The sequence below is a fragment of the Cyrtonyx montezumae genome, unplaced genomic scaffold, assembly GCF_038088225.1.
Source record: "Cyrtonyx montezumae isolate F1298 unplaced genomic scaffold, pur_monq_1.0 scaffold_8, whole genome shotgun sequence".
NCBI lineage: Eukaryota > Metazoa > Chordata > Aves > Galliformes > Odontophoridae > Cyrtonyx > Cyrtonyx montezumae.
The window spans coordinates 30,543,983-30,604,930 of record NW_027072089.1 but is presented as its reverse complement, the minus strand read 5'-3'; the positions used below and the strand labels follow the sequence as shown (position 1 = coordinate 30,604,930).

At 38.7% G+C, this 60,948-nt stretch overlaps 3 protein-coding genes across 4 annotated transcripts; 1 reads left to right on the top strand and 2 right to left on the bottom strand.

Moving 5' to 3' along the window:
• Positions 1-578: 578 nt before the first annotated feature.
• Positions 579-11,808, bottom strand: TRAM1 (translocation associated membrane protein 1). The gene is made up of 11 exons (XM_065752972.1): positions 11,603-11,808; positions 9,855-9,918; positions 9,137-9,258; positions 8,818-8,934; positions 8,334-8,392; positions 7,891-7,975; positions 6,048-6,118; positions 5,854-5,958; positions 5,249-5,392; positions 4,192-4,352; positions 579-1,794 (listed from the first exon to the last, which is right to left on the bottom strand). Exons 1-11 carry the CDS (start codon positions 11,723-11,725, stop codon positions 1,721-1,723), a joined length of 1,125 nt encoding a protein of 374 aa, XP_065609044.1. The 5' UTR covers positions 11,726-11,808; the 3' UTR covers positions 579-1,720.
• Positions 11,809-15,446: 3,638 nt separating this feature from the next.
• LACTB2 (lactamase beta 2) lies at positions 15,447-26,816 on the bottom strand. Its single transcript, XM_065752134.1, has 7 exons — positions 26,674-26,816; positions 26,163-26,326; positions 25,048-25,174; positions 22,857-23,035; positions 18,989-19,137; positions 17,384-17,465; positions 15,447-15,621 (listed from the first exon to the last, which is right to left on the bottom strand). The coding sequence occupies exons 1-7, from the start codon at positions 26,793-26,795 to the stop codon at positions 15,578-15,580; spliced, it is 867 nt and encodes a 288-aa protein (XP_065608206.1). The 5' UTR covers positions 26,796-26,816; the 3' UTR covers positions 15,447-15,577.
• Positions 26,817-32,586: 5,770 nt separating this feature from the next.
• On the top strand, positions 32,587-41,538 carry XKR9 (XK related 9). 2 transcript variants are annotated; one of them, XM_065752552.1, is made up of 3 exons: positions 32,587-32,902; positions 39,813-40,036; positions 40,663-41,538. In XM_065752552.1, exons 2-3 carry the CDS (start codon positions 39,940-39,942, stop codon positions 41,298-41,300), a joined length of 735 nt encoding a protein of 244 aa, XP_065608624.1. In that variant the 5' UTR covers positions 32,587-32,902; positions 39,813-39,939; the 3' UTR covers positions 41,301-41,538. The 2 variants fall into 2 exon arrangements, with proteins under 2 accessions (XP_065608624.1, XP_065608625.1); XM_065752553.1 differs by lacking the exon at positions 32,587-32,902 and adding an exon at positions 33,448-33,737.
• Positions 41,539-60,948: the final 19,410 nt, after the last annotated feature.

Here is a 60,948-nt window from a genome sequence, read left to right as displayed (position 1 = left end):
CACGGTCAGATTGGGCAGACACACAGTTAAATCACTTCTCTTTTTTTCAGATCAGTACATAAAAATAACCAGTCCTACTGAAGTAGACCGGGTGGATTAAAGGGCACGCTGCCCCAGAGTTCTCAACTTAATGAAGTCCAAGTCTGTCAAGTACACTTCAGGAGCTGGGAATCAAGTACTCCAAACTGTGACTTGAACTACCTGGCACATATAACAAATCACACGGTAATAACTCTGAACAGCACTATGTGATTGGAGAATGGATAGTTAGATGTAGTCAAGATTTTGTACTAGAAATGTTTATTCTGTACAGTAAGCAACCGAACTGTGCAAGATACAGAATGCAGATTTGTTGTTGGGTATAAACTCAACTGTAGTAACAAGTTTAATTAATCTGTTTATTTATCAGTTTGATTGCTTATAATTATTCCTAGCCAACCCATAAGCAGTCTAACACTTGGGTTAACCTGAAAGCCTGATTTAATAACTTCTCAAGACTGAATGAAAATCTTTAACTCATTCCCAGGTTGAATGATTCCCATTACAAAAGGATACACGAGAAAAACATTAACTGTATATTAAATGGAAAAATTAACTGGACAAGGCTTCACATTTAATACGATTATGAAAGACAGATAATGGAAAAAAATCTTAAATCCAGATTCTTCCAGCTGTAGCAAAGGGCACACACAATATACCAATTTCAAGAAGTTGTAGCTTTTAAATATTTCTTCATAAAAATATATATATAGGAGAAATCAAACTATTTCCTAACAGAGGCAAAACAAAGCAAAGCGGTCAGAATAAAGGAATGTCTGTCAAAACTTGATCCATTTATCTAACAAATTCCCTCCTTATGGAGCATTAGAGGCCTCCCCTCCTAAAACAAATGACACACTGTAAGAATCTCCACCCTGTAAAGTCAGAAAGACAGGTTTTGAAAGAAGGTCCAACGCACAGTAACTGCCCAAGATACGTACGCTTTAGAAGCACAGACAGGAGTTAACAGTGCTACTCAAATCACCTCTATGACATACACCTTTCCCTTCTAATTTTCAAGTGCTAAAGCTACACCTCAGAAAGGTTTCTTTGTTCCTTGTAAGACATTCCTAGCCAAGAAGCAATAAGACTCTGCAACATTTCCAATCAGTTCAGTTTTGTTTTAATGATATGGGGCAATTCTTAGAGCAGACATTGTGTAGCTAACGACTACAGAATAAAAGTTTACTGGTACGGTCTTAGAGTTCCAATTTGAGCCATGAATTTGAATCAAGGTAATTAACTTAAAAGTCAGAGTATCTGAAAATGCATACTACGTTTTTACTTCAATTCCGTAATATATTTGAAGTTTTGAAGAGCTAGGAAAAAAGTGAAGTTGGAAAACAGTATATACCACCAAGGTTACAAAAACTGGAAAGAAATAATACATTGCATCAGCTATCCTCATTAAGTGATTTCATCACAGTAAGTGTTTAAAAAAGTGTCAATGTTATTTAAAAAGTATTTTGTCCCCCACCCCCCAAGTGTTTGTTTGAAGACAGATAAACCTTTTCTCTTAGTCAAAATGGCTTTTAAAAAAAGTTTCACAAAACAATAGCAATAATCAAAAAACATGATTTGTATTTTCTTTAATCCATAACATCTCTAGTGCTGAAGGGCCATCCATGTAAAAAGCAGATTCTTTGGGGACATTTGTCAATTAACTTAATAAAACCCAGTTTTACGAGGATTTATCCTTCCTGCTCCGAGGCGAGTCTGCTCCATTTGAGGTCACTGTCCCATTTATTCCATTTTCTACAAAAAACAGCAGAAAAAAAAATCAAGTAGAATGAGACACTTCATTATGTTACTCCCTTTTACTAGGTCCTAAACAGTCATTAACTTCTTTTCTGATGCATCTTTTCTGTTAAATCTCATCATTACCGTTTAGAACACAACAGCGTAACAAAGCTTTTACCAACTGCAACTAAGATAACTGAAGCAGTTTCCTGACGTGGCCAAATACTGAAATGTTTGTGTTATACATACAGCAAGTTGAAAATCAACATTAGCCAGATGTCCTCTGATAAAAGATAAGTATTCAACTTGTAGGTAAGGCATTCCTGGGAAATGTTAAGAGTCAGACGGTACACCCCAGTAGAAGTTTTCATTCTTTCTCTTATTTCGTTTCTTAATGCCTAATAAACTTGCACTCCTTTACTTACTTTTAAAAGCTTTTTATAATGAAGAATAACTAATGGTAATTAATCGTATACTTAATAAATAAATAGAGCAGTTCTTTATGTTCTGAAGAAAATATTAACATAAGTAAGATGGACAAAGGTAAAGCACTAGATAAAATCTAAGTACAGGAGTTCAAGCAGAAGACATTTATAGAACAAGGCAAGCACCTGATACCATCTGCAGCTCTCTACTTGTACCCCACTTCTGGGTCAGCTCAAGAGTTTTAATATGAAATAGTCAATGAGTGGTACCTACGCACAGCAAACTTTTGCTCTCAACAACGATCCAACATCTATGGATCTACCATGCCCTCAACAGAGTGAAACAGAGAAACGTGATACCACTGTGAATGGAAGTGTCCCCTTTATTTAACATCACCACAGCCCATGGAAGCACAGCTGTTGTCTGATGGTAACCAATTTACAGAACAGATCTGAAGTGCATAGCCAGCTTTACTGCTTGCATCTCTGCTCAACTAACTTGCCATATCACTCTGAACGGCAACATGCACGACAGAGAGACAGGCCCAATCAGTCATGTAGGATCTGTCAAAGTCTCTTTAACTTAATATTTGGCTGTAAATGACACCACCATCTCAAGCTTGTGTCAGATGATCTTGGGGCTCCTCTCAAAAAAATTCTTGATTTACAAAGCTTACAAGCAGTAAGCTAGATCCAAACCAGGTGAGATCATACTCTCTTAACAGATAAGTCACAACAAGTAAAAAGAAAGAACACAAATCAGCAAGAGTTTGGGCATCTCACATCCACCACCAGATTTTTTCCAGTTACTACTGCTTGCTTTTGGCACAGCCTAAAAGAAAGACATTTTGTGCCCCAGCTCCCAAATGCAGCCTGCCACACTCACATACGATCCCCCCAAAAAACAAACACCAAAAAAGACCTAAAAAAAAGAAAAATAAATCTCAAAGTCTCAAGTCCATCAGTTGAAATAAGCAGCATGTGCATGATAGCTATGGGCAACAAAGCCAAATAAACAGCAATGGGCAACCACCAAATAGTGCTAAGCAAAACCAAGCAAAAAGATGTACAGGAACACTCTAACACTCTAAAGCATGATTTTAGTATGAAGAAAAACTCTGAGATTATAGATATACCTCTGACACATCTCAGTTCGCAGTACAACTGTTTCCATACAGAAAATACCATGCATTAAAAAAGTGGAAGAGGATGGCAAGAAGCAATTGGTAGCAAAGGATCGTGTGGAAATAAGGTCCTGAGGTGACTGAGTTTCAAGTGCAGAAATTATTCAAGCTAAGATTTAACTGCATAGAAGCTCAACTGTACAATAGATTTATTCATGTAAACGGAGGACATCATTTCATTGGAGGAAAAGGCAGAAGGTGAGCACCTTCCATGCTCTTTCCATAAGAAGAGTTTGACACAAACCAACAATGATCAATTCATTCCCAAAAACTTTTATGTAAGGTAGAAGTAGTAAGCAGTTGCTACCTATGCCTTTAATAGAGGCACTGAAACACTATTTTTAGTAAAGACAGCCCAACGTGAGCTTATTTACTGGATCTTCACTATTCACTAAGTGGCACTGAAAAGTATGCTTGAAATTCATTGCAAGAAAAAAAAACTTAAGAGATTGCAAAAACATCTAAAATTGTCTGCTCCCTTTTTATATCTGAACACAAGATAAGCACAACAGATTTTGTGCAAGTAATAAAATCAGACACAATGAAAAGCAACGCTGTATTAACTAAAACAGTGATTCTTCCATTTCATCAATTACAAGAGAAAGTCAAAGCCATCATTTATAGATCAATCAAGTCCATTTTTTTCCCAAATAAATAAACTCATCAGTACTGTTTCTGTAACTGAACCAACTCATTTGAGAGTGAAAAACAGAAGATCCTTTAGCGATTTTTATCCTGAGGCTCTCTACTATCTGAAGTTGCTTTTGAGACATCAGTGTAACAGGAAACTTGAAAATACAAACCTCTTTCTTTTCTGGAGGTCTTTCCTTTAGCTGTGACGAACTTCTTTTTCACTGATTGAGGCTGAGAAGAAGAATGCTCTCTCCATCTCCGAAGCTGGAAATTAATGAATTTCCACATCATAAATGCTTGAGCCAAGCAGATGGAGGCCAGCACGCTGATTCTGAAAAAGGAACACAGTTGAGCAGTAAGTCAGTCTTGTTGGTCAAAGGAAAAAGGAAAGCAGAATAGCACACCATACAGGTTTTTTGTGTATCAGAAATTGCCTTTTTACTTTGGTTCCTCCAGTGCAACAGAGTTGCTCTTTCTGGATGACATCTCTAAGATGTTGCTTTGTTGACTGATTTTCCCCTCCTCCTCCTAGTGCCCATTTTCTCACAGATGCAAGAGTTAGCAGGCTTAACACAGCTGAACAAAACTAGATGTGCAAATTTGTGTTTTCGTACTTCCAGCAAAACTGAAGAGCATTACATTTCTTTCCTGCTTTCTCCTTTCTCTTACACCCAAGTTATCACCCAAACACAGGACTTCCAGCTCTGTGTATTAAGGCTGCAGGGCAATGCTGATACTGGCAATGTTTTAATAAATTCCTTTTCTGCATTTAATCCATAGAAAGGCTGAGTGGTTGGCTGAACATTCTGCATCAGACAGCAGCAACAGGAGTCATAATAAAGGCAGAGAAAGAGGCGAGAATCCTGCAATCAGATTCAAAGATGATCTGGATATGAGGTCCTGGCCTTTCTAGGTAAACTCACTGCAATTATTTAGAGCTCAATTTAATAATTCTAAGACATTTGAAAGGCATCTCTACAGCTGGATATTCCTTTCAATCTTATTTAACTTCTTTAATGTGTAATCAGTTATGGACTTCTCTGTACTAGGTTATAATTTCTTCCCTTCACTTCAATGTACTTGACCAGGTTTTTTTTTCCAAAGCCACACCCACTGATCTCATCAGGTCCACAAAAACACTTCACCATTCAGTGCCACCCGCATCACTGTTACAGATTAACACAGGCCTACAGCTCACGCTTAGGAGTTGTTCCAAGTTTACTGTACCTAACAGCCAGGATATTAAAGTTTCCAGTGCTGAAATTCAGCTGCTGATTTTCTGCTCTTGCCAGACCAAAGCCAAAAGTGAGGACTGAAAGAATCAAGGTGAGAAGCCTTCCCAAAACAAAAAGGACTGCCCACAGTGAAAATCTGTAAAGAAAGACCACAAGTGCTATATGAATTCTCAGTTGTTACAGAAGAAAAAAGTTAAGAAAAGCCTCATCTAGAATTTTTTTTTTCCCCACAAACCAAAACTTTGTTCTGAAAACTTTTTTCAGCTCAACAGAAAGTGCCTGCCACGAGCGTGCTGTTAGTTTGTTTAGAACTGACTGCATTAGCAACCAAGGCTGTTGCCTTCTCTACAAGAACTGTACCTGCAATTGTTTTTTTAAATAAAAGTAGTATGAGATTTAACTTCATTTTATACAGCTAGTAACATCTACCGTATAGGTGAGTAGTACTGTATAGGTGTTTTTATTTTAGTCTGGAGGACAACGGTCTCTAAGGAAATACGAGACAACCTTCCTAGTAATTCTGGCTTCTGCTCAGTTAAAATGCATAAGGCTTTCAAGACTGAGATGAAGTGAATCTAGAAGATGATGGCTACTTACCCTTTCTGGTATCTTTCATCACTGAAGTAGAAAAGACGAGATATGTGGAAAAGAAATTCAACGAAGTAATGCAATACCAGGAGAACAAGTCCGAGATGGGTCAGACTATTAAAACAAATGGAACACACATTTGAGTGTTTTGTTAGAGGCTTAGGGCAGTGAATATAGACAGTAAAACTTTATAAATTACTTACTTCAAAAGATAGGCTCCAGCAATATGGAAGAGATAAAGTCCAATGTAGACAATTTGGCGAAAGATATCCTCCTATAAATAAGAAACAAATAATTACACATTACACAGTGTTCTATGAGAAGTCTCACTGAAATACACTATATCACAGTAATAGCATTCATTCCCGAATGATATGAACAACATACTCAACAACTACTTCCTTAAAGATTCCCTAGTCTTCAGGTAAGGGGCTTTCAGTTATTACATATGTAAATTCAACCAAACGAACACAAGAAAACCCCCTAGAAATGGGATCTTTTAAGATCTACACTACACCTCTAATACCTCAACTCAAAGCTGACAAAAGCACAAGATCAAACAGCCGTGGCACCAAACAACACAGAGAGGGAGGTAAAATAGTTAATCTACTCTAAGAGATCCCAAAGAAAACAAAAAACTAGTTATATCAGAGAAAGTAGAGTGTGCTCACTACAAACACTCAGATTTGAAGTACTACCAGAGCAAGTCTTTTGCACTTTACCTTCAGAACAAAGGTAACATTTAAATAGCCTGTGCTGCCTGCTTATATAAACTGTCAGACTCGAGGCCTATGGAAATAAAGCAGATGGAGTTATCCACCACTACACAAAAAGCTCAGTTAAGAACTCCCTTTTTTTCCCCTCTTTTTAAATGACAGAAGAGACAACTGGACCTGAATAAAAGAAGCCAATTTCTTCATGAAAAGTAAGTGAAGCCAAGATAGGAGATGTGAATCTGTGACACAGGGGGTGTAAACTCAAAACCTGACAAAATAAATGAAACACTTCCTTAAAACTTAACCTAAAAGCTAAAGGCCCAAACGACCAAACAAATTACTGCTATTAAGCATATAGCATTTCTGCCACTTATGACAGCTTTGAGTCACATTAAAACAAACAAAAACCAGAACCAACCAATCTTTGGATATTAATTCAAATTCTAGAGGCATCACTGCCCCAATGTGGCAATATTGGAGCATCAGCTTAAGTATCTGCAAAACATCACTGCTGATATTGCCCACGCTCAGCATGAAAACAAACCTCATTACTATTTTCCCAAGCCTGCTCTAGGCTCCAGAATAAAGACCTGTGCATACCTAACACACGTCTCTTTTCCTGAATAAAGCAGAACCCTGACAGCAGGGTCTGTCTAAAACTGTAAGCAAAATCAGCCCGAGCAAAGAGCACGTAAGGAGACTATTTAAGTTGGTCAAGAAAAGCAAAAACTGCTACAAAAATCTACAGCAAACTCAACGTTTTAACACTTAAATTCTGAAAAACACAACAGACAAAACTCTCATTTGGCAAAGATGCCATTAAAACACTCACTACAATAGTAACAAGAAACTCTGTTGAAGACAGTGGTATTTACAACAAATCCCAGTACTTAATGTTGCTTGGATTTAGCAAATTGTTCACTATTACTTCTAGTCAACACCTGTACTGTGATTCCTGAAGCAATTGTGTATTTCAATGAGATTATTCAGACAAGGAATTACAGGAAACAAGAGAAGATTCTGAAACAAACAAAAAAATCCCCCATTCATTCGCCCAAAGGAAACTTCAAGTTCTTTCAGTAGACAAGATATGCTAGCGAGCTGTATTTACACAACAGATATACAGTGATTTTACTTCAGAAATACAAGGTTTAACTGAAAACAAAACATTTGCCTCCTCCCGCGTACATCTGAGCAACCAAAATTCCAATAAGGACAAGCTTTAGTATACAGATAATAAAGGGGTAACACACTGTCCCTACGGAGATGAATCATTCCACTACTTGAGCTGCTTTGCTTGGCATTCTTTCCATTTACATTTTGAACTTACTTTTTTAGTTTTCTGGAAGTATAATTCTGGGAAAGCATGAAACCAGTATGACAACTGTAAGATGTAGAAAAACTTCATTTGAAACCTGTACAATACAGCAAGAATTGAAGAATATTATTTTTTCTTAATAAACTTAAAATGTTTCAGAAACTTTATAGTGACTACATTTAATCACCATGTCTACAGAAAAACAGAGATCCTTGCTTCCAGTCAGCTTTGTACTCGGAAAGATCAAGTAATAAAACTTGCTACAGCTTTGTTCTATAAACAATAGCCTATAGGAAGATTACTACAGATTGTCAGAGAATAAAGCTTCATCTACACAAACAAAATCCTCAACATTTAATTTTAGCCTAATTATTCTAAACGAATCATATGTGACTTCAAAAGGCCAACACCCCTCTCCCCCCACAAAGAACCATCCTTTAAGGAAGAGGCCTTACGGAATCAGAGTGTGTGGGTAGTCCCTCCACAGAGAGGTTGGATCTGATATATAATTCTCCTAGAAAAACAAAAGCACAAGTTCTGAAATCACACAGTGCTGCTGTTTCCTAGTTAGAAATAAGAAACAGACATAAAAACATGTGTTTTTATACATCTAATGTGTGCAAATATCAATACCGACACAGCCACAAGCAAGTAACAGCTGCAGATTGATACATCACTATTTACAAAACCAAAACAACAAAACACAACTGAATGAGTCTAAAAGGAAAAAAAAAAAAAGCAGGCACAAAAACAATTCAAGGGCTCATTGAAGAAAAGATTCCCTCCGAGATGGAGGTTATTTCAACATCACCACAGATCCAAGTCTTCCCTTGTAAACTGCTTTAATATTAAAATCAGCTATAACCAGAATAAGCTGAAAACTTATGGATCTTATTAAGTTGGAGTCTTGTAAGACAACACAAGAGGAAACATACTTACAGAGACGAGAATACTTGTGCCCCAAACACAGGAGAAAAGGTAGAACGCACTAAGTTGTCCAGACTCATTGAACTTGCTATGCTTTGTTTTGGAAAAGTGCATTTTCCTGTTAATTTTCTGAAACGAAAGTTCACTGTTATTTATAAGTTCTTGTACTTAATATTAGCAGTTTCCCACATTAAAACGTCTGAAAGTTCCGATTAATGTATCTTAGCATTTTAAAGGCTTTAATGCAAAAGTTTACCTTTCACTTCGTAGTCAAAGTCTAATTAAAATCTGACAATTACCACGATGAAAGGAATTAGTATTTTGTACTTACATCCAACACGTACTCCTGAATAATAGCGTGTATGATTATTGCTACGAGCATATAAAAGAAAATTGTAGCCAAGTCCTTGATGCCATAGTGGTAGAGAGAGATTGTTTCTGCAGATTGTTCTTCTGGAAGACAGAAACAGAATTAACTGTTAGGCACTGATACATTTTTATTGCCGATAAGTTTGTTTCTTAAAGCGAAACCTTTCAGGCAAAAGTCATTTGTTGTCAGCTGAACAAATATAAGTCAAATTAAACCACCATCCTGAGCCAGGTCACTAGACTCCATTTACAGTAATCTTCTCCATCGCATCAGAAACTCAATTTGGTTTTGGAAGGATGTAATATAAAAATGGAAACTTAAGTGCACTTAGGAAGCTTAGCCAAATGCACTGAAAGGGAACTATAAAATTATGTTAAACTATCACCCCCCCCCCACTGAGTAGAACAGATCATCACTTGCACAACCAGAGCAAGAATGTGAACTTATTTACCAGTGAGAGTGGGCTCCAGCATTGAGAATGAACCCACCAGAGCAGAAATGTTTTCCCTAATGCAATTCTTTGAAAGAGTTTTACTGAAAACAATTTATGTGAAGTTTTTGAAAACTCTTTACTGTCTATTCAAGCTTAGTAACCAACCCTCAGTTTAGGGCATATGACACACTTACGGTGTCTGAGAATACCACCCTACGACTAACCCACCACCTGCAAGGCACATACCTGTGGCAGGAATGGTAACATTATACTGAAGCGTAACGAAAATGACAGCTGCTTTTGCTGTAATCTGAAAAAGAAAACACAGAAGTGCTGTACAGTCACACTGATATGAACTATTTTAAACTGAAAATGCTTGCTCCCTGTTTTAGTATTCTTCCCCAAGCACATTTGCCTCTTGCAAGAAAATAACCAACTCCAGTCATCATGCAGCTTCTCCTGACTTTCCGAAGGCAGAAGACAGCATGATCTCTGTAGATTTGTTTACAGAAATACCCTCAAAAATTCCTCTTTATGAAGGACAGCGAGAAAAAAAAATCACAATGAATGAGAGAGGCAGAAAATGTGTGTTCTGAAGTCTTTGTCTGGGCAGAGGGATGATGCTTACAAAAAAGAACACAAAACAAAAGCAGCAATTCTTGTTTGTCAATAACAATTTTCAAGTTAAAGACATTCTGCTACCTGAAGATACCCACTGGATTATTACTGCCATCCAAGGCTTGCTATCTGGGGAAGGAACCTCCAGAGGACTCATGTCACCAGTCAGTCCTGATGTGCCATGCCAAGGCTCAGTCAGCTAACACTGTTCAGCAGAGCAAGGGCAAGGCAGCACCAATACTGCAGCCTTCCAGCACTGCCAAATCACAGCAGGTGATTTCCAAGACCCATACCAAAGTGTTTCAGAGACCTTGACAGTCTTTTCAGCCTCACCACATGTAACAACAGAGGGACACAGTTCCTCTACGCCTGGGTAGAAAGCAACTGTGCTAAAGTGAAAATCTGGAGACAAAGACTTTGGCACACCTAAGCCACCCAACGTTACCAGCAGTGTTGCAAATAAGCAATAAGCATACACACAAGGGATGGGTTTAAGTCTGTATCTTTAACCTCAGTCCCCACAGAACCATACTGTGAGGTCTGGTGTAACTTCTGGTGGTAAAAAAAAAAAACAGAGCAGCGCTCTCGGTGCGTCCCACCTTCTCTTTTTAATGTGTTGGGAGTTTTTCAAACCCCAGCGCGCCTCCACAACCGAGCAGCACAAAGGCTGGCTAAAACTCATCCGCAAGCCATCTGCGTGGGGAAAACACACCCCCCAGCCAGGCCTCTACGGCAGAACCGTGCCGCCCGGCAGCACAAGCGGACGTGTCACGCCGCGATAGGGCAGCACCGCACCTCGGCAATCCCTCCTTAGGGAACACGGCTCGGCTCGGGGCCGGGCTGGGGAGGGCTCGTTGGGGAAACTGTGCGCTGCGTGCCGGCCCCAGACAGGCGGCGGCCACGGGGCCACGCGCGCTCCTCGCCCCGCGCTGCGGCCGTTATGTCCACGTCACCGCGGGCCGCCTTACCCCTGCGGGCTGTGCGGCGCCGCGCGGCCTCACGGGAGCCGTAGTGCCGGCAGGGCAGCGCACACAAAGAGCGCGGGGAGGCAGAGGAGGGGAGGGCAGGGCCGGGCCGCGCCTCCCCGCCGCCCCCCTCCGCCTCCCCCGGTCCGAGCGCGGCCGCACGCCGCACACCCCTCCCCCGGCCGAGTGCCACGTATCCCCGCTCCTCGGCCCCTCGCGGCGGCCGGGCGCTCGCTCGCGTGGACGGCTGCGGCGGGCAGCGCGTCTCCGCGCCGAAGAGGGCGTTCCCGGAGGGGCCGGGCCCGGGAGAGCGGGGACGCGGCGCCCGCCCGGGCTCCTCCGTGCGGCCGCGATCGCGGCACCGCGGAGGGAAGGGGGGAGGGGGTGGGGGGGTTGAAGCCGGCGCCTCACCTCGAACATGAGCCCCAGCAGGAAGATCATGGCCATGCAGGAGACGATGTCGGCGTGGTTCTGCACGATGAACTCGTGGCTCAGCACCGGCGGGTTCTTGTTGCTCTTCTTGCGGATCGCCATGGCGGGCCGGGAGCTGGGCGCCGCCGCCTCCCCGCTGCCAGCACAGCTCTTGCCGCGGCCAGGAAGAGGCGGGGGGGGGTGTGGGGGGGGTGGAAAGGAGGCGGCCGCGCAGCAGAGGAATGGCAGCCGCCGCCGCCGCTTCACCCCGCCCCGCCCGCCGCGGCCCCGCGCGGCCCTTCCTCCGCTGCCCGGCCGCTGGGAGCAGCCCCCGCCGCCGCCCGCCAGCGCCCCTGCCGGCCGGAGGGGTCCTCGGCCCGCCCGGCCGCCTCATGGCGCTGTTTGTTAGGGTTACTGCTCAGGCACGGCCTCAGGATATGAGCTAACAGCACGCTCCTGCCAGCCCGGAGCCTGCAACGACACGCACCCAGACAAGCAGGAGTCCCAGCACAGGAACAGTTATCCCCTTCCCCCTTCCGCCCCCCAGGAAAAAAAAAAAAAGTCGAACCTAATTCAGAAATATGGAATAGAGAAGAGGTATCAAAAGGCTGTGGATAAAAAAAATAAACACCACCCCGAAGCTAAAGCCTTTTCTTGACTTAAAGCAGATATATACGAAGATCTCCGTAGATGTTGAAAATAGAAAAATGAAGGCAAAGAAAGTTGTCCTCAAACCTTTCCTTCCGGCAGCAACTCTACTAAAAGATGCCCATTGGAACAATTTAAGATATGCATACAGACCATAGCTTAGAAAGTCATTAAACGTAGTTAATATAAGAGCTGCAATAAAATCACTACAAATGAACAAAGTCATCAGGTGAAATGACAACCCTGATCACTATCAGGGCTGGTAAGATGGCAGTAGGTCACAAGGAACTTTACATACATCTTGTCACTTACCATTTTCTTAACTCAGAAGGACAATACTCCCAACAACTGGACAAAATAATAAAGAAGGATGAGGGAATTAAGCAATCATGATACGGGCAGGAAAAGGACTGAGGATTCACTGGGCTAAAGAAGTTCCCTGAAAACAACGGCAAGACACGACAGCTTACCTTACGTTGATCATTTACTGGTGAGCCTGAAACTCAGGTTGGAAATGGTAACATTCGTTCATCTATTTTCTGAGAGCTGTTCAAGATGGATAGTATAGAGCTCCACTACACTTAATGTAGGGAAAAGGAAAATGAAAAAAGTTCAGAAAGCATACAGTAGCAAAAATAAGGATTCTGAACTTGGCTTTCCAGATATTGAAAGAGTACGCTTCAAAATGATCTTAAGAAGGAAGTCTGAAATCTAATTCAGGTTGGAAGATTGTGTGGGATTTGGCAGTAACCATTTTGCTGCATCTGACGTAACAGATACAGAGGGAGCAATGCCCTTCCTTTTTGGGAACCTTTCCAGTATCAAATATGCTTAAAAACATACTCAACAATGGCATTTTAAAAGAAATATAAACTTAGCAAGAATCAGAATGGAAAACTAGAAAGTATTATACCTATTGTCAAAAATCTTTCCTAGTTCTTAAACCTAAAAACGTACATTTCTGTGTGCTACATCTTGTGACAGCATATTTAAACTACTCAATTTGGTGCACCTTCAAGATTCTGTCCCCAGCTGTTTACAAAGTTAATGCACTGAATGACGTTTGCCCTTTGATCTTGATGAGATAGAAATTGCCCTTTCTCCTATTTTTATTCTCAATCTTAAGTATTTTCTTCACAGAGTAATGGATTCGGTGCAGGGGTTGTAAACAGGCTGATCCTCATTTTTATACACATTTAACTTAAAGCTTACTGTCCCATTTTTAAACAAAGTCTTGTAGTCAGCAAGGAGTCTTGTGACCTGTGCAACAACACAGATACAAGTACACATCTTTGTATGTGCTTTGGTGCGCAGTGTGCTCTGGTGGCCAAGAAGGCCAATGGGATCCTGGGGTGCATTGAAAAGAGCGTGGCCAGCAGGTCAAGGGAGGTAATCCTCCCCCTCTACTCTGCCCTGGTGAGGCGTCACCTGGAGTACTGTGTCCAGTTCTGGGCTCCCTGGTAGAAAAAAGACAGGGATCTCCTTAGAAGAGTCCAGCAGAGGGCCACAAAGATGATAAAGAACGTGGAACACCTCCCTTACGAGGAAAGGCTGGGAGACCTGGGTCTGTTCAGCCTTGAGAAAAGAAGACTCGGAGGGGATCTGATCCACGTCTATAAATATCTAAGGAGCAGGTAAAGGGAAGAGATTGGACTCTTCTCAGCAGTGTGTGGTAGATACAAACTGATGCATAGGAAGTTCTGCACAGATGCGTGTGGGAACTCCTTCCCAGTGCAGTGACGGAGCAGTGGCACAGCTGCACAGAGAGGTGGTGGAGTCTCCTTCTCTGGAGACGTTCCAGACCCGCCTGGACGCCTACCTGTGCAACCTGGGCTAGGGAGCTGCTTTGCAGGGGGTTGGAATAGATGATCCCTAGAGGTCCCTTCCAACCTCTACAGTTCTGTGATTCCGTGATTAGTAATAGTGCAATCTCTGCTTTTAGTATTTCAGAGGCAACATCCATATCACAAATGACAACTCAAGTCTGGTCAAACCGCCATTTCCCTCATCTTTCAAGAATTTAGGTGTTTTCTGCATCACAGCACAGAATATGTAGTTCTCTGTATCACATCTCTTTCTTCAGTGTCTGCAGTTTAACAGCTCTGAACACATTTCCATAAACACAGTAAAACAGAAGAAAATGTTCAGTGACATTTTGTTTTGGATGCTAGCAGACTTCTTTAGCTTGGAAAGGTAAAGAGACATCATCACTTCACACCAAAGTCCTGCTATTACCCTACCATTTTAGGTTCTCAGGCTTCCCACTGTGACACAAAATTGTACCATTTCACTTACATTTCTCTTCTCCTGAAGCAAAATGCCAGAATTATGAACAAATGTTCTCAACTTCATCAGATACTGATAGCTATTAAGCTATGCCTACTAAAAACACTCAAACATAACGCACGTTCCACAAATGAAGATACAGGATTGAACTTGAAAGGTTCTCAAGAATTTTTAAGGGTGTATATTTGCCTTTAGCATGCACCTCAGATGTGTATTCTTGAAGGTTGCACCAGTATTAAAAAAGTGAGTCAATCAAAAACATTATATATTTTAAACACACAATGTAATACAAATATTTATATATTATTGTGGAAGCTATACAGAAAATTGAAGTTTAAATTTCACCTTCAAATGTTCTATTTCACTACACTACAAAGCATCTTACAATCAAATACTACCAATAGGTAACATATTTGTTCTTTAAATATTGTTAGTAACAAAATCATAAGCTTGTAATAAAGTGATAGAAAAATATAACCTCTTACGGTTTACGACATCTCAATTTAAGTAGCTTTTTAACCACATACCTGAAGAAACTTAGAAGATAAAGAATTAAAGTCTGCCCTAGTGCTGTGCATGTTTTGACATTAATTAGGTGAAATTAATGATCCTTTATGTTTCACAGAAATGGGGTTTCCATGAGAAAACAGATATATGTGGATGTACTTTCAGCATTTGCTAAAACATACTGCAGTGAGTTGCCAGCAGTAACGTGCACAGACAGTTACATTATGGAAAAGGATATGAAAAGCAGTATTTCCACTTGCTAGCAAAGATTGGTTGTCTTTAGAATTTGCAGATGCGTTATCAGAAAGCCACTTCATGAAAAGCACAACAAAAGCAGCTTCAATATTAAATCCTTTCTGTTCTTTTTACTACAGATTTTTAACTACCTCCAATGTATTAATAAACACCACTTTAGAATTTTTAGAACCTAAAAAACAAATGAAAATATTTTTACTTCACATATCGCCTGAGCTCATCATTCTCTTTACTCATGCAGCAACTGTGCACACTGAAAATGTTCTTGAGCACTGTCGTTTATAGATTGTTTCTCCATCTGAAGCTGGGAGATGCATCATGTACTGTTAAGACAAAGAGACCAAATTAGTCACAAGCAAACACTTGGATGTTACATATAAACAACAAGCTACCTCAATCTGCATGTATGTGTATGTCTGTATGTGTCATTTTTGATGAAAGATCACCAGGTTGTCGATTAAAATGCTTTCCTGCAGGCCAGTGCTAAATGTTAGTGGGAGCTGATAAACACTGACTGTATCACAACGTAAGTTCTAGTGATATTAATTTAAAAAATGGGTCTAATAATCCTGCAGTTATTTAATGTTGAGGATATTAAAATCGCTAGACAGTAATAAATTTGAGGCAGAGGAAACTCTTGTTGCATTTTCTGAAATTTATGAACTTGAGAAATGAGGTGTATTTTAAGAATTTGAAAAAATTTCAACAGTTCAAATGGGAGAGTTTACATGTACGTACTGTGCCATGCTCCTGTATGCAAGGCATTATTTTTCTGTTTAAAGCGAGAAAAGCAAACAAGTAGAACCATTATCACTCCTAATTGAAGCTATAAAGAATTATGTACCCATATAAACTGCAATCCCTAGAATGAAGTGGTGAATTAATGACTGTGGGTATGCAGCATATGGCCATAATCTGCATGGAGCAGCTCTCCAGTAACAGTGGGATATGCCTGTCACATTCATTACCAACGCCAACAACACGTTTCTCTGAGAAAATATTTTGTGAAAATTAAGCAAACAGCACTAAGGCTACAAACAAGATGACAAAATCTGAACTACTGCAGCTCAGACTCTGTGGTAAGGACACAGTAGCAAACAAACACAAAGTGAGTATGCAAGCATTTGTACGCTGCATGTTGAGAACCAACAGAATCAATTCTCCTTAACAGATGTCCTTAATTTGACCTAAAAAACCAACAACAGTCACGTGATGTTACGTGTGCATCACAGATCTGAGTCTGAGCTGGTACTGAAAAAGCTAGCACCTATTTTCTACACTGTAGAGGTCAGTACATGTTTCAGGTTTTCTGATGAGACAGTGCATCAGAAAAGGCATCAATTTCATGTTGCTTACATTGGTAAAAGATGACAATTTTGAACAGATAAAAACATTCATGTAATTGCTTAGTCATGGACAGTTCTGAGTGTACTTCTGTAATTGTACAGAAATATTTTCCTTAGCCCATAGATGAAAGTGTTTCCAACTGCTTAGCCCATAGATGAAAGTGTTTCCAACTGCTTCTGCCATTACAGAAATAAAATCCTTCATTTTGTTCCACAAAGTAAAGGTAAAAATGTAAAAACAATAAACAAAATATAGGTGCTCTGCTTAAGTACTGTGTAATCAGAAAGTGAAAAAAATAACACTGTCTGACTTTAACCACCTCTGCAAAACACGTACAACAATATACATTTAAAGAAGGCATGAAATGCTATCCCATATAGTGCTATGTACATGCATATTTAGGTACAAATTTCAGAAGATACACAGAGGTATAAACCCTAGCACTATGAATACATTCCATGGTAAGTTTAAATCAAAATTTAAAGCTACATGTAGTTCAGTGATCCGTACTTTGAACATGTCACACATTATAAAATATCTTCTACAAGTACAGATACATCAAACAACCACAGGCTTTTTGTATCCAATTCTACTTCAAATTATCTGATTGACAACTGCTGTGTGATGAGTTACACGCAGTCTGTCTCCTCCTCCTCCCCTCACCCTGGAAACAATAAACATTACGCACAAAGTCAAAATGGAAATGACTAACTTCACATCCTACCATCCCCAACTTACACACTTTTCCTTCTTTTTCCAACTTCTTCAAGTGGACTATGAGGTTGTTTTCTGCTGCTAGAAGTAGATTTTCAGGAATGTCCTAATGGGAACACAAATATATGATTAAATATCTCCCAAATAGAAATATGTATATATATTTAATACATTGAAATAATATTTTATTAACAGAGATTTTCTTCTTCCAATCACCATGTTCAACACTTAGTTAGCAATACAGTGACTAAAACTTTACATTTAAACCATTTAAACTGGAGCCTAACAACATATTTCTGTTTACTGTGCCCATTTTTTTTCATCACACACTTGCATTATATGAGCTTCAGCCAACTCAAGGACCGTGTTCTTCTAAGCTTGGTCTACACTGGGTTGTCATCACAGCTAAGCATTTTTCCACAGGTTTCAATGACAAAGTCAAAGATGCATTTCTCCACAGATACCTATTACTTCTATTTCGTGGTACTATTAGCATGGGCTTAAATATTCTTTAACAATTAGTATCTATAAATATGTAAACAATTTAAAAATACAACAGCTTCAGGAGGACAAAGCATATCTTAAAATTTTACAATGCTTCATAAATAATAATATTTCTCAGAACTCCCTTCTGCTGCACTGTGTTCATACAGGCAAAGCCTTCTAATAGAAAATTAAAATATTATTCTCCAAGATGTGGATTAAGGAAGGAACTCAATACAAAAGTGGCTCAATGAATTATGAATCTCTAAAAAGCTTTGAAAAAATGCACCTCTTATTTTAAAGTTTTAGTAGTACTGAAAAAAACTATCACCTAGTGACAGGAAAATGGTTTGTGATTGACAGAAGCAGGAGGATGGCTCTGCACTTAGAAAGTGAAAGAACTAAATAGGCACAGATAATGGTACATCAGGAATGCAAAACATTCAGTGTGGCTTGCATTCTCTCTTTTGGAAACTGGGGATTAGTAGAACCATGAAAAAACAGAGTTATGATGCTGTTACAGACCTCATCACATACTACAGCCATTGACTACTATAACTTCTTCTGAAGCTAAAGCTGCATCTCTTTAAATTTGCTAAATGGGATAATCTCTGTATCACATGTACAAACTACTGAGGTTACACGAGGAAAGAAGTAGGGAACAAGAGCTCCTATGCTTGTCTAATGACACGCACAAGCAACCTGATTTCTGAGGGCAATACCTATCTCTGCAAAACTGAAGACCGATCAATGAGGAATTTGATGTTCCAACCACACTTCCAGGAGACTCCAAACACATTTTAACAAGTCATCAACTAACAGTAATCTCATACTTTTCACCTATAACCAAGCACTACAGCTGTATTTTAGCTTGGTCCTACAAAACCAAGCTTAGGACTATCTAAGTATTGGAATAAGAAATTATAAGGATCATCTGGGCTCTACTCCAATCCAATGCAGTGCTTAAATAATGCCATTTAAAATGTACATTTTGAACACGCAGAAATCTTTCAATCTTTTCTTGCCTTTTTGTTGTTGTTTTAAAGCCATCATGGTCTTCAATCAAACATTTAGGCTGCTGTATACTATTTTAGGAACGTACTCTCAATTTTTAATTAAATCTAAAAAACCTCTATCGATAATTACCTTGTACACTATCTTCACAAGCTCTGTGGATGTATATGACTTTCCAGCATTCTTCTGGAAAACATTCAGAATTTGTTCTTCACGTGCATTTCGGTGAGAAATGTATCCTTGAATTCGAGCATTTGCATCACGTACAACTGGGCCGTGACCTACATTGAAACACAGGGATTTAAGTATGTTGTAGAATAATTGACTCGTTCTTACATAAACTTCCATAGGCTTTAAAAATCGTATGAGAGGAACAACACCTGTATGTATCACTCTGAGTATCCCTGGTGTAAAATTACAAGGTGCTCTTCCCACTTTGCATTTTGTTTTTTTTCACATAAAGAGACTGAAATTAAGTTTGAGCATCTGCATCGCAGTCTGCACTTCAGTAGCATTCAGATGGAAAGGGAGAATTAAATCTTAAAATGTGAATGTGAAAAGAGAATGCTTCAAGACTACTTTAGACTGCTTACTACAAATATAGAAGAGTTTGCTACTGAATAGATTTGAAAGATGAGATATTATATTACATCTACTTGTCTCACCCTCTGCAAAGGATATTGGTAGTGATGATTTAAACTGAAACTTGCCTCAGTCAATACTGTATAGAGAGCAAGACTCATGCACTGTACTCCTGTTCCTGTTACAGGGGGAAACTAACTCCAGCAAACACAGTGGTGAAGGAAGTAACAATGCAACGGATACATCTTCCATGACATATCTTCAGAACTCACTCACAGTGTTGTGTGAGAATATCTGTAACATGCTTTTTATAGCAAGATTTCTTATCTCTTTACTTGCACTCATCACCTAAAGTAGCAGCAGCAACTTCTGGTTCTGCCCGTCCAAATGACTCTAAGTCGCTTTGTTAATAAAATATAACTTCTAAAGAGAAGTAAAATTAACTTCCCTTTAGAAGTCATTGGTTATTATCCCAATCACCTAAGTTTCCTTGGATGCTCTTGGACTGTTTCTAAAAAATCGTGCTCTTGTCCAAACTTGCAGCTTTGGACTGACTGACCAAATAGGTTTTTAGCTTTCAGACAGTTTAAATTACAGCTTATTTCATCTGGGGACAGACACCTTACAGGAAGGGAGGAAATAATTTTTTCATAATCTGAATATCTGTGAAAAAAAAGAAATATAAAACTATACGTGCGCACATATGTCATGACTTCAATTATATTTAATCTTAAGCTGTTTTTCCTTACAAAGTAAGCTATAAATATAACAGTATCTTTTGTAAATATGCTGCCATTCATAAAAAAGTTTCGATTTTGGAAACAGTTAAAATATACAGAGCAAGGACTGTAACGCTGACTGCCCATTCTCTTTCATTCTCTAAAGACAGAAGTCACAATAAGTACTCAAAATTACGTCCTGCCTGTGGAATCACAAGGCAGTCTCAAAACCAGTTTCTGCACTTCCCAGTGATATACTTGACTTAGACTACAAGACCAGTGTCCAGATCAGGAATCAAACTCGTGCTGCAAAACTGGAATTTCATATCCATTATGCCATACGACCTCTAATCATCGCATAGGCACATGGATGTTAAGATGTCATAAAGCTTGGAACTGAATTTAGTTGTTGGATCTCCCACAGACACAATTTTTCACAGATAGCAACATAATTAACTTCACTAAAAAATTAATACCCACATAAATTTAAAGTATTTCTGAGTATTTGAATAAGATAACTCAAAACATAGCTATCTTTTCAAAAATAACTTGACATTACATCAGGCAGGTTCGTATTTAAGACCTCTGTATATCCCAGATGATCACACACTTATTCTTATAGCACCCTGTGAAATAATATAGGTTCTTGTTTCACTCAGGGGAAACCGAAGCACAAAGGATGAAAGAAAAGAACTGGCTCCTGAAGTCATGCGCAGATTACTAACTACAGTACCATTTCCACTACGCCATCAGGTAGCGGTGTTTATTATTAGAGGATTGGGCGCCCTCTGCTGTGGCCAAAAGGCCCTTTTCTGTTCCAAGGGTTCTCACCAACTATGAGCTGTAAAGTAAACTCTAATGTACTTTGCCCAAAGTCACTTCCACATTCAGTTTTAAAAACAAACCAACCAACCAAGCAACCAAAAAAACACCCAAACACCCAACAAAACGTATCCGATATAAAAAGAGAAGGTTTGGCAAGATTCAGCTCCTAATATAAAAATTGTTGTAAAAATTCATGCTCACCTGTATCTATTTCTGATGCTGTAACACGAGTGCCATGCACAGAGAAAAGACACTATGCCAAGAATTATGAAGATGTAAAACTGCAATATATTGAGGCTATTTCAGAATATATCAGTAAAACAAACCATATTCTGCTATGGTTTTTACTGTAGTACATACCAATAACATAAACAATTGTTTTGACTTGGCAATAACTATCTTCTACACAATTGCACATCCATGTTATCATGCATGGATAAAGAAACAAAGTTAGTTATAATTCATCTCAGTGCCTAATCAGTGAAAATGAGTAATATCCTACTGTCTTCCTAATTTCAAGAACAGCATGAACATATTTACAACGGCATTGCAAATGGTTACAGATAAATGGGACAAACATTCAACCTTGGTGAATGTGTAATCTGGGTAAAGAATGATGAAGGAGAGAGTGAGACACAGCTGATAGAAGTGATAAACCAAACACAGTTAGGCATATATGGGATTTTTGGAAGACAGAAATTCAACTAAAGGAATGGATTGTGCTTTGCAGGTATTTCAAGCAAAAACACAGAACGTTTTATTGGTCAACAGATTGAAAGCCAGGGGGTCAAAATACGCTTAGTTTTACTATTTCTTTAGTCAATTACTGCAAGTACTATTTATGTTTGTGTCAGCCTCTACATCCAATGAATGTTCAGAATGATATTTTTCTTAAATTGCATTTTTTAAAAAGAAGATCTAAGCATTTTTATGATCTCAGATCTTATAGAATACCTACTATAGCTACATTAAAAATGAACATGAGCAATTTGGTTATGCAGGCTAAACATAGTTAATGGATGAAGACAGAAATAGGAATGCAGAAAGTCACTTTGAGTAGTTGAAAACGATGAAACAGAAAAGGTCAGAGAAATTCCTGAGACGTAACTGATAAAGAAAGTGAGGAGGTTAAACCCTAGTTACATCACACATTCTGAAAATCCATTCTTCTCAAATAAATATAGACACATGGTTTATATAAAAAAATAAACACACTTCCCCCAAACCTTGGGAATATCAGGAAAAACAAATCAGTTTTAGACTGAATGAATAAGCAATTTCTTTTTAGAGCATGATGTTTGACTTGTTGGCTTTTGTTCCAGTTAAACTAAGTCATTAACTAACATAACCATTTGACAGTTCTGCAGCCCTCCAAGATGAATTTGTGATTAATCTGTTGCAAAGGACGCACTTCTTTCTCAAAAAACATTACATAGTGGCAGAGTACACGGGCTGCAGGGGACTGAAAGAACAACTATTATTTTTTCCTCTAGGATTACACTGGTCATAAATTGGTTAACGAAAGAAAAGCCAACTTCTTGTACGATTCCAACAGATCCTGGCTTCTGTGTGCTTTTAATGAAGAAAGAACAAGAATTACCCTCAAAGGGAGAAATCACAGGAAAGAAAACTATCTGTCATGAAGAGATTTCTAAGTCCCACAGATGTCCAAGCCATTCACTCAGTTTAGCACCAGGAATAGGTTCAGTAGCTTGTGGTAGCAATGGTAATGGGAGGATGGTTCGACTAAATGATCCAACCTTGTGATTCTATGATGCCACACGCTCAATAATGAACATGAATTGTTACATTAACAATGGTGTTTGACTGTAAGAGTTGATAAACTAATAGTAGTTAAATACAAAACCACTAACCTGGATATATTAAATCTGGTTTCATTTGTAATAACATTTTCAAACTTTTCATATAATCATACAAGTCTTCAATTACTGTTGTTCCTTCCCCTAAAATACAGTCACCAGAAAAGATGGCATTTTCCTCTTCTAGATGTAAAGACATATGATCATCAGTGTGCCCAGGTGTATACAGAACTCTGTTTAAAGAAAAAGAACAGAAAAGTTCAAGATGCTCATTCAGCAGTCATACAGAACTTCTACCTTCATTATCAGCTGCTAAAAAGAACAGTGATAAAATCACACCTTTACAAAGTAGCCTACAGGAAGAATCACAAAAAGTATCATACTGAGAACTGTAATGTGAGTGTAAACACAATGTTATTTCATTTAATCTCAGTCCATTTTCTTGTACCACATAGAGAACACAGATGAACATCTGTAACACACTTTGTCTTACTTAATACCTCATAATAAAAGCATTTTGGTGTAGCTGGCTAGTCATGTAAAATTTCTGTTATAGAGGGCTTTACTCTCATAGTTTAAGAAAGAAAAAAATTGACAAGTTATTCTCAGATTAAAAAGTTCCTGCCATACACATTGTGGCTGGCAAAAAAAAGTAACAGTGAAGTTACAAACTCTCTGAGAAATTCCTTGGATATTAACAGACACAACACAAATGACGTTCTGTCTCCCCATATTTATTTTACCATGATGGCCTCATGACACAGTGGAGTGGAATTGTAAACACAATTGTAAATACAGGCCATAAAACATGTGAAAGGTACAGATTTAAGACACCACAACTCAGTGAAGTATTGTTTTAGAGGACAGTTGATATGCATATAGTAACCAGAGCTGCTTTGGACTTTTGCACTACCATTTTTGAAAGGCAGAAATCCTCTGACTCAAGCTCAGACCAGCATCACTGGTTTAATTCATCAGAATTTACTTGTCAGTGGGATGCACAGAGCTGGTACCAAGCATGGTATATAACCCAGTGCTAAACAGCCTCAGACACATCAGCACAGGGCTGGGAGGCCAGAAGCACAACACTGATGTAATGGCTCTCAATTCTGGAATACTGTGCTGCAGAAAGCAGGTGAGCCATCACCCTGCTGAGGCAACGGAAAATCAAGTGGATGGCTTTCCTAATGTAACTTTACCAGGAAGCTTCAATACTAACATGAAAAAAAAACCCAAAACAAACAAATCTAAATGAAATACACAGACTGGCATACCTCCTTGAAAAATTGAAAGTTGCTAACTAGAAATGTAATATGCTGATATGGTTGCTTTAGAACCAGCAAGGCATCTAAGATACATCCTTTGCCAGCTGAAGTTACCTGCTCTCAATCAAGGGTAAAGGTTGGTTGCATAACTGCATATTCCTAAACGTCCCACCTCCTGATATGTTTGGACACCAAGTAGATTTGTTTAAACACAGGCCACTTAGGACAGTGAAATGTCTTCTGGATTCCTAATATTCCTCTCAGTGTATCTTTTTAAAACATAACATTTTCATCAAATATATTCTTTATTTTCACTGCTTTTTGACCCATCAGCCAGCTGGCATATTCTTCAAGTGGGATATAATTCACATCTGAACTGAAGAAATCAAGCAAAATTTGTCCCAAGATGTTTAACACCTTCTTTATGAAAGAATTCTCAAGATAGAATTCTCCCAGGTTTTTGATTCTTGTTTCAGACTGATCCAAGCAAACAAGAGAGGCAACGTACTCTCAGCGAAGAAGTCTCCCAACTGGTACCCTGCAAAAACCTGACAGGAAAAATGCTTAGAATTTAACATTCCAGTGCTACACAGTAAGTGTTGTAATGTTTCCTTGAGAAGCTTTTTGTGCTGTTCACGCAGACCACCATCACCGAAGTATCAATTTTAGATCATAACTAAGTATCTAAGAGTAAAGAGAAGTTACATAAACTCCTGTGTGATTTTTCCCTAAGGAAATAGTTCTCAAGGAAAGTGTTTCACTGGCGAGGCCAAAGACTAAAGGCTGATTCCTGATAATATTCATAAGAACAACCTCTTTGCATAAACATGCCCTGCTGAGTCATGACAAGAAGTCTACATGGGTAAATGCTGGCAGGGTCAGATGTATGGATTACCAATCATTAAAAGTTAAAATACCTACATGCACCAGATTTCTGAAGAAAAAGGTGATCCAACAAAGCTGCAGAAATTGCTACTTACCTAAGTGTGGCTCCCTCTGTCTGTATCACATCTCCATCCTTAAGATACAAATATTTATGCCCTCCATCTCCTATTATTTCTTCAGAGTGAGGGACACGAGGAAGCTTACAGATGCGATATTCAGAGTCTATTTAAAGAAAGCAAAGAAAATAATAGTTCATATTTTGTCACCAACAAAGCTAATAGCACAGAATTACTTCTACTTTTGGTGGATGTACTATAAAGTATTACACTGTACAAAAGCAAATCTTCAAGTAAACAATGCTAACCAGTAATTTTATGTTTATAAAATAACTTTCATCTAGAGCCACAAACACCAAGTAGTGAAGACTCTGAATTTGATCAAGTAGCAATTTTGAAGTTAAAAAGCATGAGTGAAATTAATCATTAATTATGCATACGTGGAATTCCAGTAATTGCTATATTTGGAAAATGTTGTTCCTTCTTGACTGATCAAGAGCAAAAAAATCAAGTCTGTGAAACAGCATTCAAGTTCTACATTATGATTCCCAGAAGGACTATTCAACATTTATCTAACACCAAATGGTTTGATATGAAACTTCCCTCAGCATCCTTCATTCTAAATTCAAATTCAAATTTGATTGCCTCAGCAATGGACTGTATGCAACCTCGAAATCAGGCAGTTATATCTCTACCTTCTACTCATGATTTGAGGCCTAAAAATTGTCAACAATTACTAGTCATCTACTGTATGAAGTCTCAACATTGTGCTTTTGTTTTTTCCAGAGATTATTTATTACTTTTTACTCAAGTAAAAATGACAGTCAATTTGTCACTACTGTCAATGCAGAAGGGAAAAAGTGTTGTGTTATTCTCATATCTTTTAGTATTATGCAAACTGCTCATTATTCACTAGTAAGAAAAATTCCCTATGGAACTATGCACAGGTATTGAAGAAAAAACATAGCACCACAACTATGATATTCAGACTACTCACTGTCTCATTCTACATGGTACAGTAGTATTGTGGAGTTAGACTTATGAGGAGACTGCAAAATATTATTCTGGTTGATGAACAAAAAATTAAATGTTATAAGTCATTTCTTGCCACATATCTGACACACTTGCAACAAGACCTGAAAGCTGTGGCTTACCATTAGGGATGTTCGTGCAGATGTCAGGTATTCCACCAGTATGATCACGATGCCAGTGTGTCACTAAGATTTCTTGAATTGAGATGTTGAACTCGGACAGGGCCTGCTTCAAACAGCCAATATATTCAGGAATAGCTGGCTCGCCTGTGTCAATAAGGATTCTTCTACACGTGGGCCAAAAGAAGGGAAGGGAAAAAAAACCAAAACAAACCAACAAAGAGTGCTTGTGTGAGTTAAGTAATGTTAAAAACACAAAAAACACCACCGCTGCATGTTACTGCATTAACAGTAGATACCCACAGCTAAAGTTTACTACTGCTTCAGCTTTTATGGTTTTCAATCCTCAGTCCCTACATACGGTAACAGTTGACTTCTGCCACCGGCAGAGCACCGCCTCGGCTCCAGCATCCCCCCCGCCGGCTGCACCACCACTCAGGCAGGCTGAGCCGGGCTACCACACACACCCACACCGCCCAGCCCCGCGCCGAGCCGAGCCGAGCCGAGCCGCTACCTGAGCCCGGTGCCCACCAGGTAGGTGTTGGTGCCCTGCAAAGTCATAGGCCCCGGGTTGCAGCCCAGCACCCGCACCACGCGCGACGAGAGCCGCTCGATGCGCGGCAGCAAGGACGCCATGCCCGCCCCACGCCGAGGGACACCGGGAAGGCGGAAGCGCCGCCCGGCCTCGCCCCGCCCCCGGCCGCGCTCCTCCTTCCGCGGGCTTTCTTCCCATTGCGCGGTGTCGTTCTGCTCCAGATCCGCCTGACGTGTTTGAGTTTCTGGGCAGCGTCGAGGCAGAGGATGGCAGCAGGCAGGGAGGCAGCTCTGAGGCAGACCTGGTTGCCTGCCTCACATTACTGTGCTTGCTGGTGTCAACACATGGCTCAGCATTTCCAGCTGGCCTTCAAGGTTGGTGAGCAGTGTTGTCAGCTGCCAGGTCAGACAGCAGTGCTGTATCTTCACTGTTCAGGTGCCAACAACATGCTCGCCTCTGGGCTGTTTCATCGCTGCCAGTTTGGCTGCATGTTAGTACACCTGAAGTGCTAACCAGCCCTTCAGCTACTCAAACTGTATGAATAATTTTCAGTCCCTCATTCAGCAAAACCATCTGCTGTGATGCACAAGAGGCTTTATGGCAGCACGTTGTGCAGGTCTACACATGCAGCAATTAAAAAACTCTACTCCTGGGCATGGACTTTAATTGTAGCTCTTAATTCCAAGGTACCAGAAAAGCCACAGACGGCAACTAGACCACAGTGCAGATACTGGACAGCCCTAACTTTAGGCTTTCAAGCCAATCTTCATTATTCATCTGAATTATTCCTATCAAAACATCATGTTTACATTTTATTTGCAAGCTCATCAAAGCATGATACACTGACATCAGAAAAGGATGTTTTATGTGAAAGAGGCTTTTTTTGTGTGCATGTGTGCTACTGGAATAGGGAAGACACACTATGTACACTATTTCAATATTTTAATCTCTTCACATGTCATTTCTCAGTCGTGTTTTATAAGAACGTGTGACTAAGAACTGACAAGGTACTCAATTACGCTGATTTTGTAGCACACATATATACCCATTTGCTGGTACAGTCTCCCATTTTCACTCCCTAGGTGAAGTTCAGTTGCTCTGCCACTAAGTGCAGGTACTATCTAATACAGTGTGCATATTTCAGTAGTTTCCTATTCTGAAAACTTAGAGGAGATTTCTAAAATGTAGGTTTACATGTCATTGACAACAGAGTAGTAAGGCACAAGTTACTTTTATCATCGCAAGTTTGATTTTGTAAAAATTAAGAATCGTTTGGGGGGACTGTGGACTTATCCTGTGGGAAAAAATATTGCTACTATTACTGTGGTGTAGTAAAATATTTTCTGTTCTTAGGTAGGAGCTCAGAATCTGTTTCGTCTGTAGATGGCAGCAGTGGGTGCCTTTGGAGAATTAATTCCAGGTTCTTTCTTCCATTGTCCCCTTCATTTCCTGCCCAAGCCCACCAGCTTAAAATTTAATGTTTCTCCTATAAAATGGGGTTAATAAACACGTATTAGAAGTCTTGCTATTGTACTCTCTAATTTGGTGCAATCACATACGAGTGTGGAGCCTCAATATGTTCTTTGGTTCCCTAAGTGGCTGTTTTATGTTGTCATTAAAAATTTTTGAGCAGAAAGATGTGTTTCACTGTTTATTTCTATGCTAGTTCTGATGAGGACCTTAGTTTATGTTGTCTGAAAAAACCTGTCTATTCCAAAGGTAAAATATCTAATGTCTTATTAATAGAGAGAAAACGTCCTTGCTTCTCCATTTGGAAGCAAATAACAAGATGTGTACTGAATACCATAGGAGTTTTGTCATAATGTGCTTTCTTCAATGACAAGTCTAGTTAGAAAACAAACAAGTCATCCAGCCAGTGATTTAGCTCATGAGTTACTTGACTAATAACTCATGAGATTCTTGACAAATAAGTCCAAGGATCAGATATGCAAACCTCTCTCCGTCTCTCTTTCTCTGTACTACAGAGTTTGCGTAATTTGTTTAATAATAACAAAGGTCACAGCAATGCCTTTGTGCCTTGGCTAATTTAAGATGCTTCCCTTAAAGCTGCAGGAGCTTAGTTACCAGTTGGGCAAACAACTTACAAAGCTTCATAGAAATTTTAAAACCTGAGCTTGAGCTATAAGTATTTTAAAGGGTGGAAGTCAAGTGGATGGGGCTGGGCTATTCTGGTGGTGACCAGTAACAAGATGAGAGGCAACAGGCACAAACTGGAACATGAGAAGTTCTATCAGAACATCAGAAAGTAGTTTACTGTGAGGGTGACATAGCACTGGAACAGGCTGCCTGGAGAGGTTGTGGGGTCTCCTTCTCTGGAGATATTCAAAACCTGCCTGCATGTTTTCCTGTGCAACCTGCTATATGGAACCTGCTTTAGCAGGGGGGCTGCTCTAGATGAACTTCAGAGGTAGCTTCCAGCTGCTACAATTCAGTAATTCTGGAAATACTGTCCACAAATAATTTATTCTAACAAAGTGCTTGTACTAATTTTGTCATTTGTAGGACTGAGCAGGTATCATTGCAGTTGCTGAGCTGCTTCTTTCCTGAACTCACCTGGATTTTGCTGTGGAGCAATATAAAACTACATTTTAAATTAAGTAATTAATGAACCATAATGAAGAACTTGTTTGGCATGTTCACAGCAGCTCTATTATCTTTGAACCATCACTGAGATCTCATATAGGCAGAAAGACCTCTGTTCAATTTTCCAGAAGGCAGCTATGGATAGTGCATTGACCCACTGTTATCCTAAGAGGTTTTCCTAATGATTTATCTGGTGGAGATGAGTGAACCATGTACATTTGAGCAATATCCTGTAGTACTGCTTGGGATTCAGACACTGTTTTTTTACCTTTGAAAAAATCTCAGACCAATTGATTCCTTTATTAGAATGGTGCCATGAAAATAATAACGAATTTCAGGCACTGCAAGAACTGCTTAGTATTCTAATCCATAGATGGGAGGAAGCACAAGAAAGGGAAAGCAGTTGTCTTATAATCCCTATGAAGATATTGATTCGTGTCTCCTGCCCTAAGATCTAGAAGAACTATAGACTGCTCTTGCCAAGGGCTTGTGTCACCCTGTGTGGCACACAGGGAGGCTGAATACCAACACCTGCTCATTGTACCCTGCAGCTCTTTAAATGTTCTCTGGACTTTCTCAGTAGCATGATGGTTGTGTTGAGTGCTGATAGTACAGCTGGAGCAGACTCTTGCAAACACCTGCAGTTTTACCAGAGGAAAGTTTTAATCACTTGTCTCTGGACACAATGCAGTGTCTTCACGTATTATTACACAGAAAAGCTTTTCACAAATAAATATTTTAAAGTGTATTTTATTATACCTTTCAACTATAGCCAAAAAGATTTTTTTCATAAACCTTTGAGCTACAGAAATGTGCATACAAATTAATAAATATTTATAAACTTATGTGTAAACACACACATATGTAAAGACACATACATTCATATGTTTCCATAAATATCTATTGGCTTTTCCTTAACATGTCTGAGAAAATATATTCTAAGTTTGAACATGCATACACACACACAGGGGAAAAGTGGGACTGTGTTTTTTCTTTCCTTTAAGGTGTAAAGTGTCAAATTAATTTATTGAAGGGAATTTTATAATATATTAAACATAGACAAGAATTTATAAATAGATCTTTTAGAATGGAATTTTTATTATGCAATCATAAGAATAACAGTTCTTGACAGGCAGAAAATCATTAACTATGTCACATGCTTTGCATATGGTTTTAGTTTCAGTTTGTGTTATGACAGTAAGCCCTGAAACTTTTCTTGTATTGTGAGTTTTAAGGAAGTCTGTATGGGAAACCTGCAAATATGCAAATCTACAGGGTTTTTTAAATGAAAAATCTGTTGCGTGTTTCTCAAGGCCAATGTTACAGTAAGTCTACGTTTTGTAATTGCATTTGAAAAGAATCATGAGAACAGAATCTCTAGTTTAAACAACATTTTGTTGGTTCTGCTTTATTATAAACCAATTCTATTGAAATATTTTAGCTTTTTATATTTCTGTTGGCTTATAGACCCTATACGCTGCTTGCTCCTGTCAAGCTAGCTCTTGTGTTTTGATGACAAGATAAGTGTATTGAATTCAAGATAACTGTGAGTTGATATAAGGCATTCTCCCTGGTAGCACTTAATTGTTTGCCAACTGGTGCATGACACTGTTCTCCTTTTTGGAGTGCTCTTGTGGATAAAATATAGGGAATGCTAATAGCTGAGATCTTCAGCAGAGTTTTCACCTGTGAGCAGACATTCATGCATGGTCTTCATATTAAGAAGTAGGATTATGGGGGATGTGGATTTGTAAGTCTCAGTGTACCTGATGGCTTTCTGTACCAGGCAGGACTGGGGACAGACAGCATGGCAGCTGTTTGGGCAGGATGCATTTCGGTGGTAGAAATCATCTGGCTTCCAGCTTCTTTTCATTATGTCTTTTCTGTGTCTGGATGTAGCCTATAAAACTCCCTTTCTAATTAGGGTTAGTGGGACAATAAGATAATTCCTGTTTGTGAAGTACTCACAGAAATCTGGGACGGTTGTAAAGATGAAGAGGTCCAATTACTCTCGTTATGCATGCCAGGTATAAAATTAGAGGTTACTCTTCACCAATCAAATGTCCAATACAATATTACTTATTAAATATGAAACTTATTATACTGCCTTCTTCAGCTGTCTGCCCAAGGAAATTTCTGTTTGCAGCCAGTCCATTGACTTACCTCTTACTGGTGTGTCTTCTACACAATTAGTAAACATTGGATTTTTTTTTTAATCTGTTCCAAAAATTGTGCATAATGTTTCTGTCTTAAAAGGCTGTACATCCAGTTGCAGACTGACGTGATGTTCTTCTATAAAGTAAAACAGGGCTTTTGTTTTCAATTTTATTGAATGAACCCTGCTTATAAGCTATTAAGTTGATTCTTACGTAAGTTTTCAGCTTATGAAACATTCATATGGCTCAGTTTATGCTAGGTTGTACTAAAGTCCACTTCCCCGAATCTGCCTGTAAGTTGGGTGTAGTTTCATTGGTGATTTGAAAGAGACTAGGGACGTTTCAGGGAGGATAGGAAAGCATAGTGAAAGGATTTGAGCTGTCCTAGCTATGAGATCACCTTACTGACCTTTACTGGGCCCAGATGTGCAACCTCAGCAGGAGTCAGAACAAGAGGCTAGGAATAGCCAATGCCTTGATTAAGAAATTTAAATGCTTTGAGACCCAGACCCAGCACCTTTTTAGGCTGTTATGGTCACATTGTGCTCTTTAGGAAATGAGGAGCTTAGGTTCTCTTTTCAGGTTAGTACCTGGGTCGGGGTGTAGACAAACAGTCAACGCAACTTAGGGCAGTCATTACTGTTCTACAAGCTTGTTCACTGTTGACTGATTGTGTCACCTCATTCCTCAGGAGTGGTGTTCCTAAACTCACAAAAATCTGCAGGAGAATGGCCCTGCACCCTGCAACTATCTGTCATGGTGCAGTTGCCCTCAAGGCATGTCCTGCTGCCTTTGGGTGGTAGAAGGACTGAACCTGCTGCTCTGGCACTTCCTGCCTCTCCTTCCTGCTGCCAGCAGCCTTTATTTTTCCTAACAAATGCAAACAGAAGAGGGGATGCTCTAGTTCTAATGTTTACAGCTTAGCAGAGGTGGAACTGAATGAGACAAAGGATGTATGTACTTCCTTATAGCTTTTATGATTCACCTGGCAAGTATCACCGATCTGCAGAAGGACTAATCAAAGAGATCACAAGAATCCTTGCTATGTTAGGCAATCTACACAGAGTTTGGACTGTGAACAAATTCCATTTGTAGTAGATAGTGTGGTTAGGTTGTCTGCATGTGTCTGGTACTGATGCAGGCTGCGAGATGTCTGTCTATGAGCAGGCCTGGCTCCTTGCATGTCTTCTTCACAGGAGAACCTCAGGCCTGTTATGCACTTTGCTGCTGCACTGGGACAAATGAGCACAAAAGGTGAAACCATGAGGCATATGCACACAAAGCCAGTCACCAAGGTGGAAATGGCACAGTGACGTGTACTCTGATACAGCACTGTGTACTCAGGATAGGAGTTCTCTCAGCCTTGGGCACAGCAAGTCACTCACAAGTTCAAGTTCTGGGATGGAGTCACTTTTTTTTCCGTAAACTGGTTTTAAAAGTGATTAGAGGTAAGCTTGTTTCTTAGTACTTTGCTACAATTAAGAGTTGTCTCAGCAGCTGCTTGATAAGGTGAAGAACCACAGTGGTTGGGAGGGTGAGTGACCACAGGGTTTTCAGAGGTGCAGCTTCTTTTACTCTGATTGTTCACATGTACCTCAGTACTTTCTGCGTTTTATATGTGCAGTGTGATAATTAAAAAAAGTAAAATAAATTGCTGTGATACAATTTAAAAAATTATTATCGTTGCTTATGTTCTTCCTTTTTCTTCTGTTTAGGATCCAGTAAAGAAAAATGACTGCACCAACTACAAAGACAATCTAGGGTTATGTTTTACAGAGTAGACATGCATCAATGAAGTTAGCTTAATATTTCAGTTGTGAATATGGGAAAATTGAAGTATTTTTTTCTTTTATATTTAGCTTGCCATAATAAAAACATGTAACCAACTGTTGTCTGCATAAAGCACTACAAACAGGAAAAAGGACTCTGCTGTAGGAAAGCATTTAGATTTATTCTGATTTCCTTCATGAAAAACGAGGACAGAATGACAACAGTGACAATCTAATGCATGATGAAATTTACAAAGCAGAATTTTATTTTTTTAGTTGGTGGAATTATAGTCTATATAACTGATATTGGAGTAGATTTCTGGGTTGCTAGCAAATATTTCTACCAGGGACAATATTGTTGGGCTATACTGATAGTCTGTTTTAGAGGTCTTTCATCACTAATAACTCAGATATTCAGTTATCAATGGTTTAAAAATGACCGGAAAGGTACTGATCATGGGAAGCTGGATTGGATATTTCTAGTTCATTTTTTTCACTGTGGGATTTTTCTAAGGTAAGCCTTGTCTTTTTTTTTTTTTCTTTTTTTTTCTATTTTTTAATTAAAATGAGAATTTATACTGCTGTCATGTTAGTACAGCTTCAGGGACACTTGTGGTGCTAGCAATCATTAATCCACATAAGTAAAAGGAGTCTGCTGCTTATGCTTATGTCAGTTTTGCTGGAAATGCACATTACTTTTTAATTTTACTTATCAATAATAAACTTTTTGATTCATCAACTTTTTGATGAGGCATATTTATAAACATTTCTTGCTTTACAGAGAAATACTGTTTTAACTGATAAAGTGTAAGATTTTAAAGTGACACTAGAAAGAGAATTCATTTGGTTACACTAAGTAGGTGAGACAGCTGAAGTAAGAGGTAATTTGTAAATACAAATGTCTAACAGTACTTAGAAAACCACAAGATTTGGGAGAGAAATGAATTGTTGAGTCCTAAAGAAGGATGCTTTCTGTAGGGGCTGAGTTGACAGTGATTGGAACCTTTGTTTCCTGACAGGTATATGTCCAGGAAAACTTAAGATACGATAAATTAAAGATTCTTTAGCTTCTGTGGTGGTGTTGCTATACAGTTATCATTATCATCATAGAGATCATTTGGGCTAAGCTTTTACTTCTGTTTTAAAACTAATCTGAAAGATTTTGGTGAAAAGTCCTGAAGAACTGAATTTTAATTATTTTGTGTAAGTAACATGAAATAAACGCAGGAAGATATAGACTCCTCAGAGGCACTTAATAAAATACTTATTTTAAAAGCTTGCTTTATAAGTTCTTATACAAATTAAAGGACAGTAATGAAATGTATATTTATGTCAGTGTAAAACTTCCCCTTCCACACATATTCATTTTGTGTTACCATGGTTTAAGGTAAATGTTGAAGGTTTCACCACAGTTAACTTTTCCTTATCCATATTGTTTTTTCTTTTGTCCAACAGCTTTGCTTTCCTCTTGCTCCTTTACAATCCTGATGTCTTAGACTTTGCACAGGAGCATTTATTGCCAAGTTTAATCTTTCTGGTGTCGGGCATTAGAAAAGTTTAAAAACACTATATTTTGAAGGACAAAAAATATCCCTCTTCAGTTTCTCTGAATGGCTTCATGTTCAAATCCATGGGCAAGGGTTTGTTCACATGAGATGTACAATGATCCAGCCACAGGGACTTCACCACATTCTGCCTTTTAGGGAGATGTCTCAGGGCCTGCTGCAGCACACTCCTTTTTGTCCATTTCCAAGGCTTTTAATCTTCAGTTTTCAGTTAATCTGAGTTTGTTTCTTCCAAAGGAAATTAAAGCTCTGACCTCAGTTTCTTATAACTGATGATAAATGTTAAACCAGTAACTGCAGTGTCATATGGTAAGCCTCCCTTCTTCCCCTTTCTCTACAATGACATCATTCTCTGTAATCTGCACTCTATTCTGGTTTCACCTTTGACTTGGTTTTACACACCCGAGTTGCCCCTAAAATCTCCCTCTGATTTGTGCCTATCTTTTAAAACTCTCCTTTAAACATGAGGTTTCAGCATTCAGATTTAAGTTCTGATCATCTACAGTTTTGGTGAGGTAATCTTGATTTAACTCTTACATATATCTTTCATCTTTTCAATATTGTTGTTGCCTCTACAGACACATTTTCAGTGCATTACTTTATTTCCTACTCCTTCAAGTGAATAAATCTTACCACAGCTTCTATAGTTTTCACCGCTTCCTTCATACAATTAGCAACATCCTCTCTTAGCAGTTTGTTATCTAGTAAATCTAATTTTGTCTTCTGCAGTTAGTGCAATGTGGTCCTCTTGGTCCCTGTTCTCTATTGGATAAATTGTATTTTCTCTTATGCTGCTGCTTATGCTCATAAAAAAAATTCCCAGGTTGATATATATAACTGAGCCACTCCTCAAATTTCAGTTGTGTGATACTGCACACTGTAAGGTGTAAGTTGGTAACAGCAAGCTGACACCTGTGCTTGTACCTTGTCATCAGCTACTGTATACTTCCTATTACATCTGTTTTCTTAAGTGTATACATGTGCGCCTCCCTCCTGTCCCCTCCTCAGTCATCTGGTATACCCAGTAAAAGTACACAATGAGTCTCCCAGGTTTATATCTATAGTCAGTACAGTCAAAAGAGATATTGTCAAGAGTCAGGTTATAACTATTAAGGTGAGCTTACCCAGAGGGCAGGAACCTATCTTCTTCACCCATCGAAGAGGGAAATAGGGACCTAGACTCAGCCAGTGAACTGAGGATGCCCGAATTTGGAAGATGTTAATACACGCCACCAAACTCTCTTCATTTCTTTCTTCCTTTCTTTCTTCCTTCTCTTATGTCTTTTATACCTCTTTCTTTGTCTTTGGAACAGGGAATTTCACTGTGTTGTGTTTAATAGGAATTCATCTGGTTTTGCTATCGCATTGTCAGTGCTAAATAATAATTATGGAAGTCCTATGTGTATATATATGAATGTGTTATTATATATATGTAAAAAAGGAGAGAAAATTACTCAATATCTAATAAGGCTTTAGTTTAATTTAGTGGGAAGATTATTGACATACAATTAGATTTTATGCAGAACATTATTCTCTGAATGGAGTTTTTAAAGACAAAATGAAGTTGTTAAAGTGTGTATTAGCCATACTGACTACAATTATTTTCAGCCTGACCTATTTAAATGGGTCCCACAGTTGTTAATAGAATTGAGAACAGACTGCAGCATAACAGCCAACATTAAGAAGGTAACACAATCAGTGAATGCAGAAAAAGGGAACATTTCCCTGGAGTACCATATGAATCCACTGACTTGTAGCAGTTTTCAGCATGAGTCAAAGACACTTGAGGAAGACTAAATTTTAGCAAGGAATAACATTCCTGTCAGAACAGCAGACTATAGCAGCAGCTGCCATTGTGATACTGGCAGCTGCCATTGTACCTCTTGGTGCTTTGTGAAAGGATCAAAATGCCCTACATCTTTAAACAGATGAAAAGTGTTTTTTGCTTATTTGTAGATATAAAGTCTAAGTTCATGAAACAATAGAGCAAACTCTTAAGCTTGGTATTATTTCACGACGTTTCTTAAAAGATGAAGAGAAAAAAATCAGAATCAGTGTAGATGATCTTCAATTGTACCGGTACATCTTCAGGACCTGGTAAAACATTTCCAGACCAAGAGTGGTTCAAAAAATGTGGAGCGAAACTCATACAGTGCCTCTAGAAATTTATGTGTGCAACAAGGAGATCTGCAGAAGGTATTTAAGATAGGAAAGTATTTAAGATAGGAAAGTATTTAAGATATGAAGTCAGTGAGGTACAGATAGTTAATTAAAAGTGGAAAGTTTGTAAGGCTGCTGTGAGTGAGTTAGAAATCACATAATAACATGTACTTGCTAATACTTTCTTAACACAAATTTACTGCTCCAAGGTACTGACATAGTCACATCAGTTTCATGGACTTAATCCAAGCCTTCTGATACTTGGAAGATTAAATACAGTCTGCAGCAGAGAAGAAATTTCCTTAAAAATTTAAGATGTATTTATAGCTGCAAATTGTGATTGCATGACCAGAATTTAGAAGGGACTATTGTTGCTACCAGGTCTCTCTCACATCCTCCCTCTATAAAGCTGTAAATTCTAACTGGCACCCAAATCTTGATCAGTGTAGTTTGATGAGATGGGATGCATTTTGTAGTACTAGGACAGCAGTGGAGATTTGAAGACTAGGAAGGTGACATGAAAGGCAAGACAGATGGCTTGTGATGTATGAATCCACAACGCAACAAGAACAGTTGAATGAAGATTGAAACATGGTGCTGCTATGGTAATAGGTGCGTTAATATAGGAATGCAGCTTCCTCATGAGAGGAGCAGAGGAGCAGCACTGAGCTCTGCTCTCTGGTGACAGTGAAAGGATCTGAAAGAACAGCATGGAGCTGCATCAGAAGAGGGTCAGGTGGGGGTTAGGAAGAGGTTCCTTCCCAAGAGAGCTGTTAGGCTCTGAAACAGGCTCCTCAGGACAGTGGTCACAGCACTGAGCTGCTGGAGTTAAAGAAGCAAAGCTCTCAGACAGAGTTTGATTTTTGAGTGATCCCGTGTAGAGCCAGGAGTTGGATTCGATGATCCTCTTGGGTTCCTTCCAACATGGGATTGTCTATGATTCTATAAATACAACTATGATAGTTTCACAGCAGGCACAGTGTTTAGGTGACCTTTGTCACGATAAAGAAGAAAATTTGAGCCTGATCTGAGCTTTGAACATGACTGTGACTGTAGTTGTCCAATGCTAAGCCCCAAAATCAGATGTAGGCCCTTAAGATGTCCTAATATTGCACGACAAATTGGCAGTTGTGAATGGAAATTGTTAACTCCAAATACTAGCTTTGAGTTGTGAAAAATACCATAGTGTTCTATCTTATATCAATAGCAGCCTAGTATAACATGGTGGGATTAGAAGGAATATGCTTCTGAAAACTGACAAATGATTTCAGATGCGCATCCGACTGAAATATTCTTTTTACAGTTTGTCTGGTCTTTGCCTTGCATATCATCTGCCTTCTCAGCTGTGAGCTCTGCAGCCCAAAATTTGTGCAGCTGTTTCCACTTCTTACTGCCTGGCCAAATACAAACTCTGGTGATTGTGTCCATGGACAAAAACCAGCTTGGTCTACTCAACTGATTTTTTCCTGAAAACATTGCAAACTCTCCTGATGTTTATGTATCTGATGCAAGAACCAGATGTTTTGGAATCCTAATAGCTTTATAAACTGAAAAAGCTACAGTTGTCTTGCTGAGCAGTGTAGTCCTTTGCTTAGGATGGATTACTCAGAGAACAGTAAAATAAATGCCCAAGAGAATAACAATTGAAAACATTGTGCTTTAGAATAAATAATGGATCTAGAGCCAGCTCACAGAATCAGTGTGAATGGCAGGACTGCAGTCTGTGACTCCCTATCTGGAGAAGGACAAAACATCTCCACCTTAGGCTTCTTGATAGGGGTATAACTGCTGCACACCTAGAGTTGATGCACCCAGGTGTTTTCCAGCACCTTTTTCTCCTATGTCTCCACCTCATTCTGTTTTCTTAAACACAGGTGCAAAGATTACAAAAACAAGATCGGTGTCCTTTCTTAGCTACCAATCAAAACTTTTTTAAAATTAAAACTTAACTGTTCTCTTCCTTCTGATGTGCTATATCTAGCTTCAGGCCTGAAGCAAAAACCTCGGAAACAGAAATAAAATATAGGTTTTATTTACCTCCAAGCATGGCATTAAAGACATCCTGAACAGAATAAGTTCTTCATATAGCCAGTTAATTGGCTAACTAGTTTCATGTATTTTTGAGTTGTCAGTTCTTCTAAAAGAATTTTTCATTTAGTCTTAATTAAAAATAAACTATAACTGTTCTAGAAGTCATTCAGGTGCAATCATTTGCTGGAGCAAATGACTTGTTTATGTAAAACTACTCAGATAATCTTCTGTCCCTGGAGATCCATCTGTCTTGAAAGTTGTTTTCTGAAATTAAATTCTTTGTATGTATTTGGAACAGAACACTTGAGTGATTTTTTTTTAATTTTTATTTTCTTTGCAGAAATCCTATTGTATGTTTATAGTTCAATAGATATTATCCTTGGGTTTTATAGACCTTTATGAGCAGGATGTTCACAGCTGGGTGTTCTCTAATTCTCTTCGAAGAATACATAGAAAGTAAATGAATATCTTTGAGAGACTGAGAAGAGCTGCTGAGGGAATTTTCAGAAACACGGTGTCTTTCAACAAATAAAACCCAACGAAGTAATACTTGTAATCTTCATTCAAGCAAGTCTAGTAATTGTTACAGTGCAACAGTATCAGTGGGCATAAACAAATGTCAGATGTCACTGACACCGTTTAGATATTGTTCTAGATTTTATTTTAGCAGAAGGTACATTCAAAGATAACATATGAATGGAGAATGAAATGGAAAACATCTTTGTTAGCCAATATACTTTTATAGAAGTGTTTATTAAAAAAAAAAACACAACCATGGTCTAACCAAGTCTCTCTATCTCTCTCTCTCTCTCTTTTTTTTTTTTTTTTAATAGATATTGGTTTGCCTTGAAGTATGGCTGCCAAGCTGCATTTAGGCAAGAAAGTAGTGGAGATGGATCAGAAGCAGACCCTCCCAACATCATTCAGAAACAAGCTATTGATGTACTGACTGATATTAACATGCTTAGGGTATTCAAGACTTTTCTTGAGACCACACCACAGCTCTTTGTTCAGATTTACGTACTCATGGAACACAACAACCATAATTTCTATCAATGTGAGTCTTTCACTGTGATTTGAAAGTTGAGTATCTTACCTAAAACCATAACTCCAATTATTGGATAATATTTTAAACATATTTTGGTAAATGTATACTCCACTGTATAATTGTTTTGCCTTTCATTATAATTTCTGTTTTAGAGAGATCTGCACTGTTAGGTAGCATTCTTTGGTAGTCCATGAGTTGACAGGTACTGAGATAAAATGATCAGATGAATCTCATCTTAAATACTGTCACGTGAATGGTCAAGTCTCAGTTATAGATGCCTACATAACAAGCATCCCTGTCTCAACATCAGTTGCCAAAACTCAAACTATCTGTGGACTATTTGCAACACCTTAAGAGTTTCTAAGTCATCTGTGCGTGCAAATGACAAAGACAATGACAACTTTTATGAGACGAGCAACAGAAAGAGATCCCAAGTAATTATAGATGTCTATCTTGATTTAGTCAATTAAACTGAGCCTTAAAATTATGGTGGTTTGTTCAGGAGCACAGAGGAAATATGAAGTTAGCATAAAGATAGTGCAAAGAAAGAACAAACTTGTCCAAAACTTCAGAAGTTCTAATGTAAAAGAAATTCCTTATCTAAAGTCTAACATCTATTTTTGTGTTTTATTTAGATGCTGCCATTATTATTTCATTTTGTGGTATTTCCTTTTCAATGGTTGATTACCAAATATCACTACGAAAATCTCTGCCTGATAAAGAGGAATTTAGAGTGCTTCCCAAGTTAGTGTATCTCTTCTATAAACTGCTTACCATCACTTCTTGGATACTCAGTATATCACTGATGACTCTACTAAGCATTAGAAGTTCCATAATTCTGTTGATACTTCTTTGGAGCTGTGGCTTTGCCTGGACTTTGAAACAGCACACAACATTTTGCAAGTCCAAGGAGATGGAATATCTGTACAGAACTGTTGTTGGAATCATTATACTTTTTACTTTTTTTAACACAAAGGGGAGAAAAACAAAAGCTTGCATTTCTATTTATTATGCTACTCACACCTTTGTAACTGTAGGCATTTTGTTTGTATGTTTGTTCTGGAAACCTGCTGTTCTCAAACAAATACATTTTACAGTCGTGAGCATCTTAACTATTCTCAGTCTGATGTTAGGTATTATTTTTCTTGTTGTTTATTACAAGTATTTTCACCCCACTATTTATTGCAAACAAAGGATGTTTTTTGATGAAGTTGATAGAAAGGGAGGAGACAACATGGAAGTTGGTAGATTTCAAAATTTCCTAATGCAATGAGCAGTATAGGTTTTGATGTAGACAGCAAAGCAAACACTGCAGTGTCCTTCTCTGCCTTTCTTATGTATTTTCACTAAGTAGCACATAACAGACGAGTTATTGGCTCTGAATAACTTTTCTGTGATGCTGTATAAAGCCTTTATAACATGAATATTTTCCTATGTTGTGGCCAGTGTTACTTTTTAAAAGGAATCAATTTATCCATCCAACCCAATTCATTGTTTCAGTTTTCAGCAATGCAAATAAAACATATGAAAAGCTAGAAGCAAGTCATATGAAAGTTAGCATTACTGATGTATTCTGTTTATTTATGTTAATTCTGTTAAAAGCAACGCTTACTTTTTTGCTGGAAGGAAAGATGAGTGTATTTGAAATGCTGAGGAGTGGTGAACTGTGAGCTGACAGTTTCTTCCCATTACTGTAAGAAATAGTTTTTATATAGATGAGCATAGCTACAAACCTTACAGTCCTCTCCTTAATCTTCCCCTGAAGAAGAAAACTTTGATTTATGACCCAATCACTGTCATGCTACAGGAAAACATGAGGAGATATATTCAAGCATTTTATCTTCTAGGTGTTTTAATGACTCCTTTATTGCTTTTGTTTTGCTAATCTTTCACACCCCTTTTATTTAGGAGTGATGCCAGTTTGTTATTCTGGAACATAATAGCAGCCTGAGTGATTTATTAACAGCAACATGTGTCTCAGAAATAAAGGAAGAACTATCTTCCTTGAAGCTTTCTTCTCCTCTGAGCTCTAGGATTCAATACTTAAATGCTGGTTTCCACGGAAGGAGGAAGCTATGCAAGGTATGTAGTGGTACAGCTTCTTTTGTCTTTGTCACCACCCACAGCCTCTTTAGAAATAAAACCTAAAGTGAAGTCTCTCAGAGCTGCTGGGTTTTACACCTGAGTTATGAAAAATGGCTGCTTCTCTCCTTTTCTCCTCCAATAATTCACATCTGCAATTAGCATAGCCACAGGCAAAGGGAGGAAACAGTGCTTGAGAAAAGAGACTACAGATCAGCACAGTTGATAAACTTTGCCAGGAACAAAACCTGTTAGCATTATTGATTGACAGAAAACATCTCTGAAACTCTGGGGGAAGTTTCCTTCCTGTTGTGTTGTCAAACCTATTGCTTTCACAGTTCTCTTCACCATACCAACTATTTAAATCTCCTTAATTCCATTTGAGGGAATTATTTTCTATGTGCACAGCATGGACTGCATCATTTATCTGAGGGCACACATGGAAAAGCAGTGTAGTAAGAAATTACTTCTAAAAATCCCTCATTTGCAACGAAAAAAAAGCAAAAAACAACACAATTCATGAGACTTGAGCAATGGTTTTCCTTAAATAAATACATAAACCAACACTTATTTTTACTCTGGAAAAGAGATTTGTTCGCCATGCAAATACTGCGAAAGGAAGAGAAAGAGCATAAGACTCCATCCTTCTTTATATAACATGTTTGTCCAAAGTTCTGTCTCCTTTATCTGTAGTGTATTCATTAGTAGTGCTGGTGCTTTGGCAGAAAAACGTGGTTTTATACTACTTTTTCCACATACACACACAAAAATATCCTAAATAACGAATACTAAAAATCCCTTTATTTCAGTCTACACTTTTATTGTTCGCTCATCTGAAATCATGAGAAGGGGCTATGAGAAGGCAGGGTAGACAAGTGAGAATATTATCTTGCAGAAAATTACTTTTTTTTTTCCCTAACTACTACTTGGAAGAAGACCTCAAATTTTGCACATTATCTGGGAAGCAGATCTCTAGGGAAACATGAGCTTCTGAGAAACTGAGCATCAGACTTTCAGCCCTGGGGCCTCCAAGTTGTCTGCCTGCCTGCCAGATGCTAGAAATGTGGAGCCTGAGTTGGGCTGGAAGGTTAGTTTATGCTGAAACAAAACAAATTTGTCCTGGTGACTTTTTCTTTCCCCTTTGAGCAAATAGACAAATTCCAACTGAAAGTATTTCATTGTCATATCTCCATCTGACTCTTAACACTCATTTTCTTTCATGAAAGAAAAACTCCACGTTGTGCTGCTTTCTATTGCTCCCATTTTGCATTCTCCATAGGTCTTATTATTCTGTCTTCTGAACTATGGAAGAAGATGCTATATGGAAGTTAAGTTTGCAACAAAGGGATCTATGTGGCAATTTACATCACACTAACACATGCACACACAGACACACCTTATACTTAAATTTCATTCCCCATTTTATGCTTGTGTGTTCCTGGGGATCTAAGTTCAGTCTTATTCTCAACCTAGGAACTGATCCTTTGGGAAGCCACACAGGTTCTTTTCATAAAGCTTAAACAGATCCTTGATACCCTACCACAGATATTGAAAAATCTCCTATCAGACAGTCTAAACAAGTAAATTCCTGTCAGCATGTCTCTTGTAGACTTTTTTTTCCCCCAGTTTGAATACCCTCCCTTACTTCTTGAACTTGCATTCAAAATTTTCTCTTAATCAATGAATTCAATGACTTTGAATACATTTGGTCATTCTAACTCATTGTAGCAGGGAGAGGCAAGAGAGCACATGAATCGGTTATAGACACATTTCATACCATCAGAGTCCACTTCAGACAAAACAAATAAACCCCCACTTCACCAAGGTGTAAAGTTCAAACAATAGATATTACACATGTCCTTTCTGTTCCCTGACTACCCTTCAAATTCAGCTGCCACTCAGTTTATGCATTGTGTCTGACCTTGTCATTTTAATCTAACTGCAAATTGAAAACAAATGTTTTTTTTTTTTTTTTTAATTTTTAGGTCCATTACATCTTACAAGAAGTATTTTAATAAGTTAAATAAAAATAATAAACAATTCCTTCCTGTTTTGACTACTGTCAGGCCTGAGTAAGAGGAACAACATTCAACAGAATTGTTTTAATTATCCTACTAATATTCAATGTGCCGTTTGATGGCACTGGTGAGCTCACCTGATGTACCGCAGATAGCACTGATTTATGAAGCCATAATTGGGGTTCCAATAAACATTTGTCAAAATAATGTATTCATTCAAACCAAGGTCTTCTTTATTTATTCATATAAAAGAGCACTTAACTTTCAACAAAGAATTGCCAGCCATCAAAAGCACTCCATAAACAGAGGAAATTTATGAAGGCACAGTACCAGAGGGTGATCAGTGAAAGACTAAAGTTCACTTTAACCCTTCAGGGTGCTCAGTTCTACCTCTTCCTTTTTATTTGGACTGTACATATTTCTAAGCTCCCCAAGCCCAGAGATTAACACATTCAAAGTACTATATCTCTTTTCTACCGCAGTCTTACATTTCAGAGACTCTTCCAAACCTATGATATTTCATTTTCATCATATGGTGTAGAAGCACATACAGAACACAAAGGCAGTTGGGTTTCAGACTTACCAACATTTTTGCATGAACTTGATGCAATGCATGCACTCGTCATTCATTCCATCTGAATAATTTTCACATTCTGCCTCTTCCCACGCTTCCATACTTCCTAACAGTTTAGCTTTGTAGATGTTTCTGTAGGGGGATAGAAAAATAGCTGGGCTGTACAACTGATAATTGAATGAAATACAGATGTTCCCTTGGGATCTATCTTCATCAGATTTTTTTTTTTAAACCTTCAAATGCCTAGCATATAACAAATAGGAGACAGTGAAGATTCCTCCTGTGAAGATCTTGCATTTATCAGCTTAGCAAAAATGCACCTTGGTAGGTTAAGGACTTATGCTTTAAACTTTCCTTAATCTAAGAAATGTTGAAACTACAAACTGCACTGGCCTTCCGACAAAAGTGTTGGATCTAGGTTATGCACGTGTTTCTATTTTCAGTATTATTTTTATTTTTGAGAGTACACACAGCTGTAAATAGCAGAAAAGAATAAGGAAGTATAGTAAGGGTTTCAAATGAACATTCATGTCTCAGAAACTCTCACTTAATTGATTTCACCAATCTCAATATACATTCTTCATCATTATTGCTACTGTTACATTGTCCAGAAGTCCAGGATGACATGATGTGGAAGAATGCATATCTATTGGAATGAGAACAAAATGAAAAGTTGGCAGTAAAATCCTCCGGTGACCCACTTGTTCAGAGCTTAGAAGTGATCTTCTGTTTCTGTGATTAAACACAGGTTTTCTTTTCTTAATGTGAATCTACAGATATGTTGGAAAAACCCAGTTGGCTTTGTGGGAAGTAGATCAACTGGATTCAAAAATCCAGTTCTAAATCAAGGTCTAAATATCCCATAACAATCTTGGCTGCTGTGACAGAAAAAAAAAATAAGTCACAGCTCTACAGGCTTGAAGGTCACTTTGAAGCTAGAGAGGAAGACATTCCAAACAGACAATGTGAGCTAGCAGTTTACGGCATTTTTCCACATAGACCTGATCTAATGTATGGAGCATGCTAATGTCTGTTGTAGAGTAGGAAGATACCTCAGATATCATTTTATAGTTTGCTTGTCCTAAAAGAGCTCTACTGTGCCATTCCTGGAACAATCCTTCCGGCTTGTTTGAAAACATCATCCCAGGCAATCTCTCCCAGAACTTGGTCAAAAGCCTGCTACATCTATATACTTCACTGTAGTCTTAGCCTGTTATTGTCCTCCCTGCCTCCCAGAGCAGATTTTCTTTCTCTGAGAATCTTATATATTTGAAGACATTTATCACATTCCCAGGCTTCTAAGTGCCAAAAACACAAAGCCACTTAATTATGTATGTGCTTTATGCAAGACTGCCAATACTTCCTGCTTCTTTCTCTTCCATTTGATCCATATCCTCCTCCAAGGAGAGCATCACCTTCACAGTACCACAGTACTGCTGGTAGAGTGTACCTGATGCATTTCTTGTACCCATGTGTTATACTCTAATTTTAAATTAAAATTATCTGTTACTCCCCTTTCACCTCCAATCAGCAACATAGGCACCAATGACTTAAGTTCAATACATACAATGTTTTCACCCTTCCAAGAGTATTGTCTTATCTTGCCTCTCCCATGATGTTTGGTTTTCCTTGTAAGACAAAGTTCAGCTCTGGCCTTCCTTCAGGTGTGGTTTCTGTGAACACTCAGCCCACATTCTAGAAAACATATCATTCTCTGATGAAAAATACTGAAGTATTACTCATCCTGTTGACCAGGATGATACAGCCAAGGATTAAAATTCTTCACTTATGTCAACGGTTTACGGGCAGGTTCGGCCCGGTTCCGTGACGATTGGTGCGGGGGACCCACAGACCCACGCCCCAGGAAAGGGGAAGGGGGAAAGGGAAAAGGGAAAAGGGAGATGGGCCTAGGAACAAAACAGCGGCAACAATCTGAGGAGGAAAGCTAATTTACTAAATAAGATATCGGAAAGCAAAATAACACAATATAATACAATATAATTGGAATTAAAGCTAATAAATCAAATAAAATGAGCAAGAGAGAGTGTCCGATAAACTGAAGGCCTTATGCTAACACTGAAGGCGGACGGCAGCGAGCACCCACTGCTGAGTCGATCCCCAAGGAAAGAGAGTGTCCCGTGACTGCAGACAGTATTTATCTTTCCCTCTGAGCGGAAACACGTAAGAACGCAAAGCATCGCAAAGTCCTCTGGGGAATGGAGTTCTTCTTCTCTTCTGAGACAGGTATACCTGGAACTATCGATGATCCACGGAGCTGGAGCATTAACTCTTTAACTCTAAATGCACTACATGATGCTATGATGTGGAATACCAGTACCAAAAATCCTAAAACCATGACAACTTAAATTCTGAGACACCTGAGAAGAACACTTCTCCTTTTGTATTTCAGTTGTGCTCTTATCTGGGCCTTTCCAGGAATTACATCCTACATGGAAATTTACACATCTACTGAACATTATTCAACTGAAAATGGATTCTGCCTCGTTGATGTTATGCTGTTGTAAGGATAGGCTTTATCCTGCTAAGGATAAAGTAGGTATAGATGCTTTAAACCACTTTTGGATCACCTAAGAAAAGCAGACATCACAATCCAGTAATAAAGATGGAATTACTTACCCCTTCACAAGGATCAGGACTCACCAAACACCTCAAAGGAGGTGACCGCTAACCAGAGATCCGTCCCTTATGGCAGCCAGCCCTTAAATGAGTTTAGGGAGGGGAGGACCCTGGATCTACCTCCTTCCAGTTGCACAGGTGAATTGCTTCCACTTGCGCTCCCAAAGCTGGCTATACCACTCTACCAGGTGTTCACTCACTGGTTCAGCCCATAACATGACTGCTCCCATACAGCTGTGTTTGACTGTATTATATCACTGCAAAGAACACATCCTATTGACAACTCTGTTAACGATCAGGTCCTTAGATCCATCACTTTCACTTCTATGCTGAGGAAGATCATGGAAGAGACCCTTCTGGAAGCTATGCTAAGGCAAATGGAGGGCAGAGAACTGATATAGGAGAACCAGCATGGCTTCACAAAGGGCAAATCCTGCTTGACCAGCCTGATGGCCTCTCATGATGGTGTCACTGCATCAATAGACAAGGGAAGAGACACTTATCTTGACTTCAGTAAGGCCTTTGACATGGTATCCTACAACATCCTTCTCTCCAAATTGGAAAGGTATGGATTTGATGTGTGGACTATTCAATGGACAAAGAACTGGCTGCAGGGCCAAGCCTCTTCCCATTAATTAGAGAGGGAATGCTGCCAACTAGCTTTGGCAGGACACAGTTCAGGTAGCTAATGTTAGGTGAGAAATTACTCTTTGTAGAATAGTTCTATTATATACAGTAAAAATTGCAGCAAATCATCATGTCATTTTTCAGATTGTCAACATAGAGAAAACAGGAATCTGTTGACTTTTTTTTTAAACCACGAAGATCTTAAAACTGAATGATGAGAATACATCTTTCTCCTACAGACAGATTTCTCTGAAGTGCTGAGATCTCTCTTGAATCTAACTTGTTGCTTCTGCATAATTGGTTGTATTTAGTATTTCAGATTGCTTATTAAATCCCTTAGTCAATTTCTAAAGATAATTTTGAAATAATTAACCTTCCTTTGAAACTTAGTATTAATATTCCAGGTAAGTAAGCACCCATACAATTTACTTTACAGTTAAACATCAGTTTGTACTAGATTTTGCTTAGGTGTAAATTGTCAGTATTATCCTAAAATATTTTCTCAGTTGAGAAGAAAAGTGAAAGGAAATTATTCCAAAGTGAATTCACTCTGCATTCTCCACCATGGCATTTAATACATAATCTTAACTGAGAATGACATTACAGCTTGCAATGCTAAAGGTAAGTAATGAGCACAAGGGAAGGCAGGCTAGGCTACAATGTGGAAAAAGTGCTTTAAAAACAACTTAAATTACACTATAATAATTTGCGTAGGCTAACAAGCTTGGGATTTGGGAACAAGTTGTTTTAATGAACAGCTTTTTTAAAAAAGACAACATAAACTAAGTTATTTCTCAAGTCTTGTGTCCACTTCTACTGTTCTTTTCAACAGTTGGTTAATTTTATGCAAAGAAATAAACATGATAGTTCCAATCTATGGGAAAAAAGTGGTATCAAATTATAATTAGTGGCTTAATGTCTGTAATTATAACAAGATCTTAGCAGTATTTGTAGTTATCACTAATTTATGCCTTTATTTGAAAAATGAAAACCCTAAATCCCCCCCTCTAGCTTATGTTCTCCTAGGCAAAGAAATGTTTGTATGTATATACTCAGCATTATAATTCAGGCAGCTGAGTGTGGCATTCCTCAGTACAAAAAAACTCAAATCATGTCTTGGTAACGAGGAATTGTGCATGGGATAACAGAAGTGAATAACTCACAAGCCTTTTCATACGCAATAGCTTCTCACCCACCAAGCAGGGCTAGGCCTGCAAGGTTTAGCAGCTAAAGTTCTCTATGTTCAAATGGATGGCCCACTGCTTGCTACTAAATGGCTTCTTATGCTTCACTGTTTTGAGAAATTATGGAACAAGTTTTCAGCTCAAATGCTTAGTAGAAAACCAACAGAATCCCACTAAAAACTCTAGGCCTCCCACTTCCAGCTTTAATTTGTCAATAAGATGTGCAGAACTGGTGACTGTCAAAGCAGTAACTCGTTTATTGTTCATGAAAATCCCAATAACATTTTGTCAGTGGTATCTCATGTACGGGGAGCCACACCCAGAGCCAAAAATTTAACGTTAAGATTAAACATAAAAAAAAATCAGCTGGGAGTCTTTAAGTAAATAAAAGGTTTTCCTGGCAGCCAGTTGAAGTGAACCTGCAGCTTACTGTAGCTAATCTCACAAAGATGAGTATTGGTCAGTGAAATAGACTGAGCAACTCAGTATAGTAACAGAATCATAGGGGTTGGAAGGGACTTCAAGAGATCAAGTCTACCCATCCTGCTAAAGCAGGTTCTCTACAACATGCTAAACAAACAAAAAGCCTGTTTTAAGTTGTAAAAGACTGGCATCTCTATCAGTATGCCTTAGAGGACTCAGCAATTCACTAACAGCAGTTACTGTTTCCTACTACTGAACACAAGAAGCAGGTTCTCAACAAGATAAATTTGTCACTGCTCTAACATCCAGCAGTGGAAGCACACCTTGGTAAGACAGCATCCATCTTGTATCATGGTATACTTTTACATTACTAGCTATTAGAAAACAATTTCAGAAGAGATTTGCCCATAGCGTGTCCCTTTGCCAACTCTTACTCTCTTATTTCCTATGATATCCTACCTGCTGCAACTTTAGGAGAAAGCACTGTGTAATACTCTATCTAGCTGTGTTACAGAATCACAGAATAGATGTGGGAAAGGACATCTAGGTCCACCTGCTCCAAGCCCTAACCAAACAGGGTCACCCAGAGCAGATTGCCCAGGACCAACCTTTGAATATCTCCAAGGAGGAGAGTTCACATCTCTGAGCAAGCTGTGCCAGTGCTTCCACAAGCACACAGTAAAGAAGTGCTTCCTCACATTCATGCCAAAACTCTTCGGTCTGCCTTGCGCAGATTGTTTCTTCTCCTGTCCCTGAGCACCACTGAGGAAAGTCTGGCTCCTTTCTATTTGCAAGCTCCCTTCAGGTACTTGCATACATACCAGTAATGTGTTCCCCCACCCACTGAGCCTTCTCTTCTCCATAGTGAACAGTCCCAGCTTTCTCAGCCCCTCCCCACAGGATAGGCATGCTCTACTCCTTTCATCACTCTAGTGGCCCTTCACTGGACTCTCTACCAGCATGCCTACGTCTCTTGTACTGGGGACCCCAGAACTGGACACAACATTCCAAATGTGGCCTCACCAGAACTAAAGAGAGGTGGAGGATCTCCTGGCAGTACTTTACCAAATGCAGTCCGGGATACCATTAGCCTTTAATACAAGAGCACATCACTGATTCACTCAATTTGATGTCCACCACAATCCCCAAGGCCTTCTCTGTCAGCTGCTTTCCAGCTAGATGACCCGCAGCAAGTCCTGGTGCATACTGTTGTTCTTCTCTAGGTGCAGGACTTCACACTTCTCCTTTTTGACCTTCACGTTGTCTGTCTCAGCTGATCTGGGACATCAGTGAGATGAAGTAAGAAGTACTAAGTTGGAAAATGCTAGTAATTTCTGCTTACCATTCTTAGATCTGCAATCAATTACAAAATTAGTAGGATTAGTGGTTTATCTGAACGTAAATAAAGGTCTTCATCTTTCCTGCCACCTTCATTCATATCCATCCAACATACCACAAATTAAGAGGGGTTGCCCTCTGTCATCTGAGCATCAGAGATGAGGCAACTTTTCAACATTCATAAATTAATATATTACATCTAGATAGATAGAATTAACATCAAGTCAACTGCAGGTCAACAAACAAGACAAATTAGAAACATTTACAAAAAAATCTAATTTTGATAGTGATGACCTTGGAAGTGTACTGCTAACAAATTAAAAAAAAAAAAAAGCATTTTCAGACAGTAACATAGCTTCCAAACCAGGAATATTATTGTATGTTACAGCTATAACGTGCTCACATTTGGAGAATTTATTTAGCAATAGAAAAACAACAATTGAAAATCTTCAGAAAAGAAGAAAACCCGAACATTCTTATCACATGTATCTTGATTAGCCAGTAAAAATTATGAAATTATATTCTTACCTACAGTTAATTATCATCATATTACAAATATTGTTATATTTTGGCATTTTGAGCTGCGAGTCTGAAAAGCTAGAACTACATAAAAAAAAACCACACAGGTCTTGAAATATCATTGTAGCTCAAGAGCAGGCTACACTACTCAGCATTTCAAAGTGAAATTTGAAAACATAACGTAAAACCAGCTAGCAGAAAGAGACACAAGTCTCGCTAGGCTTTCAACACCCAAATTTTAATAAAGAAACATGAAGTAGCCTTCCTCATTTGTACTGACTTTGAAAAATGAGTGTTTAGATATTGTTCATAGGTTCATAAGGTTGGAAAGGACCTACAAGATCATCTAGTCCAACCATCCTCCTATCACTATCCCTACCCAACTACTAAATCAAATCCCTTAGCACCTCATCCAAACGCCCCTTCCAACACAACAGAACCCTTCTGAAGATTGCTGTTCCCATGATGTACTATGAAGTAAGGTTAAATGTCCACAACTTCATTGCTTCCACAAATGGACATACGTCCACACAAATAGACTGATGGCACTGAAAAGGCAGGGGCATAGGGATGAACTCCAAATCTCGTGCAAAGGGAAGCATTAAGAGCACTGCAGAGAGCTGCACAGTGAGTCCATGAAAAGGAGTTAGCCTGGGTACAGTGCTGTTGCAAAGCAAGTAAGGGCCTCTGAGCTTCAGCTAAACTTTCCCCAGAATGCTCTACTCATGCATGGAGACAGACTGTTTTGGGTCAGTAATTCCAGAATCATTAGCCTCTTTCTAACTTCACTGTTCTTTCCTGCAACCTGGTTTACATACATCTGGTATGAACTGTGCCCGTTTTGGCTTAAGCATTTTACCCTCTCCGTTACTTTAGGCAATGTAAGAGCATCGCTGCCTGTCAAGTCTTCTGGTGTACAAACTGAACAAACAACACTAACCAAAATAGCAGAAATCACCACAAGATATTCATATATTTTATGAAAACGGACACTTGCTCCTGTGCTGGGAGGAGCAGTATTGCTTACCATCTAAGCAGCCTTAAGTGTGGGGGCTACTTTTCATTTTCCTAATTCTTCTTTCTCATCTCTGCTCCATTGCCTACCAACTAGCCTACTTCATGCATAAACTGATAATCAGCCATTCTATCACTCATTATTCAGTTGATTGTTTTTATCTAGAAACTATTTACATTTGGAAAATGGAATCCTTAAGGAACATTCCTAGCAGAATTACTAAAAAGACTCCACAATCTTCCAAATAGGCATCAGGGCACGGTGTGATGATTTCCTTGCACAGTAATCACATCAGAAGTTCAGTTTGTGAAAAACTTATTCCCTACATGATTATTAGACTAAGGAGACTAAGTAATATGAGAGTAGGGAACGTAATAAAGGGATGGAAATAATTCCTAAGCAACATTTTGGATCACAGTCCTGCTCCCTACTCCCCCTCTAACTGTAAGGGAACCTTTTTACCTGGTGTACAAAGGATGGGAGGCTGACAACGCCAGGGGTAGAGTTTCTCTCTTTATCCACTAAAATTTACAACACAAGTAAAGGCATGTTTTCAACCCTTCCTGCCCTATCAGTTCAAGCTCTTCATTTAACTAGTGTCAGCCTGGAGAAACACTAGGAAGCAGGAATCTGGATGTTAAAAACTTGCAGTAAAATTACTATCAACCAAGTGACATCAGTATTACTCATTTCATTTAGTGTGAAATAAGAAATTGCTCATTTATTTTGTTTTTATTCTGTGTTAAATTGTCTCAGTTACCCCAGATAAGAACTTCAGTAGTGCAAACAAGTAGCCAAAGGTTTGGTGAAGTACTCAGCTGGAAGGCTCGAGTACATCCATAGCTGATATGGATTTACCTGAAGAGCTAGGGAATTACTCTACGATTATGTATGAGTCTCTGAATTGAAGAGTATTTCAGTCCTCTATTACCCTAGTCTTAATTTCTGTCTGACCAAGAACTGAATCAATTGATCAAATAGAATAATTATTTAAATGAGGGCAGCTTAAGCTGTTTAAAGTTATTCATATTAACAAGTAAATTATCTGACTTGGTAGATGGTCTGTAGGTTTGGTCTCTCTTTAAGCCAGAAGGCAGAGTGCACTTGAACTTCAAATTGATATAATGTTTTATTTCTCAGCCTTTTTCTGAGTGGATTGTTTATTGCAAGAGTACTATGTGATTCAACAACTCTGTAGTGTGCTGACCTCAAGTACTGTGTACCATTCCTACTTAGAAATAGTACAATATGATTACAAAAGATACTCACAGGGAAACAAACACAATGGAAGCAATATTACAGCTTTCACACAAAAGAGTAATATCAAAACTTCAGACTAGAGTGAACTGAAAGATAGTATACGATAGGTGTCTAAAATCACTACCGACATGGAAAAGCAAATAAACACTCCCAGTTTGCCCATCTCCTGTGAAAGGAGAACAAAGAGATATCAAATAAAAGAAATGTCATTTTCAAAATAAAAAGACTTATGCTGTGAAAACTCTTGCCATGGGATGTGCTGGATGATAAGATATTGTGCAAGCTTACTCAGCTACTGGACAAAAATTACAGAAGAATAACTCTTGGAGATCTTAGTGAATATATACTAGTTTGGTATCTATTGAATACAGACTCAGTTTTGTCAGTAACTTGTCTCGTTTTCTCACCACCAGTATCAAACACACTTCTTCTCAGGACTGTAAAAGCATAAGGCATACTAGACTTGGAGTCTGAACACTGTCACTGGTTATTTTCCTTGTAAGACTACTACTGGAATTTGTAGTACAGACTCTTTGACACACTGTTAATTTTGCTATGAAGCAGAAAATTGCTTTTATGGAGATCCACATCTTAAGCATGTAGTTCTAATTTGTTAATAATTACTTGAAAATGTTAATAGGAATGAACAGCCACAAACACATTAGCAGCTTTAAGGACAGCTATGAAGGGTAACCACCTACCACTCTGTCAGAGTAAAAAAGGCAGAATGTAAAAACAACAAATGGAATTTTTTCTTTTTCCTTTTTTTTTTTTTTTGTTTTGCTTAAGAAGCCCACAATGGTTTGAACATGTCAGTTCCAATCACTGAACTGACACTACTGAATCCAACTTTTTTAGTGCCATACTAGGGAAACAGAAAACAAACAGCTCAGCAGGGAATGGCAATGGCTACTCCAACCCTCCCCAGAAATCAGGCCACTGCTGTCATTTGTTACACATACAATTTCACCTCAGGGTTTGCCCCAATCACTTGTGGCTGTAGCAATGGGGAGTGGAGGAACGATCTACACAAAATCTTTTCTGACCTTCATGAAAATCGGGTCTTCCTTTTTTTATAGTCTCTTCCACAACAATAATTGTTTTATGCTCTTGTTTCTAACCTGTTACCACACCAGAAGTGGTGCCAGCTCCTCTTTAAGAGATTCTCTGTGTTCATTTCAAATTACTGTGCTAGTCCACCTTCACTGGAATGCTGCCTAAAATGTTTCCTTAGAAGCAAAGAAAATACTTAAGCATGTAAGTGCTGTTAGAGCACTGAAGAGCGTGGAAGAAGGAGGGAGGCAGATATAGACTACTGCATACACATGAACAGAGTGCAAACCCCTAAAATGCAGGCATACCCCATGGAGCACTGGGGCTAACATCCCTCACTAAAACAAGTAATTTGAAAAGCAATGGAACTGAAATAAATGTGAGTCTTCTGACTTGGAAATGTAGTTCTTAGCCTGCAGGAATAACAAAGCACCTCTACAGCCAATAACCAGTTCTCTGCTATACACTTGAATCCCTCAATGCACGTTAGCTTCCAAACTTCTTTAAATGGTGGAACTCTCCGATGAGGAACAGGTTTGCATGCTGATGTTTTCTGTAAAGTTCATTTCACCTAAACCTCTGTATTTTTCTAGGGCTAATAGCTTTGTTTAAAATGAGCCAAGCAGCACAAACGCTATTGCTCTTTGTAGGGAAGCGGCCAACAACATCACTTAGTACATAAAATGAATTTGTTGAAACCAAAGTCTTCCAGTTGCTATATATAGAATTAACTGTCACTACCCTAACAACAGTGGAGAAGCCTGTAGCTTCCATTTTCTCTCTGAAATAACGGAAGATAACACAAACTCCATCAATGACATAGTTTTTATAAAACTTTAACAAAGCAGAAAGATCATAAGACCTGAACAATATTTTTCTTAACTGTATTATTCTTATTGAATGATTAATTTCTTACCAGAAAGGGCTTCCACTGTCAGTAGCATCAACCACGTGCTTCATTTTGGGGAAGAACATTACAGATAGCAGCAGAAGCAGAGGTGAGCCAGGAGCAAAGGGTAAATGGAGCACCAGCAATAACCTCCTACACTGTGCTCAGACAGAATCACATTAGCAACAATTATTACAAACTATTAAATAATGGTCTCCAAAAAGCTAAGGTTTATGTTCAAAGTCCAGCCAGGACAGCAGTCAGAAACAGTAAGGGAAGTATCAGTAGCAAGGCTCCTGCGCAGGCCTGATACATACCTAGAATGTGGAATTAGATTAGGAAAAAGCCAGTTCCAACACAGGAACACTGCTAAACAAACTAGGAAAACAACAAATGCTCAGGGCTCAACTTAAACGGGGCCATGAGCAGAAGGTGTAGTGGAGGTTCCAGGTGAGGCTGGTCAGGGCAATTAAAGCTGATCAGTGTAATCAAGGCCCATAGAGACACATGCTAGGGAATCACACCCAGCAGGAAAGAGTAAAAACAATTTTTTTTATTTGTCAGCCTAATTTGCACAGGAAATTAGAGGGAGATATCTCAGTTTCACTGAAATTCCTGACTATCTTTATTGAATCATAAAATGGTTTGGGTTGGAAGGGGCCTCAAAGATTAGCTAACCCCAGTCCCTTCCATCCACTAACTCAGGCTGCCCAGGGCCCATCCAAGCTGACCTTGAACACCTTCAGGGATGGGATGCCCACAATTTCTCTAGGCAGCCTGTGCTACTGCCTTATTGTCTTCTCAGTGATGTCTAATGTAAATCTCCCTCTTTTAGTTTAAAACCTTGTCCTATCTTTACCAGAATGTGTAAAAAGTTGATTTCCCTTCTTTTTAAGAGCTCCCTTTAAGTACTGAAAGGCTTCAGTGACTTCCCTCCTGAGCCTTCTCTTATCCAGGCTGAACAATATCATGCAATATTTAAATGCTCAAAACAAGCAGGTACTCTTTTAAACTTAGGGAAAAGTCACGTTTTATCTCAGTGAGGTCAGTAATAAAATTCCCATCAATTTCAATAGGGTCAAGGTTTTACCTTCCCATTTCTTTTCTTGAGCTGCTGTTTTGAAGTCAATCATGGTAATAAAAATAATTAGAGGAAGTGCCACAGACTCTCTTTTTCCAAGTCTTTCTGGAAATCCCATGGATCACTCTTATACCAGTGTGTTTTATACTCCCTACTTTGACCCTTGTGTCAGGCTAACAGCTTGCTGATTAAGAGTCAGATAAACCTACTCCAGAGCACATTAATATAACTCCCTTTCAGCCAGAGGTCTGGGTCAGCAACGTGAGCATGAAATATGCCTTTTCTGCTGACCTGCTGATGGGGCAAATGTTGCTCTATTGTAGGGATTGCTGAAGGCAGCCCAGCAAACGAACCGGGAGTTTGGGGCCTTCCTATGGTAATTCTTTATTCCAATACTGACTGTCTTTATTGTGAACTTTTATTGGCAATGCTTTTACTGCATCTGTTTGTGGAAATGAATGAATACTGTTAGTGTTTCTTATCAAAGACTTGGGAATCCATGCTTTTTATTCTTTAATAAACAGGCTGAGATACTGGAACCAGCAACATGCCAGGAGTTTATACACATGAAATCCTACGACCAGTATGTCAGCAATTTCTATGTTTTTTTCTCTGAGGTTCATCATTACATGATGTTCAGCAGGGTGCTACTCCCAACACTGTCCTGTGCTCTGCTCCCAGCACCCCATGTACACAATCCATCTCATAGCTAGGAACTATGGAACTGGCAAAGCATAAGGGGTTTAGGTATCTACTTAAATTTAGGAGTGAGTGTATATGTGAGTTAGTTGTTTATTTCATATCCTTAAAGCTTCTTAGGATGTTCTTCAGCTGACAGTGTTAATCTCTGTGACTCTTGAGGAGTTAATGGTGCAGTTAATGGTGTGGGGTGAACAAAAACCCAACAGATTCTGCTTTTCACTGAAACTCCTCCCTGACCATAAGACAGAGAAAGAACTGTATATTGCCCACCTCAGACTAGTTAATAGCTATGTTAATGAACAGCTAGATAGATTTATATTCCTACACTGTTGTTACTCTGAAGATCTACACAGTTTTTTAGATTCTATCTTTATTTCATTCTTCTTTTCCAAAGAAGGAAGATTTGCAGACAGCAAGACTCCATTGTACATGTATCTATATCTGTGAATTAAGTATTTTTTAAGAAGATATATGCTACTGCACTTTATTGCTTGGAAAAATGACATATGATATTAATGTCAAAGATCTCACAGCAATGCATATACACAGGGGACAGAGGATAAACTTCAGTGTGGAAATTTAATTTGATCTTTTCCTGACTTGTGCTTGGCTGATACTATCCCATTTGCTTTTTCATAATGTCAGTGTTTACAGAAAGCATGTATAAAGCAAGACTATATTTCATTAAAAATAAAAAATCTATTTAATATTCTACTTAAATCCTTCTAGTATAATTAATTCATGTTAAAAATATTAAATGCATTATTTTTCTTTGCTATTGAAAATCTAATCTTTGCTCATACCCTTCAGACTCTCTAACCTCATGCAAGTAAGAGCATTTTGATGGTGGTACGAAGTCCACTTGTTTGCATGTGTATGGGAGAGCAGCAGTGGAAATATTTGCAGACAAGAGCATCTGTGGTGATTTTAGTAAGACAGTCTTAACTGTCTTTTAAAACTAAAATAGAGTTGGCTTTCAAGAAGAGATAGATGCTGGTAGTTTCCTTTGGTGCTGTGTTTTCTGATTCTTTCACAACCTTACATCCTATTTCTGCCTATTCAGCAGAGAGCCAGTCAGAACCACTCCTACAGTTTTAAGGCTGCAATAGCTACTGAAATGCACAATTTCCACTTTTGTCCCTTGCTTCAGAAGGGAATTTCCAGTAGAAATAAAGGTTAGACTTCATTTTCTACTGTTTTTGTCTGCTTTGCCTGTCCCTCTCAGACAGCACTGATTCTGTTTGAACATTAAAACAACTTACAGCTAGAGAATATTGGACCCTCCTATTGCCATATGAGTAAAATGGTCCTAATTGTTTTCTTATGCAGAATACGAAAACAGCTTAAGTAAATGGAGGTACACACCTAACATCCAAACAAGGCCTGTGTATTATACTTGCACATCTGGAACAACTCCCCGAATTTGCTGGAGTTCAGCCTCCTAAGCAAAGCTTAGTTTTTTTTTGGTGGCCAAATTCTCGCTTTGTAGGTGTGCATGTAGTTTCCTCTTAAGGTCTTAACTAAATCATGGCCAATGTCATCACAGCTCATTCTAATATTAATATTTTTATTATAGTTGTAGACAACTTGATTCAGTTGTGAAGAAACAATATAGGAAGCTGCAATTCAGTTGGAAGGTTGCATGTGGTCAAGAAGGAAGAGCAAGGTGTAAGGAACTGTTTTCCCACTCAACAGTAGTGTAAATGAGCATGCTACCAGCACTCAACCTGCCTTACCTTCTAATTGGATATTATTTCCTAACTGCACACATGAGCATAACTTTTGCTCCGTTGAGATGAACTTCAATACTTGATGGCACTGCAACCTAGCAGAGCAACATAGCTTTTATGTACATGAAAAAAATAAAATGTTTGATTTGCATCAAAGCAGAAATGGTTAACTGGGAAAACATGGCACTACACCGTAAGCTCTCTATATGCAAGTGCTTTAATGAGTCCCAACTTTTAAAAATTTGTCAGACATAAAAGCAGTACTAATCCGATTAGTAACTGTGATTGAGTAAATCTACTGTAAAAATGGACCGTGCCCTGTTTTGAACATGATATCATGCTGGTCATTTGAGAACTGCCACTGTGAAACATAAAAGTCTCTTTGATGGAATATTTATTTCATGAGTAAAAAAAAGGGATAATATAGTATTGTTTGTTTTCAAAATCACTTGTAAAACTTTATTAGCCAAGGAACCAATATTCAAAACAGCCAGGAAGAGAAGCGAGCTGTGCAGTAAGGGAAATGAAAGCTCATCGAGGGGAAATGGAGTGGTTAAGCCCAACAGTTGCTAGTTCTACTTTAGGCTGCAGTGTCCCGTAGGAATAAAGGAAGAGAAGTATTTTGGAAAACCATATTTGTTAAGTTGAAAAAGTCAGCACTTTGTTGTGTGGCCTTGGAAACTCTCATTGAGCTTTCTATCTGCCCTCCAAAATATTTCTGTGTGTCACTTTGGCAGTCACAGCTACTAATTTTAAAGCAAAGAAGAGACTTCATTCCTTGGGGCTCACATGCGCTGCAATAAGTCTTATTATAAAATGCCAAAAAATCTCTGGCAGCTAAAATAAAGTCCAGGGAAATGTCCACACCACTGATGAATGAGTTCCTTGAAAAGAAGTAGGAATGGGCATGAGCCACAACATTTGGATTTAGATCGAGGTCTGGAAAACCTGAGGATTGTGTTTTGGCTGAGTCCATCTTATATATATATATATAAGGAGATCAGCAGCGGCATTTGTATCCTGATTTACGCTGCAGATTTCATTAACTATTTATTATAAGCCCATACACATGTATGCACACGTGTGGTTTACAATTGTTATCCAAACTTCAAATAGCACAATAAATATTATTGCATATAAAAGCTCTCATTTTTCTTTCACTCACATGGAGCTGCATTTCCTTTCTGGTCAGAGAGCATATGAGACTGTCTTGAGCCATGAACGTTTGACCAGCCCTTCTTGATCTAATGCTATTTATCTAATTAAACATTAGCTCAATTTGTTTGCACAGTGCAAAGTGCTAGATAATAAAAGGAAAAAACACTTCAGCCAGCAACTGCATTTTTTCAGTCATGAGGTGCAATTTATGAACCCAATCGAAAAGTTTTTCATTTTTTAAAAGAAAAATGAACTCAGCTTGTGATGAATGTACTTCCAATTTGTTTGCCAAAGTGGAAATGTATATATGTATATATCAGTTTTATGTTATATGGAAAGCTTCCTGTGTTGTGCTGAAACCTCTAGCTTGATGTGCAGTTTGCATTGCTACACAGAAGGAGCCATTTCAGTCACCTGGAGGACACCCCTCCTCCTGCTCTCCTTCCATATCACTGTATTCATAGCTGGGGGGACATAGCTCAACCTCTCACTGCCTTGGATCTGCACCTTTCAGTGTCATGGGCAGTTTCCAAACCACCATGATGTGGGACAGCAGTTCCACTGGGAAAGGAGGGTGTGCCTCGTTCCCTGCTGGAGCCAAGGTGTCATGGGGCTGCCAGGAAAACCCTGC

Bases quoted from the DNA above. Each gene is read 5' to 3' on its own strand.
- XKR9 (XM_065752553.1), top strand. From the start codon at position 33,463: ATGATGAAATTTACAAAGCAGAATTTTATTTTTTTAGTTGGTGGAATT. The intron at 33,738-39,812 runs GTAAGCCTTGTC...TTTTTTTAATAG, and splicing joins CACTGTGGGATTTTTCTAAG to ATATTGGTTTGCCTTGAAGT. The intron at 40,037-40,662 runs GTGAGTCTTTCA...TGTTTTATTTAG, and splicing joins CAACCATAATTTCTATCAAT to ATGCTGCCATTATTATTTCA.
- TRAM1 (XM_065752972.1), bottom strand. From the start codon at position 11,725: ATGGCGATCCGCAAGAAGAGCAACAAGAACCCGCCGGTGCTGAGCCAC. The intron at 5,959-6,047 runs GTAAGTAATTTA...TTGTTTTAATAG, and splicing joins GCTGGAGCCTATCTTTTGAA to TCTGACCCATCTCGGACTTG. The intron at 4,353-5,248 runs GTACAGTAAACT...TTCCTTTTTCAG, and splicing joins TTTAATATCCTGGCTGTTAG to AATCAGCGTGCTGGCCTCCA.
- LACTB2 (XM_065752134.1), bottom strand. From the start codon at position 26,795: ATGGCGTCCTTGCTGCCGCGCATCGAGCGGCTCTCGTCGCGCGTGGTG. The intron at 23,036-25,047 runs GTAAGTAGCAAT...TTCTTTAAACAG, and splicing joins ACAGAGGGAGCCACACTTAG to AGTTCTGTATACACCTGGGC. The intron at 15,622-17,383 runs GTAAGTTGGGGA...TTGTCTTAACAG, and splicing joins GGAAAAAGAAGGAAAAGTGT to TACATGATGCATCTCCCAGC.